This window comes from Rhinolophus ferrumequinum, chromosome 19 (assembly GCF_004115265.2).
Source record: "Rhinolophus ferrumequinum isolate MPI-CBG mRhiFer1 chromosome 19, mRhiFer1_v1.p, whole genome shotgun sequence".
In the NCBI taxonomy this organism is placed as follows: Eukaryota; Metazoa; Chordata; class Mammalia; order Chiroptera; family Rhinolophidae; genus Rhinolophus; species Rhinolophus ferrumequinum.
Window position 1 is genome coordinate 52,919,939 of NC_046302.1, and position 72,089 is coordinate 52,992,027.

Consider the following 72,089-nt stretch of genomic DNA (forward strand, 5'->3'; position numbering starts at 1 on the left):
ATATCAGCCCTCAGTCTAAATTTTGATATTTTTTGTATAAAGAGGGACAATGGTTTTATTTAGCAAGCTTCAGGTAGAAAGATGATGTTTGCTCAGTTCCTAATACCTTATCTTTATCTTTCAAAAAACTAAGTAAGTTCCTTAAAACAGAAAGTTTATAATCTGCATCACAATATAGCACGTGGGAAATTTCCAAGGATAGCAAGAGGAAAGGGCCTTTGGGGACAGAAAGGGATTTTTCAGAGGACGCGGAATAGAGGAATGGGTTGATGTCCTTCTCAGGGAACCCACTGCCAAGCCCACCTGTTCTCCAGCCTCAGGGGTGAGAAGGGGCCAGAGTAGCAGATGGGGCAGGGAAGACCAGTGGAAACCAGCATAGCTTGAGAAATAACATGAGAACACACTAAGAACTGAGATATCTGTAAGGAGTTCTAACTGTTAATGGCTACATATGATTCTGTATGTAATTGCTTCTTCAAAACTAGAGAGAAATATAGATATATTCTAATGGATAAAAACTCAGACAATGCATTACCTGAAATATACTCATAGATCAAGAAGAGGTACAAACGGGAATCCCATGGGCAGAGAAACAATGACTCCAGATGGAGGCATAAAAATTCAGGGAGGAGTAAATAGGATTAGAAAGGTAACTGTGGTGAGAAGAAAACAATTAAAAGATGGTTTATGAATTGCACATTTAAAGTGTGTTATATAAATGCAAATTATATTTAATATTAACTGCATGACAAAATAGAATGAGATCAAACGAGTTAAAATCAGCAGGTTTTCTATTATTATCAGGGGACTCGTGAGGTAATAACTCAAGATTGAATCTTATCATTTACAGGGTGACCACAGAATAATAAAAATTGTATTTGTATGTAAGAAGTAAATAGAGGGAAATAGAATAATTTTTAAAATATTTGGTTAATCAGAAATTAAGCAAGAAACAACAAATCAATATAAAATAATTATGGAAGCAAAATAAAATAAAGAGTAAAATAGTTAATAAAAATCCAACTAATCAGTAATTGCATTAAGTTTTATTGGACTAAATTAAAGGAATAAGATTTTGAGATTAAATAAAAATATACCCTACTAATGCTACTAAAAATGCACACTTTAATATAAGCACAAAAAGTGGATGAAAATAACAGGATGAAACAAAATATATCATGCAATATTAACCAAAAACAGGCTGATGGAGATAAATTAATAGCAGAAAATGCAGACTTTAGGACAAGAAATGTTACTTGAAATAAAAATATGTTTGCCATAATGATAAAGGGATAATTTACTAGAAGTTTTCTCAAGACTAGAATTATGTCTTTGAAATATATAAAGCAAAAAATAAAAAGACAATTAAAAGGAGAAAAATGACATCTTAATATCTGTGGAAAAACAAAACAGTGAAAAATTATTAATCTAAAAACACATTTCAAAAATGTAACCTAATTCATATCAATAATTGCAAAATATGCAATTTTTAAAATGTACATGAATATATATATATATATATATATATATATATATATATATATATATATATAATCTTTAACACATCTTGGTGCATAAATCAAGTATTGATACATTTGGACATGCTGAAACTATTCAGAATATATTATCTAGCCACTGAGTAATTTAGCTGGATATCATAAAGAAATTATAAAAAGAAAATACCCAACTGTCTAAACATTGAGTAATGTAGTTCTAAATAATACTTAAAGAAAAAAAAAAAAGATGAGAAAGGAATTATAAAATATTTTCAACTGAATGGAAACAAAGATACAATATGTTCACGCTTGTGAAATGCTGATAAAACAGTGTTTAAAGGTTATTTTACAGTGTTGTATACAGTATGTGGGAAAAGAGTTCTCAACTGTCATGAAGAATAGACTCTTTAATATTCTTTCCTTAAAGATGCTCTACATAGTAAACACATTGTTTCGCAGTTGAAAAAAGTGTTGGTCCAGTTTTGTCACCACTCCAAGCAACTGCGTCCTTCGCCATCTAACTTTGAAAATCTTCCCACTAGAGCCAACCACCCACTCCTTGCTGATATGCATGTTCATATGACTTGCTTTCACCAATGGGATTTTAACAGATAAGATGAGAGCAGAGCCCTACGTGGGGTTATATGATTGAGATTGCCGTGTTGAGCCTTTGCCATGCCAGAAGAGCTTTCCCCGGCTCTCACTGACTCTTCAGTCCGATTAAACAGACATGAGCAGACCTGAGCCCAAACTACAGCAAGAACGCAAGCTCTGGGCCAGCAGCGTGAAGCAGAGCAGCTGAGTGGAGCCCCAGCTGACCTACGAATACGTGAACAAGAATAAATGGCTACTCCTCTTCCTTCCAGCCACTGATTTTGAGGATAATTTGTTATAAAGCAAATTTGACTGATACACTTTCTAAAAACTAACTTGGAACAATAAACGTCTCTGAAAAATATTGATTATAAATGCTACATGGAAGGATCACCTGGCCAGTGACATGTTTTATTTTTGGTTCATCAATGTATATACCAATTTATAATTTCCCTCAATTCTAGAGCAAGTATGAATGTTTAGTTTGAGATGACGCTTTCTTGTTAGCTGAGTTGCGAGAGTAGTTGATTTCTTGCAATGTACATCTTTTCCTGTTGGGGCCGATAGTTGATTGTTTCCCCCCCATGTTAATAATTCTTCTGTTGTGGTCTGTAGCTGACCTTCCTTCCTGCAATTGAACTCAAGTGGTACTGCATGTGAACTCTTCCTTCTGGACTCCCAACTCCATATTCAATGAGGTTTTCCTTTATTAATTTTCAGAGGTTAATAAAACAGTGAACTTTAAATCGTCTTTAAAAAACAAGATCCATGTCCCTACATTTTCTGTGGCAAAGAACTTACACTTAAGTTGAAATAATTAATTCAATGTTTATTAAGCCCAGTAATTCATTTTAGTTCCAAGGGTACCAGTTTTATCATGTTACGTGGGGCCACTATTTGCCCGGTTATGGTCCTCAAGTGGACAGTAATTTATTCCTTTATGTTTCTTGTAGTAAGTTCTATCACTTGTACTACAACGACCAAAGCCAGTAAGGTTTTCAGTTTGTTGTACTTATAATGAGACATATTGCTGGCATGTTCCTGGATTTTGTCTGACAAATGAGTTTAGTGAGAACAGGAGCAGAACAAAGAGTCAATACTATTTTTCTTGCTAATTAGCTTCCAAACATCTCAGGGTAGAAACACAGAGTGAACTGCAAACTGTTCAACGTATCTCTAATTGCTTTTGTGATGCTAGTCCATAGAAACTGCAGCAGCTGGCTTTCTTTGGCCGTGGAATTGCGATTACATAATACTGGGAAACAATCAATAACTGCTAGACTTGGTTTTTTTTTAGATGGAGCACAAGAGGGAGATAGAGTACCTCCCTTTCAAAAGGATCTTTATTTTTCCTATCATTTCTATTTTTCATTAGAAATCAGCCTCTTGGACCAGGGAAGGTCAAGATTTGACCAACATGGTTAAAATTAGAACTTTTTATTCAGCCTTCTAAAAGAAAAGCAAAAGGGGAGAGGGGTCTCATTTCTGTGTAAGGCTTAAACATGAAAACTCAGAAGAGTGTGCATAATCTAGGAAACCGTGTCCCCACAGAGAACAGGTTGAAAATACGTGGTCTGAATTATTTTTGTTGTTGTTTTTACTCTTTGGAATTACCTCAAATAGTAATTGAGTGCAGGTGTCTAAAGTGAGTTTATATAAATTATAAAAAAAAACAGTTTTAACAATAAAATAATCTAAATTTGGTCTAACAACTTTTTAAAAAAGAGTCTTTTTTATAATTTTTATTTAATTTATTGAGATGACATTAGTTAGTAAAATTATATAGGTTTCAAGAGCACAATTCTATAAAACATCATCTATATATTACATTGTACATTCACCAGCCAGTCAGTTATCCTTCCATCACCATATATTTGACTCCCTTTACCCTTTTATACTTTTCCTTCTCTCCCCTTACCCTCTGGTAACCATGAAACTGTTGTCCGTGTTTATGAGTTTTCGTTTGTCTTGTTAATTTGTTCCTTTCAGTTTTATATCCCACATATGAGTGAAATTATATGGTTCTTGACTTTTTCTGTCTGTCTTATTTCACTTAGCATGATAATCTCAAGACCATCCATGTTGTCATGAATGGCAGTGTTTCATCTTTTCTTATGACTGAGTAATATTCCATTGTGTATCTATACCACATCTTCTTTATGCAATCATCTATTGAAGGACACTTTGATTGTTTCCATGTCTTGGCCACCATGAATAATGAACGCTGCAGTGAACATTGGGGTACATATATCTTTATGGATAAATGTTTTCAGATTTTTTGAGTAGGCACTCAGAAGAGGGATTGCTGGCTCATATGGTAATTCTATTCTTAATTTTTTGAGGAACTTCCATACTGTTTTCTATAGTGGCTGTATCAATTTACGTTCCCGCCAGCAGTGTATGAAGGTTCCTTTTTGTCCACATTGTCTCCAACCCTTGTTATTACTTGTCTTGTTGATAATAGCCATTCTAACAGGTTTGAGATGGTTTTTATTTGCATTTTCCTAATAGCTAGTGAAGTTGACCATCTTTTCATGTATTTGTTGGCCGTTTGTATGTCTGCCTGGGAGAAATGTCTGTTCAGGGCCTTAGCCCATTTTTTAATTGTTTACTTTTGTTTATTTTTGTTGTCTTGTTTGTTTTGAGTTCTTTATATACTTTGGATATTAGCACCTTAATGGAGGTGTTGTTTGTAAATATTCTTCACTAATTCAGTAGGTTGCCTCTTTGTTTTGTTGATGATTTCTTTTGCTGTACATAAGCTTTTTGTTTGATATAGTCCCATTTATTTTTGCTTTTACTTCCCTTGCCTTAGGTCAAATTCATAAAATGTTCTCTGAACCCCAGCTCCATAAGTTTAGTACCTATGCTTTCTTCTGTGCAATCTATTGTTTTAGGTCTTATAGTTAGGTCTTTCATCCATTTTGAGTTAAGTTTGGTATATGGTGACAGAAAGCAGTCTAGTTTCATTCTTTTGCATGTGGCTTTCCGATTTTCCCAGCACCATTTATTGAAGAGGCTTTCTTTTCTCCACTGTATGTTTTTGGCTCCAAAAAGGAGTCTTTTAATTTCATTGAAAAGTAGATGGCACTATTGGTGGAATATATATGTATGTATACATTAAGCTGTTAGTTGTGTTGCATGGAACAAAGTGCTTGAATTCATTTTATATTTGAAAAAATTTGGTTTGACCTTTAAATAACTGGTATTTTTACTTGAAAGAAAATCATATGGCATATTAACTTAATTAAATGGCATCATTTAAAGTAGCACTCATAAGAATACTAAATTGCTATACGAGGTGTGATCAAAACATACAGTGAATGTTTAAATTTTTAAAAAGTATTACAGTAAAAGACACATTTCCATTATACCCCTCAAAACACTTCCCCTCACTTTGAACCCACTTTCCCATCGTTCTTACCACTTTCTGAAGCAGTTCTGTAAGTGCTCTTTCCTGAGTATCTTTAGTTGTCATGTCATTGCTGCCTCAATGTCCTGAATCGATCCAAAATGTTTCCCTTTAATGGTCATTTTGACTTTGGGGAAGAGCCAGAAGTCGCATGGTGTTAGATCTGGTGAATAAGGACACACCATAATGTTTTTATTTGACAGAAATTGTACCAGTAGTGATGTGTGACACAGCATTGTCGGGACGGAGGATGAAGTAAAGACGCTCACAAAACAGGACTTCCAGAACTGCTTCACAAAGTGGCAAGAACAATGGGATAAGTGTGTTTGAAACGAGGGGCAGTATTTTGAGGGGGATTAATGGCAATGCGTCTTTTACTGTAACATTTTTTTTTTAATTTAAACATAACGTTCACTGTATCTTTGGAGCACACCTCATATATTAGTCTCGTGTCTTTCCAACGAACTATCTGTAGTATTTTGCAATTTTATTTAATACTCAAATTCTTCACAAATTCATCACATTTTTTTTATTTAACTTTGAGAATACTGTTTTGTGTGTTTAAAATCATGTAAGTAAAGGATCATATTATTGCTTTAAAATAAGATTCAGATTTAGTATGGGAGAAGATATTTGCAAATGGAACTTTCAATAAGGGGCTAATACCCAAAATATATAAAGAACTCATACAACTCAATAACAACAAAAAATCCAGTTAAAAATGGGCAGAAGATCTGAATAGACACTTTTTCCAAAGAAGACACACAGATTGCTAGCAGATATATGAAAAGATGTTCAACATCACTAGTTATTAGGAAAATGCAAATCAAAACCAGGAGATATCACCTCACATCAGACATTATCGAAAAGACAAGAAATAAGCATTGGAGAGGCTGTGGAAAGGAAGGAACCATCCAACACTGCTGGCAGGAATGTAAACTGGCACCGCCACTATGGAAAACCATATGGAGAAAATTGAGACTGGAGCTATCATATGCAATCCCTCTTCTGAGTATTTATCCCCAAAATATGAGAACACTTGTCCTAGTGCTTTAATCTATGCTTTCCTAATGAGGGAGCTGCAGCAGGGGGAGAGTTTCAATTACTGATCCTGGTGGCATCTGGTGATTCAAAGCTAGAAGACTTCCAAATCCCCTACGCTGACCGTATCTGTTCTCACTTTTATTCTGCATAACATGGTGACCTCTGAAAATATTTTTTCTGTTGACAATTTTTGTCTTTTGATTTATTTATAGGTACTTAATTCTACCATGGACTATTAACAGACATTTTCATCTGCCGAAGAATGAGCTCTAGTACTTAGTGCTAATTGGCTAATCAATCAAGGACTTTTTTACTTATGTCCCATAGTTCGAAGATATAGGAAGGTCATTTTTGTGTTGAAAGTGCTTTAAAGTAAAGCCTGGAGCCAAGTAAATACAGACAAGATGTATACCAATAATGATCGGTAGTATTATATAGCTTGTTTATTTTCCTATTAACAGCGCTGATTTTTGTGGTCTTATTATAAGGCAGTGGAGAAATACTACACACACTGACATGTCATTACTACACTTGAGCGTACAACAATTAGTGTTTGAAAATGCGATCAATTAGACTCTTAGTTGCATTATCAGTATATGGCCCGTGAATTAACTTGGTATTAAACTACTGATATGGTATGTAACTATTCCTGTCTTGATCCCTGTGTGTATGAAAGTTTTGGCTTTTACATTCCAATCACCATTTACAAAACTGATTTGCAATTGAGGAATGGATTCAAAATCCTGTCTATATTATGGTGCTGATTTCATAAACCTGGTCATGTGTCCTTTACTTGACCTTGAGGTTCCCACGGGGGTCACCAGACACTGCTTTGTGAAGTGACAGGAAAAGGAGAATTCAGTGTAAGAACACATTGCAACTATATTTCATGCAACTATAATTTATTTTAAAGTCAGGATTCATCAACCAAGGTCCTAAATGACAGAAAGAGCCCAAGACTGGTGGCAGATGTCATGCTTTACCCTACAGGAACAGGCTGCTCTTAGTGCTTAAGCATCTCCCTAATACCAAGCTTCCCAGAGCTTTCAGGTTAGCCCACACTCCCTGTACTGACAAAGCTATGGTCAAAAGCGTTGTGTCACCATCTGTGTCACCTCCTTGCACTAACCTAGTGTGCTGGTCGGAATCTGAAAAGGAAAACACCTCTCCGAGACTCACTTACTTTCTTTTGTAATGAGGCGGTTGTCTTAGGCAATTGTCTCTATTCATTTAGTGCTGATAGTAAACAGTTAGGTGTTTTTAGAATCAACTCATCTCTGACATCACCACTCTGATTGCTGTTATCCACAATCAGGCAGTTATTTGAAAGCAACAGAGGTCAGCAGGATGGAATATCTTATTGCGGTTCCACCAGGGAGTGGAAGTGAGGAGAGACAAATCTGGGTGACGCTCTAATAGTTTCTCCTATTACGGGAGACAAGAAAGAAATTAAGGAACATCACGTTATCTTTCCAGTGCTGTGTCTTATCTGGGAACAAATAAGTTTCTATTTGTAGAGAAACATTTTAAATATTTCATAAATATTTGGAAGTGAAAAATGAACTATTTGAGTTTCTGGTGGTGCCAGGCAATGAGGGAAGAGCAGGGGTATATGTTTATGACCTATTTGGAGACAAACGTACTTAGAAGAGCTGTGCGATGGGTCTGGCTACCTCTGCAGCATTGGCAGGTACAGGTTTAAAAAAAATGCAACCACCTCATCCCAGCTCAGTCAGCTCAGCACTTGAAGCTTCCATGTAGTCAGTAGCCCACCACACAGGCTGAAGGAAATGATGGAAAACCCAGGGCGAGTCGTCCTGGAAAGCCAGATAAACATCACATTGCATAGTGTTCCATGTGGGGAACTGTAGGTCAGTGTGCCCTGTCATGTTAGAAGGCTCAGGGTGTCAGTCCTAGAAAGGACGGCAGGGACTAAACCCACCTGCCAGCCCTGACCTACTACACTGGGGTCCAATGACTCAGGATGGGGACACGAGGTGCCAGTAGTCGCTGGTAAATCATCAGCTCCTCTTCATTTCATGTTCAGGGAGTACTTATTAATCTAACCAAAATTAAGTCCTTACTAATGCCTAGTCTGGCTGGTAGCAAAGGGGGCTCTGGTAACCAATTATTGCCTCGAATGGACCCATCCATTTAAACTATGAATGCTTGAGACAGTTGTAGAAGAGATAACTCATTAAAGCGACACTATTTCTGAGTGCTGTTCGATACCAGAAGCCATTTGGCAAGTCCCCAGAGTCAATTTCTTTGATGTCTAAGTGGTCAGTGATAATGCCCGCGTTCAGTTATCAGACTTCATTTCAATCGGCCTGTCAGCAGCATTTGAGATTATGGATGTCTCCCCTCTCAGGGACACACTGGCTTCCCCGGGTATCCAGGATACTCAACTCCCCCTACCTCCCTCCTCACTCCTTGGTAGCTCCTCCTTTCAGTCCCGTTTGCTGATTTACCTCTTTCTACATGGCCTTTTAATGCTGTTCTGTGCCAGAACTCAGTCCTTTGCCCTTTTCTTATGGGTGTCTACACTCATTTTTGGTGTTCTCCTGCCATCTCAGGGCTGCACACCTATATGCACGATTCCTAAGGTAAACCTTCAACTCACCGTATTTTAATCTCCAGACTTGTATACCCAACTGCACACTTACCTTTTCTATTTGAAAAGGTTATGGAGATTCAAAATCTAGCATGTTCGAAACTCAATTGAACCTTCACCAGCTCATTTGAAAATAATTTTATCTTTACATTTATTTGCTCAGACTGAAATCCTTACAGGAGTTATTGATTCACTTTTTTTTTTTTCATCTCCTGACCTACATACATATTTCCAACATAAAATCCTGAAGTCTATAACTGAATAGAATTTGATCTTTACCTTCCACATTAAATGCTATAATTTTGGTCCAAAATAATATCAGTTCTCACCACCTACAATGTTTATCATGTCAGAAAATTGTGAACAGTATGTGAATGCTATAATTGTTTTTTCCATGTACAAGTATGTACTGACAACATCTTTTTTTTTTCTGACACAATAGTTGGCACTTCTAAGAACTCACTGATTAAATAGGTAGGTAGATAGAGATAATAGATAGATGATAGATAGATAGATAGATAGATAGATAGATAGATAGATAGATAGATAGATAGATAGATAGATAGAAGAAATAACAGGCATGATTATTTCCATCATATTAAGTTATAAAACTTATGGTTTAAAAAGTTTGATCGTAGAATTGGGGAGAGAACACAGAGTTCTCCCTATAAAACATAACCATAAAACTTGAGATTGACCAAGGATGGGCATCACATTTTAATTGTCAGTCCCAGAACCCCCTGCGGTAGGATCATAGCTCTCCAGAGATGCTCAAACTTGTTACACGGCAGGGAATTTATGATTGCCTGTGGAATTAGGCAGCTCATCAGCTGACTTTAAAATAAGGAGCTTATTCTGGACTATCTGTGTAGGCCCAATGCAAGTGTCCTTTGCAGTGGAATAGGGAGTTCACTGACAGAGGGAGATTCAAGATGCTGACTCCTGATTTTGAAGATGGAATTGGGGCATGAGACAGGGAATGAAGGTCATGTCTAAAAACTAGAAAAGGCAAGAAAACAGATTCTCCCCCAGAGTCTCAAAAAAGAAACTTAGTTCTGCTGTCACCTCAGTTTTAACAGAATTGTGACAACCAGAATCATAAGAGAATAAATCTGAGATCTTTGAAGCGACTAAGATTGCCATAAACTATTACAGCATTCATAGTAAACTAATTTACCCACTCAGGTACTAAAATTACTAAAATCATATTTGTTTTTTACAGCTCATCGTTTTTTTATTTGTGTTTTGTTTTTTTATAAATTTTATTGGGGAATATTGGGGGACAGTGTGTTTCTCCAGGGCCCATCAGCTCCAAGTCGTTGTCCTTCATTGGTTGTTGATGGCTCAGATCAGCTCCAAGTCCAGTCACAATTTTCAATCCTTAGTTGCAGGGGGCGCAGCCCACCATCCCCTGCGGGAATTGAACCGGCAACCTTGTTGTTGAGAGCTCGCACTCTAACCAACTGAGCCATCCGGCCGCCCCTCTGGAAGCTCAGCTGCAGCTCGTTGTCCTCAATCTAGTTGTATAGGGAGGAGCTCACTGGCCCATGTGGGAATCAAACTAGCCACCCTGTTGTTCAGAGCCCATGCTCCACAAACTGAGCCATTCGGCCGCCCCCAGCTCATCATTTTTCTACCTGCATAGAATATATAGATCAACTTTAAATATTTATCTTTACAGAGGCTCACAGTGTCATTTTTCACATTAACTGGGATGATTGTTTCCTGACACTTAGGCATTTTTTCTTATTACTCTGCAGTTTTGTTCACTTTACTGCCCAACCTGCTGCTTCCTGCCCACTTCTCTGGGGTTTTGCCTTCACAGCTCTTTTATTCCACAGCTTCTGCATTAATCTCTTGGGTTTGCTGCTAGTACGTTGTCACAGATATCTTCCACTTAATGTACCTCCTCCTGGCAAGTTTCTCAAACAACATTTGTCAATGTTGCCTGATAGGAAGTGAAAAATAGTTTCCAGTGTCCTGTGAAAATTTAACAACTATTTTTTACACAGGAAAATTATTTTAATACAAATAAGAAATATGTCCACTTATGATTACAATTTGTACTAGAATATATTTTAAAATGTGTAAGCATAATTTAAAGAAATATATCAATGTTTATACTGAACATATGAAAGAGAAATATATGCCTGTTCTGGATTAATGTAAGGAGGCTTTTAGACATTACTTTTGATGCATAATTTTATTCACTTTAACTCATGTCCCTCAGTTTTTTGCAGTTGTGCAATTTCTGAGACTTATTTCCCTTTTCTCAAATCCCAATTCCTGCTTTCTGGTAATACAGTAAAGCCACGTCAATTAATATTCTTAAGTAAATTATGGTAAATTATAATAAATAATCCAAAATCCAGATTTAGATATAGACATAGCATCACAATTTCAGGAAAAAAAGGAAGTTATTGTGTTTTGAGAAAAAATGCATATATAAAATTAAAGTGATAAAGAACAAAAAGCTGAAGGCAAGTACATCTAAATATATCAAAAGCAATTTTAAATAATCATAAATAATATAAGTGAATATAATTTAAAATATATCTTAATTTTATATAATAGAAAGGTTAAATTGATCAAATTATTTTGTCAAAACATCATTATACATATATTATAATTAAAGTTAAAAGCATGGTATTTATATTTCATTTGGAGGAAAATGAAAGGAAATATTAATTTAAAGCTAAAATGATAGCTAAAATGATATGGCTAGTATGTTTTATTGGAACAAGAAATTTTTATTTTACAGTTTCCCTCTGAATAAAGAGCATACTCAGATATTAGGAGTCTGGAATAACATGGATTGTAAATGTATGCTTCAATTTTAGGAGGACTGCAAATAAATCTGTTGCTGTGCATGAGGAAATCCACAGCCTACACAACGTTCCACGTTCACTGCCAGCTGAGTGAATGCATCATTGTTACTAGTCTGTCAAGTTTTATAGTTATAATCTGTCACAATAATCCCCTTAGTTGTTTATTCTTATTTCTGTAATTAATAGGTTCAGTGCTCATTCCATGTTATGTATATCTTCCCTATTGAGGAATTATTTATTTCTTGATGAGCTGAATTTATTGTCAATAATTTATTTTTAAAAGAAGAGGTTACAATTGTCATATTTCTAAGTGCTCAGGCAATTGACAATAGCAGCTGATTGGTTTTACATGCAATGGGGAAACTGGCTGCTGTGACATTATTGGGTCGCAGATTCTTTCATTTGGAACTTTAATAAGTATTGCTCTGCCCTCTTCTTGCACCAGGATTACTGTGGCTCATTACTACACTTAGTTTGAAGTGAGCGTAACTTCTTCCTCTTGGGGATGACTTACTATGTTTGAATCTCTAAAGAAATGTGTCTTTTTCCTAGAGGGTAAGTAGCTATAGTTGATATAAGTGTTCTATATCAAATTTTCCCGAAGTATGAAGTGCACATGTTTTCTCAAAATTCAGTCATTCATACACCCCAGGGAATTTTTCACAAATTATATCTTTGAATTTTGTTTCTCTTCTACTTGTTGAATCCTGCAAATAGGGGCCATATCTATATACTTAATTCTTTATATATATATATATATATATATATATATATATATATATGTTCATTAATAGGTATAAAATTAGTCATTTTTCTCTGTATTCAGTTAATTATTGCAATATATTCAATTTTCAGTAATTTGATTTTTATTCATGCCTATTTATTCTCTTGCTGGTTATGCTAAATGTATTAAGGCTGCAAAGGTGTGTTTTTAATTCTCAAATTCTGTCCTCAACTCTGAAAGTCCTTTTTCATTATTTGTAAGAAATTTGTCTGAACCTATACTGCCACAATTTCATACTTGCATTTAAAATTTTAAAACACCTACAGATTAATAAGTACATAGACAGAAAAAATGACTAATGTCTTAAATAGCCACTTCCCAGAAAGGAATTCCAAATGGTCAATAGACTTCTGAGAACACACTCAATGTTTTTTGGCCTCAGGATTACACCTGCATTTGGATCTCCGTTTCCTCTCACCAGATGGCCATACTATGGGATGGAAAATTCCAGGGGTTGTCATGATGTGGGCTAACTGGAAGCTAATGCAGAGTTTGTGCAACTGTAAATGTATATAATCACTTTGGAAAACTATGGCAGTGTCTTTACCATGTGAACATTGACCCACCCTGTGATTCAGCAACAACACCTCACAGTATATACATATAATTGCCACAAGGCGAATTTTTACCTTCTTACTGTTTTTTTCAATGTTTCTTTCCTTCAACTATTCATGGTCCATGTAACCAAGCAACAAAACATAACCTCTTGGCACATATGCAATTGAACAGTCATAGGTTAAGCATCATGAATTTTGTGTGGGCTCAGCAGATGCTGCCCGCATCCACCCACAACATCTCAGGCTCACTGTTCCCAAATATTGGATTGCAACAAGCTGTGTCCCCCAAGAGTGTTCTCTCTGCATGCCGGTAGCGCAGTCTAGGAAGGCCAAGTTGTTTATGCTCTAAGGAGCTACCTTCAGACCAAGATGGAAGTGACTGTGGGGTAACTATGACCTGTCTTGTCTCTTGGGTGAGATACTTCTGAGACAGGTTCTGCATTCCTCCAGAGGACACCCGTTGGCGTGGGCAGTAACCTTCTCACTGACACCCCCGACATGGAGCTCCTTCCCTCCCCTGTCTCAAATCCCTCCCCTGTTCCCCAGCCCAGCTTCCTAGCGTCATCTCCAAAAGAAGCCACTTGCACTCAAAACTTTGCTTTGGGGTCAGCTTTGAGGAGAACCTAGCCTAAATTGGGAAGCGTTAGAGAGCAATGAGAAAGGATTATGCTAAGTGGTAATAAATAATGATGGATGGATAAATAGATAAATTATGAGAGATACCTTGGTACCTTACAAGGATCAAAGGTGACCAAGCGCTATGAACTGTGAAGTGTAATTAAGTCAACACGCTACAGCCAAGAACAAGTAATATAATACAATTTTAAATCAATGTATTAAATGTAGTGAAATGCTGACGTTTAAATTTTATACACACACACACAGACACACACACACACACACACACGTGTGTATAGAATTTACATTTCATTATTTAAATTATATAAATACAGAGGACTGGAGCCCAAGAAAGACACATTTATTGGATGTATCACTATTATCACCGAGACTGTGCCTTTGGGAGGAGAAATGGAGACTATGCTGGTAGGATACATCTAAATTATGTGAAGATTTAAAGTGATATAATTTAGGATCTTGTGGATTCACTCATTTTCCTCTACCTATCTCAATTTATTCTTGGGGGCTACAAAAATATCATTAAGTATTCACTATTAAAATATATGTACACATATGTGTGTGTGTAGTTTAAATTTCAATATTTTGATGTATTTAATATTTTCATTTATTAAATTATAATGTGTGTGTGTGTGTGTGTGTGATGTAAAAAGGCAATAAGTTCTCTGAAGAACCATAAAGTAAGAGTAAGGAACCAAGAGTCTTTATGAAAGAGGGATGAATATATTATCATTGTGAATACAATATACAGGGAATGTTTCTTTAAAAGGTGGGTAGAGTGGTGAAAATGTGGGATGACCCGAGAGTCTGGGCTTTGGAGATGCATTAATTACAGTAATTATGGTCTAACTAAGCAGAGATAAATGGTATTAGTACATGAGTTATAATGACCTTGAATTAGAGAGTAACCACAACACTATGTTTGTGGATGGAGAGGGGAGGTGGAGAGTTGGCCTGGAACCATCGAATTCTATCTAGGACTCCTTCTTTCCAATGTTGGAAGAGGAGAGGCCCCCAGGAGGGACAGTCTTGTCACATTCGCTGGTATCACTGTTAAAATGCATTTGTAATAGAATCTCCTACTATCCCATTGGGACCACTTATAGCACAGATAATAATTTGTTCCACGAAAAAGCTCATATTAGGACATTTCTTAGAGGAGTATCAGATGATTGATGGCTGATACTCAAAAAATGCATATTTAGTAAATAAGTTCCTGCATATCAGAGGGAGGGGGGGAGAAAGAGAAGAAGAGAGGGAGGAGGATGGGAGAAGCTAAAAGAAAGGAGAAAGGAGAGAGACTGTAATTTGAGAAGGATGGAAAATTACTGGGAGGTATAGAAAGGATTTGTAGACAAGAAAACAGCCTCAGGAAATAAGTTTCTGATGGACAATCTTGACACGAGTGCAAAGGTTACTTTTGATTTTGGCAAGAGGATGAATGAGGGAATGGAGGAGTCACATAAAAAAGAGAGGCAGCAAAAAGAGCCTCAGGCTTTGAATACACAGGAAATGGGTTTACCTGAAAAAGCAGGATAAGAAGTATGATTCTTACTTTTCTTTTTCCTTTTTACTGTTCTCTCAAAAACAAACAAACAAACAAAAAACAACAAAAAAACCCGCAATATTCAGTGATAACTAGACCATGTGTTGAACATTCACATTTCTTTCAAAAATTGTGTGGTCAGATAATAAATCTAACAACAAGAATTCCTGGCTATGGAGCTTCCAGTCCTTTTTTTGCCTTATCTTGTTTCATTATCTGCTTTAGCTCTCACTCCTGTGCCCTTGACTTCCTCTGGCTGATCCTTAGTAAAGATGTTAACTATGATGAGTGTTAACATCAAATCCCCTTGCTCTGGCACTGCCATTCATGGTAATGTCTTAGGTCCATTGAGTGACCGTAGTTAATAACCCCTGGGATTATTCATAGGTGCAACCAGAAAAGATAGGTGCTGGACGGACAGTGAAATAATAGAAGACCTATTTACGATGGCTTATTCTTTCATACAAGTTAAACTCCTTTAGCCAGTTTCCTTTTAAAATATCAGTATTATTTTCTAAGTAAATGTACCTTTGTTTTTCATGAAAAAGCTTTAAACTCAATTATATTTTCACCATAAATTTTTGCTAAATTTCCTACCACACATTAAGGTATCTTGTTATATGTGTTTTTCCTTTCTGTCCTTGTATTATCTTCTAAAATGTACTGTGTCATCGGCCAAGTGATTTCAGTTTATATGTTCCTTATCCATGGAATAGAAATCATCAGCATTATGTTTTAGAACATATGCATTTTAAATATTAAATAAAGTATTTACTTCATCTTTTATATACCCCATGTTATTCTATAGATACAGCAAATTGCAGTGATTGTCACCGTGGGCTGTGGAGACTAGATGCCAGGGCTTGCCCCCAGCTCCTCCTGTCTGGTGACTCCAGGCAAATTACCTACCCTCTCTATCTCTGCCCTCTCATTGGTAATGTGAGGAATGATAATAGAATCCAAAAGAAATGATTTTTACAAAAACTTGGGAAAGACCCTGGTAAATAGTGTTTTAATTAAATAAAGTTGTGTTTGATCATTTGAAGAACATATACAACTTTGACAAGTCTTTTAATGTTGCTCTAATTCTGAAAAATTATTTAGTCAAATAGTTCCTTATCTGAAAGGTCAGTCTTTTAAAAATGCCAGGCTATATGGTTAACACAGGAATCCAAAAAATATTTCAATTATTTTTAACAAATGATGAAATACCTGTATGTATCAGTAACTAGTTTGCAATGCCTCCCTGAATACTAGTCATCTCTTTGTAGCGTCACTGAGGTTGTGGTAACTGGTGAAGATGGATTTGTTTTGAGGTTCAGCCAAAATCAGATTGCAATGTGATGAGTACAGGTGGAAGGTGAATAGGTGATGGGGAGATGGACATTTAATGCGTTTGAATATAAAGAGGATAAAAAGGGTTTGGCGGGAGGGAATCACTGTTATGGAACAGATTTTCGTTGAGATGGGAGCGATATGGCCATAGTTAAGGAGAGAGTAGAAAGTGAAGAGATTAACAGAGGAGAGAAGAGAATATCCATGGCTATAGAGTTAAGAGGAAGTAGGAAGAAATGATGCACAGGACCAAAGTAGGAATTTGGTGATTCAAGGAAAGTAAAATTAATGTTGGATTTGTTAATTGTGTTTCCAGGAGGGTACCTAATTAATTCTCTTTTGTGTGTAAAGCTGAGATAAGACCAGCAGTTTTCATGGTAATAGCTAGCGTGATGCTAGCGTCACTTTCTTATTATTTTTTAATATTTACCAATTTTTTCTCATTATAAAAGGTCGTATATGCTTATTGTAAACATGAAAACAATACCGAGGAGCACACCATGATGAAATAATCATTAAATAGTGTTTAAAAATATGATGTTACCAATAGATGCTATAAACTAAGTATACATGTTATTAAAAATTCTTAAGAATATGGTTTTTAAGTTGCATTATATTTCTTCATGTCCTATAATCTTTAGTCACTATCCTCTTGTTGACAATTTAGATTGTTTCCAATTTCTCTGTTTTACTTATTCATTTGATATTTATATCCATAAATTGTTTGAAGAGTCTGTTAATCTACTGTATTTGAAAACCTTATGAGAATTCACCTTTGTATGCATTTACATATAGCATTAACATGATTTCTAGCACATAAATGCACACTCAAACAATATGTGTTTAATTAAATTGAACTTGTGAACTGCCTCCATTGGAGGAAGTGGCGAAAGAATTTAGAAAACAAATGTATCTAAATGCTAAGAGGTAAAATGTAGAGTAAAAACATGGGCCCTCCCTGAGGAATTAATACTTTAACAACAACAAAACAAGCATATATATATATACATATATATATATATATATATATGTATATATATATATGTATGTATATATGTATATGTATATATCACTGAAACACTTCACTATGGAAATACCTCATACTTAATCATAGGAGGCTTTCATGTGATAAATATACTATAATAATAAGAACTGTTGTGGATTCATTCTCCATATATGATGAAGTCTTCGATCTCCATTTAGTGGGATGCAGTATCTTGCAAGTACTAGGAAGGTATTGTCTCTGAGTGTTTCAAAATGCAATGACTGAATGTGAACTCCATTTATTAAACCTAAATACTAAGGGACCAGAAAGGGAGAAAGAAATGCCCTCCAAATATGAAGGTAGCATTTAGAGTTGAGTTTTAGTCAGTGGCCACGTACATATGTTGGTACTTTGTGTAGTGTAGGCAGGTGAAACATGAACATTGAATTTATCCATGTTAATATTTGCCCACTTGGGGAGATGAAAGAAAAATAGGATATAAAATGGATGATTCTGGCACTAAAGTGGTTGAAATAATTGACCCCATAATTCAAGGCTCAGATCATCAAAAGGACTCGCAGGACTCCACAGTCACATAGGCTGAAATAAAGGTAGAAGGGCAGTATAGCAGAAGAAACAGAGAGCTGATGCCAAAGCTTGCAATTAATAAAGGGGAGTTATAGCAACATGAAAACAAAAATGACACAGCAAGGATAGGTAAGGATGACATGCCTGAATATTCCTGGAATGATCTCGAAGCAACAATATAGTATGAAGATACCCACCCCAATTCTGGATCTGTATATGAACAATTAGCTTTCTCTTTCTGCCACCATACTTTATCACTAATAACCACCACTTATTATCTCACTGTTCTGCAAAGCAGAGGTCTGGGTCCAGCATGGATCAATTGAGTCCTCTGCTGTGGTTCCCACAAGGCTGAAATCCAGGTGTCGGCTGTGCTTCCTCCTGGAGGCTCTGGGCATGAATCTCCCTAGCCCGTTCTATGTTGGCCAAACTCATCTTCTTGTGTTTGTAGAACTGAGGTCCTCCTAAGACTGAGATCCCTGTTTCTTTGATGGTTGTGGACAGGGGCCAAACTTTGCTTCTAGAAGCACCCACATGTCTTCTAGAAATACTGGGTGGAATAAATGAGTGCACCACGTCTCCCCTTTCTGCGGCAGCTCTGATTACAGCTGGAGAAATTTCTGCTTTTAAGGGCTCATGTCATTAGCCTAGGCCCCCACAGATAAATCTAGGAAAATCTATTTTAAAACTCCTAACATTAACTATATTTGCAACGTCCCACTTTGTGCCACGTAACATAATGTATTCACAGGTCCTGGGGATTAAGATGTGACTTTCTTTGAAGGCCAGTAGTCTGTCTAGCACGAAGGCATAATGAGCACCTTTTGCATGAGATGACTGCAGGGAAAGTATTATTTTAAGTGGATGAGGGTGTATGCATAGATTTTGATCCATCACCGGGATTTTTCATAATGTGTAAAACGAGGATTTGAACGGGAGGAGGGAAGAAGGATTCTGGTGTTGGACAAGGGAAACTCAGAACATAGGGGTATATGAAACCAGGAAGGGCATAGGTGTTACGTAATGTTTGCACTCTATTAAATGAAATATTTCACAGTATTCCTTAAATGTGAAAAATATACCAATATTACAAAGTCTTAATATAGAAGCCTTGAGAAGAAAACAAAACAATAATAATATGCTGAAGAGTGAGCTGGGCAAGAATTGAGACAAAGAGTGAGGTTATTCGGTAATTCTGACTCAAGCTTCTGTGAGCTGAGCCTGGTTTCAGCAGGTTGGATATAAGTGCGAGAAACTGTTCTTGGATTTACCAAGCTGATTTGCTCCTGGGGTCCGACTGCCCTTCACAAGTTGCGTGTGTTTCACTCTCACAAGAGGATTGCTCTGTACTTCCATTCTCTTTGCCTCCGTTTTTCGGTATCCGGCCTGGATGGGAACACTTTCTTTGTGTGTAGGCGCATCCCGTTGAATTATTTGAGTCGGGTTAGGGTGCTATTCTTATTTATGAGATATCCCTCAACATAATGCCCTATCCACAAGCTGTGAATATGTCCTCTTAGGGTGATGGAGGTCTCCAAATAGTCACTTTCCAAACTTATAACTGGCACTTGCTTTAAATTTGGCGTGATCATGTCGAAGCCGTGTGATGTGAAAGGACAGTGCTGACATGCGTGGGGCCTTCCTGTTGCTTTAATGCCTTTCTTCCCATCATAGATCCAAACAACATTTTTATCTCTTGACTGCACATGACAGCTACGGGATTCCTTTTTCTCTGTGAATCCAGTTAATCTGTCTATGCTTCTAGACTTTTTAATTTTTTGGCATATGCCTTTTCTTTCTTACTTTTTTTTTCCCCCCAAACAAGCTGTTTACATTCTCAGAATGCTCATCTTTCAATCTTCATGCTTGTCTGCTTTTCAAATTACTTACCCTTTATCCCATCTTCCTCTTATGGGTTTACTAATGATCACCCTGCTCTCTATACTCAGGCTTTGATTTCGTTTCTTCTCCTCACACACGCACTGCAATTATTTGAGGTGCATTCGACAACTCACTTAAAAGAAGCAGACAAAATAATCCAGCCAAAGTCTCAGCATTGATTCTGTGCTCTGCAAAGGTTTGCAAGAGCTTAACGTGAATGTTATGAAAACTAAGGACATCAGACGACTAATTGTTTCAACCAATACTTTTTAAGGAAGAGATAAAAACAGACACAAAGGAGAGAACCAAAAGTCATTTGTGAGGCTATGTAAAACCTGATGTTTCAGTTCAAGAAATGAACTTGGCTAAAACACATTTTACTTCATCCCTGTTGTGAAACTCACAAAAACTGTTCAGTGACATATGTAAGCTGACATGCAGTAAACCCCCGATAAATGCAAATTGCACACTTACCTTTGCTTTACTAATAGAGAAATCAATCAAATATAAAAAAAAAAGTTCATTTAGAAAAAAAAAGTGTATGTGTGTTTAATTGCCACAAGTTACATTTAAATCCATTTTCAAAGTTGCACATAATCTGATACTTGAACCACCATGGATCTCCAGAGAATGATGCTGAGTTAACAATTCAAATTGTTACATATTCTCTGATTCCACTTATGTGACTTTCCTGATATGACAAAGTTATAGAAGTGTGGAATAGATCAGTGGTTACAACAATATGCGATAGTGTGTGGGAGAAGAGACTGCGGCTGTAATAGGACTACAGAAGGGATCTTTGGGGCGAAGGGAATGCTGTGTCCTGACTAGATTTATGTCAGTATGATCTTTGTGACATTGCACTCTATTTTAGCAAGGTGTGACCATTGGGGGGCAACGGGGTAAAGGTTATAAAGTATCTCTGTGTATTATGTATTACAATTGCAGGTTAATTTTGAAGTATCTTTAATAAAATTTCTATTACTTTTTTAATTTGAAAAAGACAGGGACATATTTTTTTACCTAAATTTTAAGACACAAAATGACATTATGTCCACAAATCCTAGATCTAGAAAATATTTAAGAATTGAAGCCTAGGACATACACGACAAAAAGTAAAATAAATCAGTTTTGAAGCTATATGATAAAAGGAGTGAGTGTGTAATAAAAACGATAAGAACAGTAACTTAAACCTTATTGATAATCGTTCTAAACACTCCCTATCTAATTTTATCCCATCCTCACTATAACTCGACAAGAACTAAAACAGAGAGAGGTTAAGTGAGTTGGCTAATGCTGCAATGTGATACATTATAGAGCAAAGATTTATGTGTAGGCTAAATAATTGAAAATAGCCATAATTTAAAAGTGAATTATTGTCAGTTTGATTAATTTGTTCTTAACCAAATTTCATAAACTGTGTTGGCTAGTTGAAAATATTTTAATTCATGAAATAGGTGGCTTCTGTTGAGAAAAGTTCCCTTATGATATACAATTTAAAATGAAATGATGTAATTTCAAATGGATTTCCTTTGTATACTTCGCAGTATTGCCATGCAGAACCTTCTGTGATGAACAAAATGTTTTCTAAATCTTCGCTGTCCAGTATGACAGACACTTAGGTACTACCTATGGTTAATGAACACTTGAAACATGGTGTGACTGAGGAACTGCATTTTTAACTTTTCTTATTTAAATTAATTTAAATTTAAATAGTCACCTGTGGTTAGTGGCTACCATAGAGGACAGCGTGGCTCTAGCACTTAAAACCCATGATATCAGAGCTCTCCTCTGCCCTAATTACGGCTCCACTTCCTCCCCCACCCCCACCCCCCAGAATAGGGCCTGTCAGTTGGCAGGATATCAATTAATGCTTCTTACATGAATCCAGAAAATTAGGCATTTTGTGTCAAACTGAAAACATGGACACAATAATTTAACCCAGCAGATTTCACAATTAAAAGCAATTGGTCTCAAAAATTCATAATGAGCACATCCACAATTTTAGGGATTTCATACTTTCATGATTAGTTATTGTATAGAACTGTTACAGAATCTTAATATTAAACACAATCAACGACTCGCACACCCATGGGCATGGTACAAAATTAAACTGTGCACTATCCCAGACAGGGAGAATTTCATTTAAAAACAAAAAATCCATTCAACTTTTAAAAACCTTAAAAGCTGACACACGTTTTGATAAATGTCTAGGCTTTATGTTTTTATATCTGAGGTTGATAACAAGAGTACTTGTGGAATAAATTAAAATGTTGACATGATCTCTGATCAGGAAACTCATGTTCATTCAGACCTCTTTCCACTTGCCCTGTCAACCTGAAGTAAGTACTGCGATAGGTACTTGCGCAGTCTTTCTACCAAATTACTAAGTTTTTTTCCCCCTAGTTTTTCAGAGTCAGCTATCCCCCATGCTATTTAATCATCTTTTAAACTGATGTCAAGTGTGGATTAGGAAAGTCTGCCATATAGTACTGTACCTAAGTACTTCTCTACACTTGATCTTAGCCAAAAGGTGGAGAAGCGATCCTAAGTACTTCTCTAATTTAAAATTGTTGTTTTGATCTAAATTCAGGTGCATTTTTCTTTTTTTACGTCTAAGTTCTTTTTTCATTTTTTTCACCAAAGGTCCAGAGCATGGGTTCGTTGAGAGACAGACATGGATATAATGCCCCTATATTTTGCAGTTTTTATTTTAGGTAACAATTCTTTTTCAGAATAATAATTTAATTTTTCCTCCCTTAGGGTAGAAAGCATTCATTGACTCACTAATTCATCCACGTAGCATTCACAAGACTTGGATAAATACAAACTGTCTTTCAGAATCTATGCTGAATTTTGGGGACAATGAAAATTGAGTGAGCCAAATTCAGCTCTGTAGAAAAATTTACAAGCTTGCAAGGATAAAGACAAGTATTGGACTATCTGGAGAAAAGCTAAATTTGACCTCGTTACACTTCCGCTAGTCCAGCTCAGAGATTTGACTTACACATTTTTTTTTCTCTCCTTCATGTCCCACAAACAGTGAACTATTAAGTGCCCTTGATTCCACTTTCTTTTCACTGTCACTATTCCTGCCCTCACAGTCTGACCAGGACAGTATGTGTAGCCTGCTTGTTGTCTAGTTCATACCAGGTTTCTGCCCACTTACAATAGTATATCCTGCCACATGCTAGCGATAATTATATCTTTAGCAACTAATCATATCTTCTCTCCCTTTGACTCCAAATTCTCCCAGGCTACCCTTGGCAAACTGCGTTACCCCAGGGCAAATGTATTCCATGGCCTATTGTACATCCTATGACCCACAGATGATTTTTACAGTCTTCAAAGTGAAGAAGAAAGAGGAGGAGGAGGAGAAATTTGCAAATTGAATTTGCTAATGAAGGCATCATATGTTACTGACAAAACCAAAACTGTTTACTTACAATTTGCCCCTATTTAGAGAAAGTTTGCTGACCTGTGACAGCGTAAAATGAAATCTGCTCACCTAGTTGTCATACAGAAGCTTTCATGCTTCAAGTTGCTGTTTAAGGAATCCTCCATCTGGGAGTTTGAATTCACAGTACAGTTTTGCCCGTGGGGGATGTTGAGTATCCCAGCCTGTTTCTCTTTCTACAAAATTGAGGTAAAGACGGTACCTAGTTCATAGAATTGTTGTCAAAATTAAAGGGAATAATACGTTGAAAATATTTAGCAAGGTACCTGGATGAGTACATCTGGGTTGCTGCCCCATCTCCTACCAGTCACCCATGACACGGTATGCTCTTAAAGGCAGCCTGCTGTCCCCTGGGTCTCCATTTGCACACGTCTCCTATGTAGAAATCATTACTATTAATATAATGCATGCTGCCAGGAATGTTTACACAGCTTTCCCATTTCTGCTCAAATACCACTTTCCATCCCTAGCCTCAGAGCTTTCTCTCATCTTGCCTGGTATACGGCTCCTTTTCTTGTGGGTCATACCGCAGTTTGACCATTCCCTGTAGAAATGATCCTATTATCGTGTGGTTGCTTCAGTGAGACTACTCACTGGACTCAGCTTTTTTGGATAGGAAATAACTCTTTGTATCTTGTGTCCTGAGAACCTGTGTGACCCACTATAAACCTAGTCAGCCCCCACTAAGTATTTCTCTTTTTAATGCATTGAGGGGAACCAATACCCCATTTAAAATCTCTATTTCTGTGAATTATCCATTCTTCTTATCAATTGTTGTATTCATTCCTTCTCCAATGCTGGCTAAATGCCATGGATACCGGACAGGAGATGGAGCCTAGTAACTGATGTACTCTCTTCTCGCTTTCAGAATGTTTTCTCCTCATTTAGTCACTTCATTGGTATTTGTCCCTTTGTGAACATTTTTTTTTTTTTGAAAATTAAATAGGAATTTCCTGAGCTTAATAATGTTCATCTTCAGAGCAATTCACTACATAAAACCAATGAGGCCGCCCACCTGTGTTATGCATTGATTTTTTTACTTCACTACTTAGGTGATAAAACACAGCCGTGTGAGCTTTGGGGTCTAATAAGGACACACCTTGGTGGTTGTTAAAATATGAGGAAGCATTTGCTGCCCTTAACAACTCTGATTGGTCATTATCAGACCATAAAAATTTCCCAGGGTGAATTATGATGGTTATAGAAAATAAATATAAATGACAAAAAACGTAAAAGTAATATATTGAAATGAAAATGCTTCTAAAGGAGGAATATTATCATTCATGGATAATAAAATCCTTTAAAAGTTTTAAGGAGAATATTTTCTTATAAAAGTTGAAAACTTTCAAGTATAACAATAAAAACTGCACAGGGGTTAAGTACTGTACTATATGTTGGGGACTTATTTAGATTGTATAGAAAATCAAGGTTTTACTCTCCATGAGTGTCCAAAGAACCTTGAAGTAATAACTCTCAGGTCCTTTGGGGGAAATCCTAGAGGGTTATCGGTTAGTATTCTTTCCCTATTCTGTATCTTTTGCTCCTCACCATTTACCAGAACTTTCCGGCAAGGTCATACTGCAAGATTCCCAAGTATAGACCCTCCAAGAAATCCCTAGAATATGAAATCCTTCGAATATGTTGACAGTAGAGCAAGAAAGACACAAATAAAGGACATAAGGTGCTCTGTTTGTTGACAGTTGGTATGTATTTTGATAAGATTTTTATTTGATGTAAACAAGGTCATTTTCCCCTAATGTCCCACAGAGAAAAACACAGGAACTGGATCTTGTTAAGGTCTTTTTTCAGAGGTAATTTGCATAACAAGTATCAGCATATATTTTAAAGTAGATTACAAAGTGACAATTTTATTTACTTACCAAGTAGCTGATCCCTGCTTTCTTGAAGTCTTCCTCTGGAATTAATAATTCAAAGTTATTAATACATTCTACCTTTTAGACTCACAATAAAGACAATTTTATGTGGTTCAACCTATATTGTTATTGAAGGTAGTAATGGATATTACCGTGTAATAAAGTCAAATTATTAAATTATAAATTCAACATTGTGTAAGTATAAAATTCTTCCCATTCGGTCTCACTTAAAAACTTATTGACTTTAACATAGAAGTTAATGTTTTTATTATAAACATTGAGGGGGAATAAAAAAGAGAGGTCATATAACTAAAGGCACAATATATGGAAGAGCTTGTCCAAAACCCTGACTTATAATGAATACTGTAATTCTTCACCGGTTAACATGAAATGTACCAATCTTTGCTTACTATTTACAATCTGGTTCTTATTAGTTACTTATTTTACAAATGAAATCCTAGTTTTCTACCCAGAGAAAAGCAACAGATCATGTTTTCTTCTGGATGCTTCAATCTTTATAAAAACAGTAAGTACTATTATTATAAAGTATTATTTTTACAAAACACTAGGTACAACACCAATGACTTAAGCCTATTAAAGGAAACGTAGTTTCATTAAATATTTCAAGAGGAAGATCTGTTTCCCATGATGTGTTTCGTTTCTGAACATATATTTCCAAACAAACAGAACATACTTTTTTCTTTCATATTTGATACATAGATTTCCAAGCCATAAAATAAGTTTTTGTTCTGTGTATAAAGCTAATAATGTCTTGGTAATATTTCAAAGACTTTTTGGGTTAGAAGTGAGGTAATTAGCAGGATTAAACTCTCTTGAGAGGATGACCTTGGGCTTCCTTCTCCTAACACCATTTCTTGGAAAGACTGCCCTTGGAAAAGGTGTAATGTTGAAGGTATCTCCTGGCACTGCTGATTATAGATAGCCCAGATTAGTGCATGGAAAGCATGAAAAGTGGGCCTGTGAACGCTCAGAGCTATCCTAGCCTGCAGAACTGACTGTCACAACAAATCATTTGTTTTGTTTTGTTTCTGGGGATCTGGAAGATCCATTCCTTTCCCCACCTAACTCCTAGTTTCCAGAGCATACCTTGTAAAGTCAAATTTGAATTCGTTGGTTTTTTTTTGTTTTTATTTCCCTAAACTCGTTTTATTTCAACTAGTAATGATTGTGTATATGTGTGAAAGCAGATTTTTGTTGTATGTTTTATGCTTGTGACTTTTTATTATTCGTTGAGATCTCTCTGTTCTACTGGAAAAATAAAGAAATTCAGGTGAAGTCAGTTCTTAATCCCAGACTGCCTATCACAAACATCCTTTAACCTGAAAAAGCGCAATAACGTCTTGGCTACTACCAAGACCAACTAAATTTGAAACCTCGGGAATGGCTGGGAAGCTGGCATGAGTACTTTAAAAAATTGTCCCAAGGTTATTCCATTGTAGAGTCAGATTGAGAACCTCAGGACTAGATCTAGTCTAGCCTTTCAAGTTTGTTTATTTGTTTTTTTATTTGATATTTGCTATGGAAATACTCCTATGTAGAAGGAGCCACCTCTACCTGTGATTAAAAACAGACTGAAGTATTTATCTTCTTGGCCATTCTCTCACTCTCGGCCCCAGGGGTATAAGGTCTAATTTCCAGAGATCCACAAAGGTTGTTCAGAAATCATGTTAGAGTACTATGGATGCTTTCTAAGTTTTAAACTTCTATGAATTTAAACTTCATTTAACAACAACAACAACACCATAAAAAAGGCTTAGAGAACGTGTAAAAGACGAATAGGATGTTTTAATTTTTAAAGGAACTGAGGTGAACTGTATTCCTTATATTTATTTTATTTTATTTAACTCAAAGGTTAATTTAAATGACTTAAACGTCACAAGAGGTGGCTATCAGTTTTGTGTGTATGTATGTAAATTAGGTAATTTCAGTTGCAGTTATTTATGGCACTAAGAAATATATGCTAATACTCTAACGATGACAAATATTTGACAACACCATCAATCTTCTGTTTTCAAATTCTAGACATGGCAGCAGACAGAAGGTGCATCTTTAATAAAGACAGACTATTTATCACACACATTCCAAAGTACTAAGGCACACATTTTTCAGCAAGGCATATTTCTCTGAAGGCAGTATTTCTAAATGAACATCTTTTCAATTTATCCTCTTTACAAGAAAGAGAATATTTTAAAAATCTTCACAAGTCGGTCTGCCAATCTGAATCATTTTTAGAGTTTTCTAACTCGGGATTTATTAAAGATGTGAAAGGGTTCTCCAACTAATAAGCTATGTGCGTTATGCACCTGAAAGACAAAAAATAAAGTGCAAGTCCAACAGAGTGTGAAGACTAATTTGCCAGGAAATATTAAGCATGGTTAATCTCTCAAACTAGAGAGAAAAAATATTAATTCAAACTTTTTGAGGAAGATATGAGAGCTGATTCAAATGTTATTTGAGTCATACTTTTACTTGGATAATTAATTCAAATCTCTATCTTCAAAGACATTTTGACAGGAACACAAGTCAAAATTTTATGATTGTTACATAAATTACAATACCCCAAAGGTTTCAAATGCTTGTTTCTAAAGGATGGTGTGTTGAGATGAAGTGAGTTTATCTAAGTTTATCTCTAATTCAAATTAATTTCCTTTTCAGAAATTATGATCCCCAGCTTAATAATTCTCTAAATTTTAATAAACCAAAGTACAGTATTTAAATAGTTTATCACTTATTTTAGTAAAGGACCCTAAGGTCCTATGTCTTCGTGCCCTCTAGAAGGTCTTAAGATACATTTTAAGGTGAGAAGAAGCAGTATATGTAAAAAAATATAATTATGGTAACCAAACCTTCTTAGTAAATATGATATTGAAAATCAGTTAGTCCTTTCCAATCCTTTAAAATCCTTTAAAAATGAGGGGCTGTTTCCCCAAATGTTAAACATGGAATCACCATATGATCCAGCAATTACATTCCTAAGTACATATGAAAAACTAGAAAGCAGAAACTGAAACAAATAACTATACACGGATGTTTCTAGCAGACCAATAGATTGTCCATGCCTTGCCCACAATGTCTTATTTCCTTAGAAAAATAAATATGAGTAATGCACATGTGATCTGAATATCTGATTTGACTGACTTTCCGGCCGTATGTCACCATCTACTATGCAATACGCAACTCTGTTTTATTTGTATGACAAATGTGCATATGGGAGCACAGAACATAATTTTTCCTCCCACCTTACTAAATTCTTCTGGCTGGGTTAATAATCAAGTTAACATGAGACAAATTAACAGGAGAAAATAACCTAATTTGATATGTATGTACAGGCAAAGGGCGCCATAAAAATATGAGACCCAAGGACAGTGAACAATTGAGGCTTATATGCCTTCTTGAGCCAAGGAGAATGGGGGACGGGGGTTATGGTGTGGGACTTCAAAGGACAGGAAGATAATTCATGTAAAAATGGAAAGAAAAGCAAATGTTCGCTAAATAAATGTTTGTTGGGTCATCTTTAACAATGGGACACTGAGGACTTTGAACCAATGGGCCTTTCTAGGTCTCTCTGTCACGAATTAGTTCATATTAAACTATACTCGCCTGTGATAACAGCTCCCTACCTGGAGCAGACCCTCCATCTAACGTCCTTTTAGACAGTTAGGGGAAGGTCAAAGGTTTTTCCTGAGTCTTATTTCTTAAAAATAACCAGGTTATAATACTCAGTATCCCAAAGAGCTATATTTTGGGGGTGGCAAACTCCACTCCCCCTCCAGCCCATAGATTTTAGCTTCCTAGTAAGGGAGTAAGATAATTTTAGGACTTATTATTTGGTTTGTGCTTATTTTAAAACAAAATAAGCTAAAAATATTTTCTTCAGTAATTTATCAGGAACATAAATGTAAATAACTTCTTTCTCAGTTCAGTTGCCTATTAAAACTTGGCCTCAGTAGGATATCAAATAATATCATAGCTCTATATCAAATACTCAAGATGAATCATGTTCAGGTCTGCTCTGCACTTAATTAGCAGTTATAGATTTGAGAGTTTGTTTACATAGACTCATTTGAACATATTTACAAACTAAAGAATGCATACACTCAGTTCATTTACATATCATGTGTCTATGTTTTCCCCTCTAGATTTGTCTTTTTCTTTATGTTATAAGAATCCAAAGTGTTAGATAACTTTTCAGTGATATTAATTCAGGGGATGTATTTATATACAGACAAGGGTATGGTAAGGTACTCTGTCATGTTAAGACTCTGAATAAGAAAGCTTTTGTTTTAAAACAGGTATTTATTCTAATAATACCTTTTAAAGATCTTTCTGTCACAAAATACCTGTGAAATAGATCATTGAAGTTACTGAAAAATTACAAATTTCCTTTTAACTCACGTATGCTTTCATTTTTTTCTTTCCATTGTTGTATATACCTTTTAATTGCCCACTTATAAAATCCCCAACTTAAAACAAAAAAAAACAAACAAAAAAACCAGCTTGTGACTTTTGCAACAAAGTAATTTTGGGCTACTTTTTTGTGTCGCTTAGTATTCCAATTGTAAAACTCATTTTTAATAATTTTGTTATAATTTGAATGCAACTTTATTTCATGCAATTTTTTATTTTTATAAAAATAATTGAGCATTCCAATAATAAAAATTATTTTACATCCACCTGCAGAAACCTAATGTTAATTGTATTTCTGGTAAACTATCCTCTTAGGGTGTCTTTCTGAATCTTCATAGTCTCCCATCCTCCTCTCAGTTGCACTAAGTGCCTTCTTTAGGTATCCTCACTGCAACCCATCTGTCTATCCCCCACCTGATAATTGAATGCTGATGTTGGTTCAATGCTCTGTTTTCCCTACCACTCCAAGGTCTCTTTGAAATTAAGGGCCAGGACTTTTTCATTATTATTCACAGCCCAGAGGACTCTGTGTGTTGCATAAAAATGATGGTGCGTATTTGTTGCATGAATGAATGACTTGAAAATATACATTCAAGTATACGATCTAATCTTATATGTAGCATACTATTATTAAACTGATATAAACTACAGTGTATGTTTTATGGAAAGATACTAGATAAAAGTTTACATGACAAACCACAGACTCGAATAATAATTAATATACATGACAGTATCAGTATGGAAAAGTAAAAAAAAAAATGTACTATTAAATGAGCAAAGAAATGAGTAAGCAAGTAGCATAAAGTCAATAAAAAACAGAAATGCTCAAAAATCAATAATAATCATGAAAATGGAAATGGAAGTAGAATCTAGAGATGTCAATAGCCCTGTGAAATTAACAAAAATAATAATACTTACAATATTCAGTCAGCCAGGGGTATGTAGAAAGTGTATGGAAAGTCTTTTATTGGCTAAGATTTAATGTAATCATTGTAGAGACCAATATGTTGTTATCTAGCCAATTTTAAAACATGTTTTGATTAATGATTACAATTCTGAGCAGCTCTGCCCTAACGTAAGCATCTGTAAAAATAAATACTAGTATAAAGATGTATAATAAATTAAATTGGTTTCAACATGATGTCCACTTCTAGAGAATACTTAACATAAATCACAGGATATTCATATATATGGAAATTACCCGTTTATATAAAGCATTGGTAATAAAATGGAAAGCTCTCCATGATACATTTTTAATTCATGGTTTCAAGTCCCAGAATGTTACACATGCTGTGATTCAATCCGTGTAAAAAAAAAAAAAATTACTCTCAAAATACCTTTGTGTGTGTATATGTGCAAATGTTTAAGTGGATGTACAGAAAATGCTGGGAGAATACATCGCAAGCTGTTAAGGATATTTATTTCTACCAGTGAGGTTGAATTGGGGTGGGTGTTGTGGGGGCTTAAAAAAAATGACTACTTGTTCTCCTACCTTCTGAGTTTTTCTAGCTGAGTTAGTAATCAAATGAACAGAGACAGATAGATAGGAGAAAATCAAATTTTTGATACATGTGCATGTGGAATTCACATAAACATGAAAATCCCAAAGGCAGTGAGGCAACACTGAGTATATGACATTTTGGGCAAAGGTGAAAATGCGGGGAAGGGGTTATTGGATTTCAGAAGTGAGAATGGGCGATTTAGAGGTGCTTGAGGAAAAGGAGAACACACACAGTAGGGACATTCTTGCTGGGAAACTCAGAAACAATGGGCACAGAGGGTACCTAGCTAACAGGTGCCTGCAGGAAGCCCTCCTATTTACCATATTTAATTCAAAGTAGGATAAAGCAAGCATCCTAAGATCTTCCTGAAGCAGGTTTTTCTGTCTGAATCTCTTGGGGCAGGAAAGGGGGAAGGGCCACAGGTTCTGAGTCTTTTGTTTCTTAATAAACAGCTTAAAATTGTTATCCCAAAAAGGCAGTTTCAGGGTGGCAAAATTTTGGTGTCCTTCCCTGTGAAATATTGTTCTAATTATATAAGCTGAGTACATTAAAATGAGAAAAGTAAATGAAAATCAATAAAACTGTCCAAATTACTACTGAGAAAGAAATCATGACTTGTAACTTCCAACAAACAGCATTAAAAATGTTGACCCTGTAACTAGACTGAATATTTCAATATTTTGAAAAGCCATTGTGGTTTAACAATTCTACACATGAGAGCACTGAAATGAAACAGGGAATTACAACAAAAGCATCATAAATATCTCTGCTATACTTTAACCCTGGTCCTTAACTTTGCATCTTGACACATGTCTAGGCATGCATCGGTGGCCATGGTCATTTCTAAGTAAGATGTTTCTTGCTGACACACGGTTTGAATCAGTATGCATTAGACTCCCCATGACAATATAGTCTGGCATTGTGAAGTCAAATGCATTTTATTCCATTCTAACAATGGGTGAGAGATATCCCATATAACCTTTGCATGCGTAATTTCCTCAGTGATATAGTGTTTTCCTTTGTTTATGTAATTCAATGAAATATCTTACAATGCAAAACTTCAGAGTAATAGAAAAATAGAATACGACTAAGGAATATATATTAAACATTCTATAGCAATATTACTTAAATATGAGAGCTAGGATAAATAAGAGTAAAATTGTGTCAGTGTGACTTTCCTGTATATGAAATGTTGAGGTGATACATCTCACCCTCTGTAAAAAATATGTGGAAATGCCTAGACAGTTCCTGAGTCATGAGACTGTAGTTTAAGCTGTGACAGTTCTATTTAAATGTTTGCATAACTCAAGAAATTCTCAGCTAGTGATTAGGTATGAAGATTTTATTAATCTCTGTATGTATATCAGATAATAATACATCTCATAGTGTCCTAACATTATATTTAAAATATGATACAGCAGTTTGATAGGTTCTAACAATGAAATATACTCCTACCATATAATCCCGAAATTATGCTCTTTGGTACTTAAATGAGTAAAAATGTCCACACAAAAAACATGCACATTGATGTTTATAGCAGATTTACTCATAATTGCCAAAACTTGGAAGCAAACAAGATACCCTGCATTAGGCAAATAGATAAATAAACTCTGGTATATCCAGACAATGGAATATCATTCAGTGTTAAAAAGAAATGATCCAACAAGCCATGAAAAGACATGGAGGAACTTTAAGTGCATATTGCTAAGTGAAAGAAGCCACTACATGGCATTCTAAAAAAGTCTATGGAGATGGTAAAAATATCCAGGGTTTACAGAGATTTGGCAGGAGGGAGGGATAAATAAGAGGAGTACAGGGGATTTCTAAGGCAATGAAACTCATGTGTATGATATTATAATAGTGGAAATATGACATTGTTTATTTGTGAAAACCCATGGGATATGCAATACCAAGAGTGACCCTCATGTAAACAATGGCCTTGGTTGATAGCAGGGTTGATCCATCAGCTGTAAGGACTGTAGCAATGGAGCACACTGGTGCAGCATGTGGGGTGCTGGCGGTGGGAGAGCAGCTGTGTGCGTGGGGCACTGCTGGTTTGGGAGCTCCACTTTCTGCTCAGTTTCGCTATAAACCTAAATTGCTCTTTAAAAAATCTATAAAGCCATGATACACTTCTAAGCTGATGCACTTCCTTTGGTTAATTCTAATCAGCTTTAGGATCCTCTTTGACTTTTCCATATTGGTGTTAATTCATCTGACTCTAAATTTAATTACAAAGGAAAAAGACTTAATTAGTGTCTGTGGCCTATGCTAAAATAGCCCTATGCATTATTCATTCACCTTTTCTTCCTATACTAACAAACCTTTCTATTCATTATAGTAATTTATCGATTGAAAAATGACACTCTTCAGCCTTCTTTGCAGTTGGAGCTGTTCATTTTCATAATTATGAGAAAACAAGTGTTAGTCAGCTGTGAGTTTCTGGCATTTTTTTTTTCCTTTTGTGACATACGTATCATGCTTTTCCTTGTTTTTCTGCATATTCTGTGCTAAAACCTGGACATGGTGACCAGTCATGGCGGCTGCAGCAGCCATGTTGCAACCTCGAAGAAGAGGCTGAGAATGCCTTAGTGTCTTCAGCCTTTCCCTCTGCCAGGCTTGTAGTTTCATGGAGTAGAACAAATGAACGAGACTTCTAATCAGTTGTTGAAATTGACAGGATTTCTGTTACTCAGAGGCAAATGTAATCATAACTGTTTAGAGAACCAGTATAAAGGACTAAAAATAATTATTGACAATTGGTTCTAATGTTGATAAGGAATGCGTGGGAGATAGGAATATGGTAAATATTTAGCATGCTGGAGAATACCATCTTTCTCTTTTGACATGGAATTCCTTTATTCAACTTTAATGCTGAATGAGTAATATAAATAATGGAAAGCCTTTCAAAATTTCTGTCCCCCTTAAAGCAGCTAATTCTTTCTTCCTTTCTAGAGCCTTTGTTTGATTTATACAAATGTTGTGACCCCAAATTATAATTGAATGAGAGTAAAACATCCCCTGAGAGATAAAAGGTGAAGACATGGTATTTGTCCAAACACTTTCAAACTAGATGGAAGAGGAAAACACATGCAAAGAAAAAAATATCATGTAAGTGGCAGAGATGAAGCAAGAAGATTGTTCAATCTAGAATAACAAAGCTAAGATGCAGAGTTGGGGAAGAGGAAGTAAACAGAATAGTGTAGTGTGAGTAAAAGATGCCTTTACACCAGAAATACATGTTGATGCAAATTCAAAAAGATGTTTAAATACTTTATTTGAAGGTCAATAAAGATATTAGTGCGTTTGGGTTAGTGCAATCCTGTAAGTTAGAGTGTGGGCAATGGAATGCAAAGAGACACATGAAAGTGGTACTTAGAGGGAGAATTCACAGGAATTGGGAATCATATTCACCTTCACTGAATTGTCCCAGTAGCATCAGTTTGCTCTTTATTATGAAAAAGTTTAATTCTGAGGAAAAATGGAGGGGAAAAGAGTTCAGAAAACAAGAAAAAAAACGTATTACAAACCTAGTCCAGTTTCTTGATATTTATTTCTTTTTGTAACAATTTTTACTCTTTCCCAATTACGGAATTCTCAAATAAAGAAATCTATCATAATAAAGATTTTCTTCTCTCACCCTGCCATTCAGATAAAGAATTTTCTCATAGAATGTGATATAGAACACCTGGATATTTTTACTTTGATCCAAGTTATAAAAGGACAAATAAGTACGTACTATGTTTCTCCCAAAATAAGAGCTAGCCAGACCATCAACTCTAATGCATCTTTAGGAGGAAAAATTAATATAAGACCCTTATATTATATTATATTATATTATATTATATTACATTACATTACATTACATTACATTACATTACATTACATTATATTATATTATACCAGGTCTTATATTAAAATGAGACCTGGTCTTATATTGATTTTTGCTCCAAAAGGCACATTAGAGCTGATGGTCCAGCTAGGTCTTATTTTTGGTGAAACACAGTAACTAGAATCTATGGAAAGGAGAGGTGGGTTTGTTTGGGAAGAAATAACAGAAAGGTTCTTTCTAGCTGGGGCAGCAGCGGCTCGGTGTCATTTCTGAAGCAGCTGTTGAGAATTTGTGAGTAGAGATGCTATGGAAAGATTGATTGATTATTTTGCTCAAAAAAAATTGAAAGAATTATGGGTGTTTGTCATAATGTTGTAAGGTATATTTGACAAAGTGTGAAAAATTAATTCTGATTGAGAATTATTTACTCTGAATTGATCCAGTGTTAAAACATGAAAAAGAAATGGAACAGTAAAAATTGTAGATTTAACTTCAAGCAGAGTATGGTGGATTAATATCTTCATCTTGTTATTATTTCAATTTTAATTAAATTGATTGATAATACTTCTTATCCAATAGCACAGTGGAAATGAGGCCATATTTGCATGTGTCTGGAGATTCTATTATATATGCAGAGGATGCCAAAAAAAAATGTATACACATTTTAAGAAAGGAAAAGACTGTATCAAATTTGTAATACTCAATATATACTGATAACAAAAGATGAGTACAAGTCACGTTTGACTTCTGCAATTACAAGAGGTGCTCAAAGTAGTTACCATCAGCATAATTTTAATACATTTTTTTTTCCTTTCTTAAAATGTGTATACTTTTTTGGTACCCTCTGTATATATAATTGGCTCACATGATACAAAGTCAGAGAAGTCCGAGATCTCCCACCTGAAAGCTGGAGAATCAGGAGGCCAGTGGTGTAATTCAGTCTAAATCTAAAGATCTAATAGCCAGGGGTGTAAGTCCTGATGATCTAAGAACCAGACATGCCGGTGTCTCAGGGAAGGATAAACGTCCTTGCTCAAGCAGAGAGCAAATTTGCTCTTCCTCTGCCTTTCTGTTTTATTCATGTCCTCAGAGGCTTGCATGATGCCAGCCCCATTCGTAAGAGTGGTCTTCTTTACTCGGTCTACCAATTTGAATTCTTTTCTGGAAACAGCTTCACAGACACATTCAGAAATAACAGCTCTCCGGGCATCCATTAAGCCAGTCAAGTTGTTGTAAAATTAACCATCACACTAACATTGCCCACCCACTGGACATATATGAATACTTAGGCCCTTTTGTCATTTGGGTCACAAATTTTATTTCTGCCTCTTCAGAATCAGAGCTTTATAAGGACTAATATTCACACATCCAACAATGGTTTCTACCTTTGTGTAATGGAAATATGCTCTAGGATAATATAGAAAACTGTTATCTACTGAAGTATTGGCTACATAATAAAGGAAAGTGGAGTAAAAAATGTGACCAAAATGAAATGCATAACCTGAGTCTTAAAACCACGCAGTAAATACCACCTATAGTAAAAGGTTTAAGGTATTGTTTTTATTCTTATTGTAAGCTTTGTTGAAATTAATAAGCTACTTAAAATCTCTGGAACCTCCAGGTTCTCATGGAACAAATGAGAATTACAATACCAAAAGCACAGGATGAGCGATTATTAAAAGAAGTACTGAACACGTGGCATACATTCATTCCTTTCTTCTAGTGAAGTTACCATTGCAAGAAATCCATTGTTGTTGTTTTTTGAAATAATATATCTATCCAATATTTGCTTTGTCCCTCTTAGTGGTCTATTATAGTATCTATGGATGTGGGTAGACTTTTAAAATCCTTGCTTTCAGTCAAATATTTGTGTGGGGTTTTGTCATTGTTATGTGTTTGTTTTTATTCATTTCTATACCTCGACTGTCTTCAGGGTTTCAGAATACAACTGAAGAACAAAAGGAGATTTGGTAAGGAAAGAGCCAACTCACAAATATAAACTAGCCCAACAATAGGGAAGTAAAAATGGGAAAAGACTAGAACAGCCTACAAAGAAAACAAGCATGAAATTGGAGTTGCATTGTGTCACAAAACAAAACAGAATCTCCACTGGGTAGAGATGAAATCAGAGGACCTGTTTTGCCATGGCTCAGTCTTGGAAATTCTTTTGGACTCAGTTTCTTCATCTGTGAAATGTGATTATTATTAATTGCTTCAAAGAGCTGGTATTTGTTGATATAATATAAAGACCTGATAAACAGAGCTGCAGTAATGTGTGGTTTACCACTGCCTGTACTCTCCATGACATCAGAGGACACCATTCTCTTCAACCAGCTGCTGCTCCTGTGTCGCACATAAAAGCTAGCCTATAGTAGGAATTCTGTAAGAATTTATTACATGAATGAAAGAATGAAGTGGGGTGATTGGCAGTCTGTTCTCCCCAGGAAGACATAAAAACACCCAAGCAGTAGAGGAGATTTAAAGAAAAATAGAACTTCCAGTACATTCTCAGTGGTTATCTCCAGAATCCATAATCTCAAAGAGGACTACCGCTTTTTAAATGTATCCTTTGCCTGGTTCTCTGACTCAGGTTATCACTGAGGAGAGAAGCAAAGATGCCTTCTGTTTATTAATAAAGACTGGACCATTAATGGGCTGGTTCTCTTCTCAATTGTAGACAAAGGCATGACAAATGGAATGCACAGTGAGAAATGAAATGTTTCGACTCATGCTTAAAATTTAAATTAATCGTTCATTTAATAAGCACTTAACACCAAATTTATATAGGTGGTGTGCCAGTGTGTGGCATGAAGATGTGAAGAAAGAAAAAGAGAGGAGAGAGAGAGAAAGGGAGAAAGTCATCCCACAGCCCCATGTCCTCAAGAAATGCACTGTCCATCAGGGAAAACAAAACATAAATAGGGAAACACAATGAAATGATGAAGAGCAAAGTTTGCATAGGGCCTGAGGGAGGGGGAAATTAATATGGCCTTGGGCATTTCATTTATGAACCTACTTCTGAAGTTTATTTCCTGGTGAGTGATATTAAAAACACTATGCTTCCAGGGTACAATTAAATTCAATTTAAAATGTATTAAGTGCCACTGTGAAAAGCACTTTACAAAATGCTCAGCTCTAGGGGACATTGTGATCTTTGAAACGCAGCTCTTACTGTGGAGGCCGTGCCATATCATTAACACAGACAGCTTACACACCTTATAAGATGTGGAAAATGAATGTCACCAATAGTAAGCGCTGTAGGACTTGAGTGGGGAGAGTAATGTGATCTAGAGTTTCAGGCGTTGAGGGCTGATGTGGGATGTGAAATGTGGGATACAGTGGTTGTGTGGTTACCATGATAATGGGTAGGAAATAATTAACCAGATAGTCTTGCAAGGCACAGGGAGAAAAATCTAATATTGTTACACAGAGGGTAGCATTGAGACCTGGTTTCTGTGTAATGGTGAATATTTTGCAAGCTATTCCCTATCGGAAAACTGCTTCCTGGCCAAAAGAGAAAGTGCGATGTAATTACTTCCACCATCACTTAACAGTGATGATCAGAGGAAAACAACAAGAGTGGAAAGAGCTGAGCCTTGCACAAATAGAAACCAGCTATGTTTTTCCCCCTGAAAAGAAAAGGGAAAAATGAGAAAGCACGTACTGAAGAACGACAAACTTACTTCACAGTTGCCTGGATCTGTACAGTAGTTGCTAGACATACAGGAGCCTAGTCTGTATGTATTTTTTTTTTTAATTACGTGGGATAAATATTTTGAACTCTGAGACAGAAAACAGAACAAGGAACTGATAATTCTCTGAAATTCATACTCACAGCCCTGAACTGTGGCCATGACGTACAAGTAAAGCAATACGACATTTGTGCTATGATGGTTTCCCTTTACTCTTTTCCAAAAGGAATGAAGACTCGACTTGGAATGAATTTCTGAAGAGTGAAAATGTTGAGTAGCACTGCACGGAAATGAGGTAGCAATTACAGTGTCATCCCTCTCTGTATTTCGAGGGTATTGAAAGAAGCCCAGAAGCCGGTCAGACATTCCATCCGAACAAAATTGAGTGAGACTGAAAATCCCCAGGCAGAACACAGCCAGTTGGGTACCATTCCTTACAGATACCACTGGTGGACTCGGGGACTCGAGCTCTGGTCCTTACTTTTGTAAAACTCTGTGTCTTCCTTGAACACATCAACCTTCAGCAGCGTGAAGTTTTTTTGTTTGTTTCCAGTCTTTTGTTTGAATTTCTAATCTACTCTAAAAATGGAATGCTTTAGATTTTTAATTTAAATTCATTTGACTTTTAAATACTTTTAATATAGAGATATGCTAATATCACTGACAATAAAAGGGTAAGGGCATGAATACAAACTTGATTGGAGCAGTGTAATAAATATTTTATACTTATTTCGTACATGTCATCCCAAAGATATTACAAAAGCCTCTCAGCAGAATATTTTTTTCAGTGTTGGTGTTTAAAAAGAGAAGGGCTTTTTCATAAGGACACATAGGTATTTTATATATATATATATGTATATGTATTGCAGTTTTAAAACACGAGCCATATTGTATCAATTGTAAACAGGAAATAACTTGACTATTTCCCAACACTCCCTGTGAAAATAATTTTCTTAGTGTCTTCCTGCCCCTGAAATAAAACACAGGAGAAGTCCCATCAGTTTCCCAGGTGTTCAAAGATGATAAAAGTCAGACTCTCAAAGTCATCAGAACATTCTGATGGATTTAGTCCTGACTTCGTTTGAGTTTCTTCCCCAATGGCTGCCTTCGTCCTCAGAGAGGGATTTCCTGGTCAGGCTGAGTGATGGCACGCTCACCCCATCTTTATTCCCTTGGTCAGCATTAGATTTCTTCACAGTTTGCCATCTCTCTTATTCAACTAGAATGTCAGCACCAGGAGAATAAGGATTTTGGCGTTTTATTCACTTTCATATCCCCAGTACCTTATTATGTGCTCATGACATAATAGTAGATGCTAAATGAATCAAGAGACTCCTTTTCGGTTTATATAATCATCTCCCATATTGTGTTGTAGGGCTTGGAATAGGGCAGCTTTTACAATAGTGTTGCTGTAATTAAAAAGATATAGAATATCAACCAAATCTCTTTATTTCAAATATCATTCTATTCATGAGTTTCATATTTTGAGTCATAAACCAAGGGAGCAAGTTTTTTACGTTATCTGGTTACTGTCTGGGAAATACTGAAGAGAGTCTGGGTTTAAAAAATCCTTGTCAGTTTCAGAATTGGGGCCTAAATTTAGGAGAGTCAGTGTCAAAAATGAGTTTTCAAAGGAGGTTGTTTATGACACAACTATGTGGCTTTAAATCATAGGTAACTATAGAAAAAAATCATTAATGTTTTAGCTTTAATTAATCAGTGGCAATGTTTAAAATACACAGGATCAAGTAACAATAATTATTAGGACTCTAACTTTTTCGAGAAAATGTAATTTTTGATATATTAATAGCATGTCCAAAATCAGCAGGAAAGCCTAAAAAAGGTGAAAGATTCAGGAAGTAAAGCTTTTTGGTGACAAAAGAAACCTACTGCTTTTTGTTAAGTACTTACTCTGTCTCAGAGATAAAATTTCTTTTGACTTATTAGTTTTCTTGCTACAGTAATTTTCAACTTTTCTTTCAAAATTTAAACATACCTTCATATCTGTTTACTTAAACACATACTGTTGCCTGCATGGTAAAATGACAATATTGTTCAAATTCTCTATTTTAGTTTCATGTCTCATATATTAATTTTATCACTTTGTTGTAAGACAGAGCATCCACTAATTTAATTTATCATGTAATTGGAGATTTACAGAGAGGAGATAATTTCTATATGGACAAGGATAGCAAGTTAATTGGTACTTTCACACTTATATTTGCCTTAAGCTCTTTAGAAATTACCCAAGTAATCAATGTGACTTCATTAATTCACTTGACTTTGTTATAGTCCAAGGACTTACAGTTAAATAAAGCTCTTAGAAACTGTAATTAGTATTACATTACAAAGCAACATAATCACTGCTGTCAAAAAAGATAATATTTAAAATTTATACCCGTAAAGCATAGGTAGCGTCTTTAAGTCCAAATGATACGCAGTGAAGCATTTCCTGAGGTTTACAAGAACTCGTTTTTTTAAAAGACTTTAGTTATTAAAATTCAATTTACTGGAGCATTTTCATGGTGTTAAATAATTCACAGAAATACTGACAATATGTTTGACCCATGAAATTAAGGGAGAAAAAAATAGAAACTTCAAAATAATCACGTTCCGTGACAGATTTAAAGGTAAAAACTCAAGACCTTCAAAATTAAATATTAGATTCTTACATTATTTTAAACTGGATGTAACCAGAAAGGGGACTATTGATACCTTTAAATTTTCAAACCTAATTATTTAACACATGTAATTATTCCAATGGTTTGTCTGCACTAGAAGTATTCCTCAACTTGATCCTGATACAATTATTCGTCATGTACCATGTAAATAATGCTAAAAAGTTTTGGAAGTTTCTATGAGTGCAATTTATGTGACTATTAGAATAGTTTTTATCCTAAGGTTTAAACGCATTCCTTTATTTCATATCTAGTAATTAGCTATTGTCTGCCCAGGTTGAATACTTTTGAGCTGACAGTATTTTTGAGAAAAGCTTTCCTAATTGGAAAAGCATGCACAGGCATTTTAAATTCGACTTATATTTCCTCTGGCTCTGTCTTTCCCTGTGCCACAATCTGGAAACTCTCCCGGCAGGGCAGTAAGTTAGCTAATTATACGGCTCATTTCATTCTGTTTCTCAGTGCTCTGGGCTCTCTGTCCATTTCTTCTTATTCAAACATTCCTCCAAATGTCCCTCCTCGATTTTTTTCATTGTCTATTTTTCTAAGGACATTATCTGTTATTTTTTAGCTCAGATTTTCCTTCTAGTTTCATCTTCATTTCTGAAGATTGGTTTATTTCTTTTTATTTTTTTCTTGACTTTTGTCACCTCACTTAGGAATTTTACCAAATATCTTTGTTGCTATTTCACATTTGATCATCTTCCTAATAAATTGTATCTAGTTCTGAAAAAGTAAGTTACAGTTCGGAATTCTTTTTTGACCATGTTTGTCTGTTGAGATGCTATTCTACTTACTATTTTATTATTGATGACACTTGAAAATGTTTTTGGGCCTTGCTCATTTTCTGTTGCTGGTTTTTATGTGAAATTCATTTTTCTGAACTTTTAGGACTAGGTCTCACCTTGGATTCTACATTTCTTTTCAATTCACTTAAATTTGGAGATCTTCCTGATTATTCTCCCTCACTCATGTTGATCTGAATTTTTAGTTCCAAATCTGTAGTCACCTTGATCTTGGACTTCTCAGCCTTCAGAGCTATGAGAAATAAATGTCTGTTGTTTCTTCCAGTCAGAATATGAGTCTCTAGAAGCCTAAACTAGGACACGTTATAGCACTATACATCTAAGAATAATTAATTTAGTGGTTACAGAGCAAATTGTGCACCATTGAACTAATAAAGCCAGAAATTTAAATCAGCTAAAACAATGGTAAAAATGTAATTCTCTACAACAGTTTGAGCAGGAAAGGAACTGAATATTTGCATAATACAATGAGCATGATCTCACACTGTCATCCCAAGAAAACAGGTTTTCTTTTTCTTTCATAGAATTTGCCTCTTCCACTTTTATTATGAGTGAAAAAGAAGACAAATAAATATGCAAAATATGTTTTTATTTTAAATTTGACACTCGTTTTATACAGACTGAAATTCCTATCTCAAAATAATTACTTAAACAATAATGTCATTTACTCTATATCTTTCAATAATATTGCTGATTTTAAAACGCATATTTGCATGACTTAATTAACAAGAGATTTATAAGAGTTATACCATAAAAAAATAAATAAAGACAAGTAAAAATCATATAGTACCCCCTAAAGAAAGTGAGTTCAGTCTTATTGGAATTAAAAAAATGAAGAGTGATAGTTCTTCACCATATTGATATTTTAAACTACTTCGAGATGTCATGGAAAGGGAATTATTATTAAACTATGATTTTTGATATTTACTTATATGATAGTAAATCTGTTGAAATTTTAAACACCTCCATCCTCAGTGATGTTTTTTTCACTGCTTAAGTGTGAAAAAGGAACATTGGTTGCTTATATAGTTTATAAGAGTGGGCTAAAAAGATTAAGATTGGTGTTTGAAGTTTATTTTAACACACTGTGCTGTAAATATTGGGTTTTATTACTTTTTTAATAGTAGTCTCAAAGAAGCATTTATCCAAGTATATATTTGGTCTCGTATATATTTAATAAGAACATATTCAAATTTTTTAAATAACAAACCTAGCTCATGAATCATGACATTAAATACTAGAAAAAATGGGAGAAACAAGTGTCATAGCAGAACTGCTACAGGGCATCACAAAGAACAGAATTTTTAAAGAGTTTATTGAAATTTCTTTTCTAATAATCATTTGCTTTTTAATAATGGAAGAGTCCTTGATGTGTTACCTCAGTTCTTTCATGTGCAAAAACTAGCTGGCCTGAGAAAATACTTTTCATCTTAAATGATAAACCACTATTTTAATAAACAAACTTGTTATTCAATGGTGAAGGTTTAATTGAACTTGGAAAGTTATTCATTACCCTTTAATTTTATTTTGGCAATTAAAATGATATAATTGAAAATCAGAGTTTTATTTAAAACCTATTAACAAACCCAATATGGCAAATTTCACCAGATGTTTGAGTTTATGACATATTTCATAAGACAAAGTAAGCTTTCATAAAATATTATTTATCATGAAAATATGTATAAAAAGAGCACTCCCTCTTCTTTGCTCTCTAATGTTAATTATCAACGTAAATACATTTGGAATCATTTCTATTAAACATTTAATCAACAGAATTTATTGTTGAATAGACTATTCTGATTATCAAGACAATAACTATGTATTAAAACTTTTGAGTTGTTTTACTTTATGTGTCAATGGTAAAGAAAATTATTTCCTCAAATCTACAACTACTGTATTAAGACATTGAAAGCATGTTTCGTATTAATATTCTCTCTAATGTTATAGTTCATTAATTGATTGAAACATACTTTCAAATAATAATATTAATTTGGAAATATTAGAGAATTTTCCTTTGTTTCACGGATTTAGAAAATTTGCATCCTACGTAAAAATAAACCCACTTGATAGTTTCAAAATTACAACTGACTATTCCAGAGTACGATAGACACAATAATAATTTTTAAATCAAAATTATTGTTGGTAAAGGTGTTTTGCATTTAGGAACACTAATTTTTTATGCACTTACTCTCTTTCAGGCCACATTGTAATATTTGTAATTTTTTACTCTCTTTTGGAAACTGGATGTTGATTCCTGACTTATTTCTTGACTGGAAGTTTAGATTTTGATGTTTTTGGGTCTGTCCATGCCTGAATCCAGAGTCTAATGAATCCATTTCTATTTTGCCACTTAAAATATTTGTGAAATATTGTGGAATAAATAAACTATATAAACAAACCTCCATTTGAAAACATTTATTTTTGATAACTTTAAATAGTTAAGTATTTGATGTTAATATTAAATGTTAAATATTAAAATATTTATCTCATATGTGTCTGTCTTTGATAAGTACCCCTCAGAATTTTAATGTTTTATATTATGTATGAAGGAATAATTGTTAATAAAAGTCTTACATCCTTGGATATTCTAAGGGCAAATGCAGAACATTAATAATAATATTCGCTGTATACTTTCTTAAAAATGCTGATTATTTAGTACAACTTCTAAAACATTATTTATTTTCTAACTTTTTGAAAAGTAATTGATAAATGGGTTATTAAGATGTAGTTTTGTCATACTTAGCCATCAAATCAGTTTTTCTAACACATTGTACATATCAAATGAAACCAATTTTATACTGGTCAATTATTTCATATTTTTATTCATTTTTATTAAATTTATTGGAGTGACTGTGTCATTGGCCAATTATTTAATGTGTCATTTTTTAAAACAATTTTTCATAAGTTTTAAATGGGAGTCAGAGTTAGAATGATTTACGCAGAGTAGTTTTATTCTGGCAAAGCCTGATTTCCGCTCTGTTCTTAGTCACCCTTCTATTTGAAGAATAACCAAACTGATGGCATTTGCTCTTTATTCAAGTTATCTTGCTAAGTGTTTTCATCTTCAGATGCATTATCTTACTTTCTTTTGGAATAAGACCGTAAATTTCCCTTCATCTTCATCAACATCATCTTCTAAGAAAAAATAATGTACAGTATTCCAACAATACATCAGAAATAATATCAAGAAGCACATTTCCATTGAAGGAAGGGAAAACACAACTCCAGCTTATATTTTACTGTGAAGTTAGCCTCATTCATTGTATTTCATCAAGGGTGTATTTGGAGTAGTCAGTTCTGGGCTTTGTCATTGGTGCTTAGCACACAACGTGGTGCAAAATATTAGCCGTTATTAGAAACTGTTTTTTTTTTTTAAAAAAAGACAGCCATTAATATCACTATCAGAGCAAACAAGACTGCAAGGAAAAATATTGCATTGTCTCTCTCTATATATACTTTGTTAGAGTCTTTCTTTGGTAATTATGAATTGTTCTGTTAAACAAGCTTGATTTGTAGGCATCATGCTGTGAGAAGATAATGCTCTTTTACTTTACCTCTGGTTAACTTTATTTTACAAAAATAAAGATCTACAAAAGCATTGCTAAGTTAAGATCCTCTTAAACAAATTCCAATTTTTTTGACAATTTACTTTTATTTAGCCCAATCTTGAAATCGCCCTTAAAGTGTTAAGATATGGGAAAAGGAAGAAAAATGCAGGCAACTGGAAGAGGCTAACCTGTCAATTTTCCTGTAGTTTTGTGATTTGAGTAGCCAAATCCCAACCTTTCTCAAATTGTTCACCATAGCATCCAACAGGGAGAATAATGCTGGACGATACAGGTCACTTGACTTCAGCCATTTTCTTCAGGTCCAGCCCACTGACCCAACCCTCTATAAATGGTGCAGACAACTGGGTTGGAGAATAGTAGATACAACTTAATAAAATTTAAAGAAAAGTGCCAAAATTCTTGTCTTTGTATATTTCTAAATATTAACCTTCCAGAACCAATTAAAGGTCTCTTAATCTTTACTTGAAAAAAAAAAAAAAAAAACATAAAAAAGCCATCTAGTTCTAAATGTCCCCAACAGTTTTAAAACATTTTATAAAAGATGGCTTAATATCATGCAGTTAAAAGGAAGATTATGCAACAATGTGTATTTTGTTAGCTCACATCTGAACAAAAGCTAAAGTGTGCAGAACATTTTACAGGGTTGGCAGAATAAACCAACACCGGTGATTGGTAAGGCAGAAAGATGACTCGTTTTACTCCAAGTGTTTTTGGTTTTGTTTTTTGTTTATTTTTTAAATGTGCATTAATAAAATTAAGGTCCATCTGCTCATCTAATTTGTAGATTTGAGTTGCTTTGTGTGGCCGAAATACTATATTATTTGTAACTTTCAAAAATTTTTTTCAAATATTTGTGTGTGTGTGTGTGTGTGTGTGTGTGTATATATATTATTTATCTATTTATTTTTTTTCTCAACTTCATTAAACAGCAGGACTGAGCCACTGGGCTATTTCATTGTAGAACTTTCATTTCAGAGTGGATCAGAGTAAACCAAACAGATGTAAAATTAAACACTTAAGTCAATTCTACAGAAGGAAAGGAAAGTGTTCTAAGAGAACATAAGTGGGAGACCCATTTTCTTCAGAGAACTTCAAGTGGGCTTTTCTGAAAAAGTGCATTTTTAGTGGAAATTTGAAGAATCGTTAAGACCTAGATAGACTAAAAGCAGAAGGAAGAGCATTCCAGGAAATGGAAGTTTGTGCCCCTGATGTGGAAAGAAGTGGGACTATAGGAGAACTGGAAGAAAGCTGTGGCTGGAATTTGAGTGTGGTCAGTAGACAGGCTGACATGTTAGATGGACTCCCGTTATTCAGGGTTTCTACAGAATCAGGGCTGCTTTTTTTTCTTTTTTAATCTTAGTAAAATGGGTAAGTTTTGCAATGTTCAAGAAAGACAATGACATGGTGATTTTTAGTTCTAAAATGATTTCTTGAGTTACTGGATGAAAATTAGATTATAGGCAGGCAAAGGAAGAATGAGGACTCTGGTTGGAATGCCACTATACTAGTTTAAAAAAGAGGTGGTGTTAACTGGGCTTAAGGAAGAGACAATGGAAGAGTAAAGCGTGTGAGATGTACCACCCCCCACCCCGCAGGATTTATTAAAGTGTTACTAAGTTTACATTTAATCAAATTCATACACTTCAAAGGTAAAGTTTGAGCAGTTTTGGCAGTTATGTGAAGTTCTATAATCACAGCACAGTCAAGATATACAGTGCTTCAGTCAAGCCTTTCTGCAGTAGAATCCCTCGTCCTCAGCAACCTCTATGCTCAATTGTCACCATGGAAATTTGATGCTTTAGCTTTTCTAGTTACAAAAGAGCAGAATGATATTAGTATATAACCTGCGTGTGACTTCTTTCTCTGACCACTTTGTTTTTCACATTCATCCATGGTATTAAGTGAATCAATAGCCATTCTTTGTTGTTGCCAAGTAGTATTACATAACATGGGAATACAAGAATCTGTCTAGCAAATCACCCGTTGTTTCCAAGTTTGAATGATTGTAAATAATCATTTATACTCTGGATATGTGTGGAAAAGTATTTTGTGGATATATGTTTTCATTTGTCTTGGTAAATTCTAGACACCAACTCGTTTTTGGCTAAATATTTTCCAAATATTTTTTCCTAATCTGTGTCTTGACCTTTTCTTTTCTCAGATGTCTTTTTGAAGAGCAAAATTGTTTTCTTTTATGATTGGTGTTTTTTGTGGCTTTGTGTGTGTGTGTGTGTGTGTGTGTGTGTGTGTGTGAGTGAGTTAAGAAACCATTTTCTAACCCAATGCCACAAAGGACTTCCATATTTTCCTCAAGAAGGTTTATGGTTTCAGCTCTCATTGTTGGATTCTAATCCATTTTGAGTAAGTTTTTGTGGATGGTGTGAAGGGTGAAGGTTTATTTTTCCCCCTTTCCATACATATACCCATTTGTTCTAGCATAATTTGTTGAAAAAACTATCATTTCTGCATTGAATGACCTTGCTATATTGGTATACAGTCATTTTTACTATGAAAATGTGAGTATTTCTGGAATATCTTTTCTGATTCATTGGTTTATATACCTCTCCTCTCATAAATAACCTACAATTTTGATTAATGTAAATCTTTAATTCAGATCATTGTAAATTACATTCTCTAAACTTGGTTTTTTTTTATGTTTTTGTTTTTGTTTTGCAAAGATTTTTGGCTGTTCTAGGTCCTTTGCTTTTCAATATAAATTTTATAACCAATTTGATAATTTACTTTTTAAAAACCTTACTGATGTTTTGATTGGTATCATATTAAATCTAATAATCAAGTTGAAGAAAATTGCCATCTTAACGATAATGAGGGTTATAATTCAAGTGTTACCGGGAATGGTATTGTACTTTGGCTCTTCGTCTTCTTAAAGGAAAGAATTCAGTCAAGAGACAGTTTGTGCAGTATAGAACAGCCAGAAGTTTATTAGTAAAAGCAAGTACACTCCGAAACTTGAAGTACGCTGACCCAAGAGAAGGAAGCAGCCTCTCCTTACAGTTTTTATCTCTATAGGTGGAATTGCCTTCCCTTCTCCCTTCTCTTATCTGTCTTTCTCCCCATTCGGTGCCTAGTCCTCTGGCATTGAGCAATTCATGTCTTTGATTTAGGGGCATGAGTAAACACATCGCTTCCGGGTATGTGTAAACCTGAAATCCTGTTGGGCTAGTGAGGTATTGATGGTCCTGAGAAGCAGGATGTCTTCTTCCTCCCTTCTCTGGCTTTTAACAATACATTTCTTTAATTTAGAGGTACATAAGCCTGGAATTTTGCTGCGCAGCTGCCAGGGGTCTTGACCCAAGTAGGAGCTGCAGCAAGGGGCTTTCTAACTGGGACTAAGTCTCTCCTTCTCCTGCTCATTTCTGTCTGTTTACCTACCCTATCACAAAAATTCACTAAGACCTTCAATTTGTTTGCAATATTTGAAGTGTCAGTCTTGGATATGATTCTTTAAGTATACTTCTATGTATTTTCTGTTTTTGATGGTATTGCAGATGGTAATGTTCTAAAGTTTCACTAACAGGTTGTCCATTTCTAGTATATTTACATCCTGTGATCTTGCTAAATTTACTTATTAATTATAGTAACTTTTTGTTAATTCATTAGGAATTTGTATGCATACAACCACATCACCAGAAGATAAAGAATTTTACTTTTCCCATCCCAAAATATATGTCTTTTATTTCTTTTACTCACCTTACTGGTGAGAACCTCTAATATACATCTGCATAGTCTTGCTTTGTTCTTGATCTTAGGATGAGAGAATCAAATCTTTCACCACTAAGTTTGCAAAGTGAACCTAAACAGATGTCTTTGCAGGGGAGAAGGAGAATCCCCTCTCCCACCCTCCTTTAATTCTTATGACTGGACCAATAATATAATAATAACATTGACACAAGACTAGATAAAAGGAGTAAAAACAAACAAAACAATTTAATACTTGCACACGGGAGAATCACAATATGATGCTCAAATCATAAAATGAGACTCGAAGAAATGATTGCACTAGACATCTATTTGTACTTTTAAGACAAAGAAAAAATGTATTTGTGAGAAATAAGTGATGTAGATTTTTCCTGTGAGTGAGTGAGTCCTAAGATCATGTCTCGTGAAACCGAAGAATGGAAGCAGAGACCAAGGAGAGACAAGGAGTTGCAAAAGAGGATAGTTTATTAAAAAGCAAAGAAATGCACCTCCCGAGTGGAAGAGGGTTCCCGAATGGGATGCCCCCTGACTTAGGTAAAAGCTCTTGTTTTTTTACCTTCCCTTGCCTGTTTGCGGAAGGGGACCTGGTGCCTTTTAATGGAATTTGTCTATCAAGTCTGTTCTTTTAGCCCATCCTGAAGGGATTAGAAAAATAACCCGTTCCTATCTATAAGATCTGTTCCGTTTGTCTGTTTATTAATCTCAAGGCGCTGTTACATTTTGTCCTGGAGTGAATGAGTTACTTTAGAACCTGGAGTTTGAGGATATGGCTGTGTTTTGTTTATTTTACCAGGGACTTCCTGTCTGCTTAACAACCTGCTAACTAACCTGTCTTTTAAGCTGGATTTGGGCTTAAGTAATAAATGAGTAAAGGCCATAGAAGGTTTGTTTACACACGCTCTTTTGACTCTGGATATTATAACTTTTGGGATAAGGTTCTCTCTTGGTCAGTCAAGGGTAGGGAGCACGCACCAGGCAGGTGGAGATTTATTTCCTGTGTTTAGAGACAGGAGAGCCAGAGCTCCTTCTGCCCTCCCCTCTGCTGCTTCTCAAGTGATTTTAATTCAAGATAATCAATATGCCATGTGGGCTATCTTGAGGGGAAGAGCTGCCCTGGGTTTCAACACCTGTACTCAGAATGAGGTATTTACTTACTTCCTGTACCTAGGTTTTACCAAGAATGAGTGTTGAATTTTTTAAAATGGCTTTGCATCGATTGAAATGTTCGGATGGCTTTTCTTCTTCTTTCTGTGTATTTGATGGGTTATATTGATTGGTTTGCAAATGTTATTTTAACCTTGCCTTTCTGGATACACGTGTTCACCATGGGTAATTCTTCTATATATTGCTAGGTTTGGTTTGCTAAAACTCTGCTAAAGAGTCTTGTATCTATATTCATGAGGGATATTGATTTGTAGAGTTTTTTACCCCCCTTTGTGATAATAGTTTTATTGTCAGGGCAATACTGGCATTATGAGGTTTCTTGAAGCTTGTGTATTATTTGTTTAATTATTTTTCTGAAATATTATTTATTTAGTATTTATTCTGGAAGATTATAATTGATTTATTAAATATCTGATAGAATTTCCCAGTGAAGCCATATGGGTGTTGATGTTTTCTGAGGATATTTTTATTTATGAACTAATTTAGTGTAATTGATATAGGGCTATTAAACTTTTTATTACTTCTTAAATCAGTTTTAGTAGTTCGTGTTTTTCAAGAAATTTTGTCCATTTCGTCTAACTCTTCCACTTTGAATAAGAGGTAAAACTGAATGATAAACTTTAAAAAAAATGTTTTGATATTCATAATATTTTCATTAAGCAAAATATAGCAACAAAATAATACTCATTTCAAAGTGACAGCATAAAATCATATCATTTTTCTATTTACTTTTTTATGCAAGTAGTGTTTACTTGAGAAAATTACATTGATCATCACGCACCTATAAATCCTAGACTAATATCTTTAGAGTTATTTTGACTGCTTTTGTTTTTCAAAATAATCAGTGGCTATTTTTATATCATTTAAATTATCAGAAAAAATTGTGCTTTGTTCAAAAGATAATTAGGATTAGGAATAGTTTATGAAAATCAATTTAACATATCTTGTTTCCATGTAGTTTTCCTTCCTCTAATAACTAATACATAATTTGGTTCTCTTTGAATTTAAGGCAAAGGAGGTAGGAAACAGCTTTCAGAAGCCTATATGGCTATCTGAAAGTTACTTAAAATCTCATGATTCGTTTTGCTTTTTAAAAAATAATGATTGGATCATTGTAGCTAAAAGAAATGCGATTGATACACACACATGTGGATTGTATCTGTAGAATTATTTTGTTGGCATTACTATATTTCTAAAGAGAAAAGAAATTGGTTCTAATTTGCACTGTAACTTTATAATAGTCCCTCGTGATTGTCTACATTTGTTTTGAGGACTAGAAAAGCAGCCCCTGGCGTCCTAGAGCTATTCTGGTCCTCATAGCGAGGTCTTGGCATCCTGTTGGACACAATCAAACTGACAAGACCTCCATATCAGACAAGTTCCATCTCTGGCCTAGGTGGCTCAAGACAAAACAGTTTTACCCCATAATCATGTTTTAACAAAGACACAAATATGAATATTGTACAAAGCATAAAATAATTAAATGCCCCCTTTTCCAAGCTAACACAAATGACTTCCATATTTTATCAATTACAGCTTTAGCCTTCCTTCATTTCTCCCACCTTACAGATTTTTTTAAGATAGGGAAATATAGAATTGTTCTCATTTCCTGATAGCATCCGGTATCCAGCAAAACCCTGGATTCTTAAACTCTCCCCCAAATTACCTACTACCAACCTAACTGTGATCAGCACAAAGGCACCTATAATTGTACTTTCTAACACACTCTCGCTGTGAGGTCCATGGTTCCCCATGCTGTGATCTCCTTCATTGCAGAGAGTTGTACACTCGGCTTCTTCAACTCCAGGTGTGTTTCTGGTACTCTTTGAGTGGAAATCGTGGACGAATCCAGTTAAACTTTAAACAGAAGTATTTCTATTAGCTAGACAAAGTATATGCCAAGGTGATTCACTATACTCGTACCCCCATACCCAAGTGCCAGTTGCCATGGTAGCAGTATATCATGTTGGACAATGAAAAGGAAATCAGACTGACAGTAGCTTTGAAGAGTTATCTAAGTACTATATTGAGAAAAGTCTACTTTTAACTTCTCTCTTAATGTATTTTAGTATCTGTAATTAGTACCATAGAACATATTAAATAAATGTGTATCTGTGTTCACTTTATTTACTCCTAAAAGATTAACAGTAACCACAAAATACATTAACATTGATTTCATAGTACCCATTATAAATTAATAGGAGCCCTTGGTATATAAATATATGTCTAGCAGGCTATTAATAGCCAGCTGGAATATTTCAAAGGCTTATTGCATTTGCATTAAGTTAGAGTTAAAAAAAAATGATTTGACTGACGAAAGTACAAGCTACACTACAATCAGACTTAGAAAGTTATATTAAATTCCAGTGCTTTTATATATACTAAAATTTCCATTCGAATATGGCAGTCAAAGAGAAGCAGATACTGGTGAAAGAGCCTATTCTTTGATTGCTTTACACTCAAATAGATAATGTAAGAAATAAAACTTATCAACATATTATCTTCAGGAAATTATGAAAGTTCATTGTATTATTAAATGTTTGTTTAAGCACACATTTGTGTACCTTTGTATCATCATCAATTTTGGATACTTTGTCATGATTTTCAGTAACTGTTTCAAGTTCATTTGGCTCATACTTCACATGGGATGGAACTTCTTAACATTTTAATCAAATAATCACTGCATTTTTTAAAACATTGCAACATTTGTTTTTATTGGGCATAAGATCTCATCAATTGAGACTAGGTCTATTTTAACCCACACTTATTAACATAATATAACTATTGTCTTTTCACATCTTAATTAGTTAGCTTAGATCTTCCAAAATACAAATTAGTTGGTATTTTTATATATTTTTTCTTTCTCTTATCTTTACATCTAATTATTATAATAATTTCAGTAATTAAGACAATCATCAAGTCTCCAGCTCTTTATAGCAGTGCCATTATTATCTCATTGGGATTGAGTACAGGCTACCATTGCTGTAACAAAGAGATCCAAAAATGAAGATATGCAATTAAAGTAGAAATGCATTCCACTCTCATGTCATTGTACTAAAGTAGAACGATAGTCTGAAATAAATAGGCAGATATTCTCTGCAGGGTCATCCTAGGAAGCACACAGTAGCTATTTGCTCTCCTTTAAATATATCTCCCAACACTATGGTCTCTCATATATAAAGCTGTGTGAAAAGAAATGCATATTAAAGAGCAATGTAAAATAAAGTTGTGTGAATAAGACAGTCACATTTTCCCTTTTTTTCTCTGAATTCGAGTCCCACTAGTATATCAGATAAAGTGCTCTTTAGCATTTTTTTAAAAATCCCTTCCATAAAAAAAAAAAAATGCCATTTTTTTAATTTGCATAGTCATACTTGAGGGAAGATAAACAAATGTCTTTCTACTCAACTTCAGGAAACCTAGGTAAGTGGTCCTCCCTGAAAATTGAAAATAGCCTTCTTAAATTTCAAACACAGAATTCAGAATGGGAAACATAACCATGTGTTAACTGAATGATGACAGTGGAAAACTGAGGAGTTAGAAAGGACACCTATTCTAATGGCAATCTCAGCACTTATTTGTCTGATGTCTGTCTGATTTTCATTGACATTCTAAAGGCAGAGATCGCATGGTTATACCAACATAAGCAACTGATTCAACTGAATGTGACAAGTGTCGTTATAAATTACTATTTGGTCATTGTAGTTTATGTAACATTCTCTTGTCACATTACATTTTTTAAAGTTTTTCCCCAAGAATCTTCTCTTAATGTACAGATACAAAATATACTTTTCCTGATTCTGTATAATTCAGGAACACATTCAAAATTACGACGATTTTATCTTTGAAAAATCATCGTATACATAATTATTGAATGCTATCTATGTGCCAAAGTCCTGCCCTCATGGAAATTACATTTCCAAGTGTGAAGACACAAATTTCAGTAAATATACATGGTTGTCTTATTTCTGTCTAAGTCCTACATGTAACATGACATGTAAGAAAATACTTTGAAGAGGAAAAGGACTGAGATATACTAATATCCTGGGAAGGGGTTCTACAGAGAGAAAGAACAGGTCCTGCTAATGTGCTAAGGTGGGAACAGGTAAGAGTGCTCCTGGAATAGCAGAGAGACTGCTATGGATGCAGAGAGTAAATGAGGAAAAGAGAATAGAAAGTCAAAGAGGTGAGGGAAGTAAGACACATCGTATGCCGCTGTAGGGTCTTTGCTGTTTACTCTGAACAAAAAGGGATGCTATTGGAAAATGTTGAGAAGAGGACAGATATGTCTTAAAAATGTCATGCTACTTCTTTGTAATATACATTGCAACAGTACAAGTGGGTGAGCAGAACAATCCATTAGAAATATAAAAATAAAGGAAAAGAATGATGATGATTGAAAGATAGATACATCCATAAATCCTACTGCCAGTAGACAGGCCTCCTAAGGAGTTTCATAATGGCAGCCAAAATAGTTACTTATTTTTTCAGTTTTCTGTGTCTGTGAGGTGGTTAGTTTCTAGAGTAGCGCTGACCGACAGAACTTCCTTTGACAATGGAAATATTCTCTTTGCTGTCCAATATTGTAGCCACGAGGTGCATTTGAGCACTTGGAATGTGGCTGGTATGACTGAAAAACTAGCTTTTCAATTTATTGTAATTCATATTAATTCCAGTTTAAATGCACACATATGTTTAGTGGAATCTACTGGACAGTGCAGTTCTAGATACAACAGCAAGGTCCATTGCGGGAGGAGATTGTAGGTGTTGCAGGAGTAATTCTGGAGTGCTATCAATTTTCTGTTTTTAATCTGAATGATGATTTACAACAACAGTCACGTTATAATTATATGTCAAATGTACCTTTATTTTTCTGTATTTTATTGTTTTATAAACACATAAACAAACAAACCATGTTGATGCCAAGAATGAATAGGTAAGAGCATATGAATTATATTCATTCATTAACAAAAGGAAAAGCAAAGCTCTATGATTATATTTTTCCCCCCTCGGGAAATACATAACATGGTTTTTAGATCAACGTATACTGAAAGGGCTCAGCAATGTGTGTGCCTGAAGAGATTTTGATTTCGGCTTTAGTTTGCCTTTATGTGGGAATCAAACTTGACTGCAACTGCCTCACTGACACTTAAATTACGAACTGTTATATTAGACCACAGACCCAGAAAACGGGAGAAAGACAAGGAATTAATGTTAACCACAAGTGGAAAAAGTATATTATTTTGGTGAACAGGCCATTAAGTAATAGAAGAGTACAGTAGTAACCTCTGGTATTGAAAGATTTTCTGCTTTCAATATGATAGAAAGTCTTAGAAAGTATTTTATTTTTGCCTCTATTTTCTTCCAACTTTCACTTTATTGCTCCAATGTTCCTCCTTTAGAGCGTCACTTACAGTCCTAGGTTTGGAGTCAACTGTGTACACAGCAAGGCTGCCCAACCAAATAAATGCACATGAGTCCACACTCAGTTTGAGAATTATATCAGCTCTCTCTCATCCCTGCACATAACGCCATAGTTTTGTACATCTTGGGACATGGAAAGAAGGTGTTTTAGAGACTTCTGGAGGTCATTTAATTCTATATGCAGATTATTGGTCTGTGGAGCACAAAGTGATTAATCAGACAAATTTATATTAAAAATTGTTAATGGTATAGACAAAAGTTTTTTTTTTAATTTGATCATAGATTAATAGAGTTAGATATTAGTTTACTCAAACACAAATGAAACTAAAATGAACAATAGCAACAACCACACAAAATTGCTTTAGCCTTATCATAGTACGTTTTTGCCTTAGAGTTTCTTTCAGTATTTATTTAATAAAGTGGTTCTGTAAAAATAGTCTTATTCACATTGTGTTTTCTTTATATTTGAACTATCGAGCTTATTAGGTACCCAGGCATCTGCAAAGTTTTCATTTTAGCAACTAAAATTTATATTCATACTCGATGCCCAATTAGCTTTCCAACAATAACATGTGTTTCTGTATATCACACATAGTGGTGCTGCCAACACAATGTTTAATGGCATTAGCCACTGCTCTGAGAATCAGTAATGGGATAACACTATCTTGCATTCCAATACAATGTTATCTGAAATAAAGCTATCAAGGTCTAAATTTGCTTGGTTTTCTTTTTTGTTACTAATGTTTGTCTTTCCTTGGCAAATAAGAAATCATTTTAATTAAAGAAGCAATCACATTACTATGTGCAATGAGAATATTCTATTAAAAAATTCATTTAGTTTCAGAAGAGCTATTACGGCTTACCCTGCAAGTCAGAGCTATGCAAGTAAATTACCTAAAGAAAAACAGGGAAATTCCTAGTTAACAGGCTTTATGAAAATGATTAGATGGGTGTGTTTAATCTCTAGATCGTATTGGGCATAAGTCTCACTAGGGATGTAAAAAGGTGAGAATAATAAAAAGAGAAGAAAGAAAGGAAGAATACCTCTGTACTGAAACAACTTATACCATCTCAGAATCTCGATGATTAATACCCTAATTACTGTTTATGATATGAGAACTCAATGATGTGTAAAGGCAATGTTAACTTTAATCGATGAGATGCAAAAGTCAATTTAATTGTCAATGGTGTTTGCTATTACTAGCATATTTATGTGCCACATTTGCATAATGACTCTTTTAAGCAAAACACCACTCTTTTTTAATTGACTGGAGTGGCTTCATTATTTCCTTGACCTCTACTGACTTTTTAAGGATGTACATTTAGTTTACATAGGAACAAGTTGTAAAGATTGTTGTCTGTGGTTGCTTTAAGCAGACCAGCAGAAACGAGAATAGTGTTTTTTTTTCCATTTATGTATTCAGATCAATTATCTTGCATTATTCCTTCACTGTCATGTCAATATCAAAATCCACAAGAAAATTCAGTCATTTTGACCTCTAAAACATCCCAAATCTACTAGTGTTTTCACTTCCTGCCTTAGTAACTAACACCTGTAAGGACAAATACATATTAAAAATAAGAAGCTTAATTCACCCTCTTAAAAATACTGGAAGAGACACCCTTCTTTCTTTTCTTAGAGCATTTCTTTTGTAAACTTGTAATTGTTAATTCCTTTTCTACTTCTTTGACATGTATGTAAATCATTTTTAAATAGCTTTTTGCCAGGATTACAATCCACCACTGTCTTTCTCAAGAGACTGAGGCTATCCCCTTGAAATGTAGACTTCAAGGAAGATAGTGCCCCTAATTTCGGTCACTGTAGGAGACGAGGAGCCTCTTCTAACTCTCCCAAAGCAGGTTCATCAATCAATAGAAAGCAGTACATCAACAAACTGAAATAAAAATCAATTGTTACAGAAAAATCATTTGACAAAATCCAGCATCTGTTCATAATTAGGAAAAAAAAATCTCAGCATACTGGGTAGGTATAGAGGGAAATTCCTTCAATTTAATAAAGAACATCTTCAGACACACACACAGCTACCATTAGAGTTCATGTTGAGAAATTGGGTGCATTTCTCGTATGATCAGAAATAGGAAAGGAATCTTTTCTCTCACTTCTCCATCCAACATTGTGCTGGAGTACATAGTGCATTAATATAAGACAATGAAATAAAAGTCATTTTATCTCCTCGATGTTACTTTTAAAATCCCATAAACCCATCTAACCATGAGAAAAACAGCAGGACAATCCTCATTGAGGCACATTCTGACATATACCCACGCAGTACTTACAACGGTCAAGGTCATCAAAAGCGAAGAATGCCAAATAAACAATCAGAGCTCAGAGGAGCCTAAGGAGACGTGGCCACTAAATGTAATGTGGTCTCCAAATGGGGTCCTGGAGCAGGAAAAGGGCACTAAATAAAATCTAAGCAAATCTGAATAAAGTCTGGACTTCCATTAATAGTAATGTGTTGGTGTGGGTTTATTAACTGCAAGTGTTCCACACTAACATAAAGTGTAATAATAGGGGACATTGGGGGTGGGGTATACAGGAACTCTCTGTATTAACAGAATTTCTGTAAATCTAAAATTGTTATAAAAATTTTAAAAATATTTTAAAAAATAAACAAGAATAATCATCTAAAACTGTACATTATATCTGATTCTCCCATAATGAGAACTTTCTAATGTGATGTATCATCTATACATCTCCGCATTCTCCTCCTAATTTCCCCTCCCTTATTCTGTTTCAATCTTTTGGCCTCCATTGTATCTCAAATTCAAAACTTCATACGATCTTTGACTGTTTCTCTTCCCTTCTCTCTGTCCAAAAAATGAAACCCTTCCCATATCTAATTTCATGACTTTCTTTCTCTTTACTCACAACGCTGTGTAGATACCACCTTCTCTTAGAGCCCTTGTATGAAATAAATTCAGTTGCATCTATCACTTTACATTCTCTTTTTCTTAGATAAATGGAGCAAGAAATTAGAAGTTCAGTAAAATATATCTATTTTTAGTTATTTCCAGTACAATATGATGACTCATTAGCTATGGGAATTCGAAAGAACAAGATGTCAATTCTTACCCAAGATTGCTGGCACAAGTAACTAACAGAATGAATAAGTCATGAAATATTGAGAAGGGAAGCCTGGAAATTAGTAGTTTAAACTATGGAGAGATCATGAATATAGTTTTAATATATTCACTTAGATGTTGAAGTGGAAATGTCAAATCAATATTTTAATATGCAGATGTAGAGATACAAATATGATATTTGAAGCCATAGTGATAGCATGAAATGGTGTGTGGTTGGAGCATAGTTTAAGATTTAAAAAAAAAAAAAAAAAAAAAAATGAAAGACCCAGGATCAAACTTCAGTAACACAAATGATGAAAGGAGCATACACCAAAAATAACAGATGTAGAAGATGAAAAGTCAGAAGCGGAACAAAAGAGTTCAATGTCCCATAAAAGGAATTTTGTCAGGAAGGTGTGGTCGACTCTGTTGATACCTCAGAAAGGTAAAATTAAAAAGAAAAGAGATCTGAAAAGTGCTATTGACAGTAGGGACTTTCATGTGATCGTAGCAAGACTAGGTTCCTGTGTGGAACAGTGAAAGCTACATGCCCACAGACTGAAAAGTGGAGTTACAGGTGGTCAGAAAATGGAGCCAGTGGAGAGCAAATTGCTTTGTAAAACTTGGCTATTAAAAGCTTTAGTTGAGAAGAATGAAACCTAGAGGGGATATATTTATTTCTGAAATGGAAGAGACAAGAGTATGTTCTCCATGGTGATTGGGGAGATCTGAAAAATAGGAAGACGTCTAGAAACAGGAAAGGAGTGATTTTGGAGTGTGAACTCAGTACTGAGCATAGCTCAGAACTTTATTATTTACATTTTCAAATCTGCATCCATGAGGGGGCGTGTATTTTCCTCCACTTCCCTTTTCTCAGTGTTCAGATTCAGTCCTTCAGCCTTGAGGAAATTTGAGATGCTCTCTTTCCCTATCACACCTTTGGGTCTCAGGATACTTAAGGGAGAGATTCTGGCTATGCAGTCTTATTTCTCCGGTCCAATCTCTCCCCTGGCCAGGTTTTCACATGTGCCAATCCTAGGAGAAGAAATAGGAAAGCAAATTGTGGCCACTTCTGATTTGTGCTTTTCAGTATGACTTTATCATGAATAGAAGCTCCTTTGTATTCTATCATTTTAATTCCTGCATCTCAATTGTTGTAGAGCTTACATTGCACTTCAAGGCAGCAGTGATTAATCAACTTAAAACCGCACAGCAGTTTGTCCCTTCTTAATATCTACTGATTGCCTACCAGATGAGAAAGTACTAGTCTGGAAAATAATGAGTAAGATAGTCTCTACAATACTTCTAGCTATAACATTACTTGATTATTTAATTTATCCATACAGGGTTTATGAATTTCAGCACTATTGAAAGTATAAAAAATACTTTGGCATATCCATATCGACAAATAAAATGGACAATTAATGTGGAGGGTTTCATGTTCAGATTAAACCCTGAACATGAAACCCTCCATATTCAGCTATCAGTGACTGTTTTGTTCTTTTCGGTGCAGTGACCACAAATGTAAGAGAAGCCATTCATTAGTGAGAGATGGCTGTACCTTCATTCTCCAACCTTCTGTGCTCTGCTGTTTGTCCAGGAGCCTAATGGATGCAGGCTCCATCCACGGGCTCCTTTGCCCTTTGTCTTCTACTTGGGTTCAGCCAACGGTCAGCACAAGCAGGAATTGGAGGAGGCGAGGAGCTGTGGTCGGGATACTGATTCTTTTGGTTCATTCGTGTAGGGTTGCCAGAGGATGGCTAAATCCCTTGGATGAAGGTCACCGCTCCTGCCACATGGTTTCTCGGCACAGCCTCTTTCTTAGTTCTTGGAACTACTGCTTCTTCCTTCCCTCACCTCTCCATGCCTGTTTAAGTACCTGTTATGTTTACTATTTACAGGGTACTGTGCTATTCGTTGTGGATTCTTCGTACTTGTGTCACCTTGCTCACACCTTACGTAAAAAGTTATTTTGAAAAGCTGTCTTCAAATTACCCATGTGGATTGTTGCCATATTGACAAATCATAAGTTGTAGTTAAAGGCTCAGTTTTAAGAAGAAAATTTCAGGAAATTAACAGATCAATTTAGTAAACTGTGGTTCTCGCTTGTTCATTTCATAAATATTTATGGAGAAGCCACTATTATGTGAAGAACACTTCAGGGTGCCTGGTATATATGATTGAACAAAAAGGTCATGAAAGATTGGCCCTTGTGAGGCCTCTGTTATATCATCTAGTAATACTTGGCCAGAGACCTAAGTAACATCATCAAGTTTTAAATGTTAGTCTCTTTATAGATGAAATGAAGACAATATTGAATTTATTTTTGCTTCATGTATAATAAGTTCTAAATCTTTACCCATCCTAGATGCCCAGAATATTGCTTTTCTAGTACCTGTTTTTCACAAACTTCTTTTGTAAAGTTTGAACAAGTTAGGATATACTAGCTGCTACAGCTAGTAGTTCCAAAACTACATACCATCTAATGTATAATAGTAATTTATCTCCATCATACAACAGTACCGTGAAGTAAACAAGACAACAGGGCAGCCCTGTGCCATGAAATCCATCTTCAACTCATTGCAATAGTGTCCAAGTGTTTTCTATCCAGCCAACCACAAAGGCAAAGGAGCCCAGAGGAAGTTTCTATGGGCCATTCATGAATGTGGCAGGTAACACACCTGCTCATATGTCATTGACAGGCAAGCACTCGCCCACATGAGCACTGCTAACCTCAAGAGAAACTGGAAATGTATTCTAGCTGTGTGTCTAAGAAAGAGAAAAAAATCTGGGTTTCCGTGATCTAGCAGTCTCTGTTGCATTGCATATGGCGTAGAGTAAACAGACACACATTTGTGTTATATATTTAGATATATATGCCAACACATATGTGATATATATATATATGTGATCATATATGTGTGTGTGTTTATATGGAGTAATTCTCATTATGTGTGCTATGACTTATATGACTTAGAAACAATTTAAAATACTTCCGTTTCGTTTATGGTTTATCTGTTGAAGAAGAGTGTGCTCTGGAATATTGTTGTTAATCAAGCTAGATGAAATTAGAAGCAATATACATGACACATCTAGATCTCAGGATTTTTGGAAACTTTACTGACCTTTCCTGTACCTACCGTGAGTTACATTCAGAGAATAAGCGCAATCACGCCAGACTCCTTGAGCTTCCTTGTTAAACAAATTTTATTGATTTTGATGTCAGCTTTATATTCTGGGTGACCTGTGTTATAGTCAGGCTTAGGTGACCTGATTGCACAGAACGGAAATCCCCTACTATATAGGAATGCAGTGTGATAATATATCAGAGAAATGAACTAATGCTTGAAACAGTGTTGTAATCAAGCCTGGAGACCTCCAAGGTCTTTTAGAATATGGCAGCCGGACTCTGCTATTTCCTCAGGGGCAGGCTTTCATAGCACCTCATTCTGCAACGGTGAAATTGAAATATCTAACCACCAATAAGGCACAAGCCTCAATCGATCAGAATAAAGGCTCCAGGCTTTAACACCTTGGTTCCTGGATATAGGACAGTAGCCCGGGCAGCTGGTGGCCAAAGATAGAGGCACAAAAGCAGCTATTTACCAACCAGTTTGAACTTATTGCTATGTTAAATGACAATGTGGGCATGCCAATGTGTGCCAGCTGAATAGCTGCCTGCGTTACTCACTAGACTACTCCTGTGACATGTCTGTTCTCTTTTTCTTCTCTGTCTACATCTGATAACCCTTCCAGTAACTTATGACTCTGCTTTCCCTAGATCAGGACATTTTGTGCTCACCACTTCCATAACCTCAAGGCTCCTATTGTTTTCCTTTATGCCCTTTATATGTGTTTCTGTGGGCTTTTAGTCCCAGCTCCCTGAAGAAGTTCAGATTGGTCTAATCAATCAAAACGAAGTAGAGTGTATCTTTTGGTAAGTTTCATATGACCTCATTTAAGCTAATGATGACTGCCTTTTTTTTTTTTTTTTATAGTCCACTGCAACCCAAGCATCCATGTTGCATGATTAAAAAAATAAAAAACAACAAAAAAATAAGCCTCCTATGTACAAGCAACTGCTGGAGCCATTCTTTTAGCAGGCACTGGCCACATCAGACACATGCATATCAGAGTTTCTCCACATCAAACAGGCTCCAGTGCTCTACACAGCTATAAACCTCCCATTCTTACAGTATGATTTATCATTTTCTTTGTGAGAAATCAGGTAGAAAAACAAAGTAATATTCAGGGACTTCAGCAAAACTGAATTTCATTGAGTGTCCTCTAATTCCTTTTCCTAAATCATTACCATAGACAGAAATGACTTTGGAGAGAAAGGAAAAATAAAACAACTAAAACTAGAATGTCACCTTCATAATGGTAAGCATGCAACTCTATTAACCTATTAATTATTCTCTTGGGAACCAACCAAATATATATATATATATATATATATATATATATATATATATATATATATATATATATATTTTACTGTGAATATGACCAGTCATCACTGCTTTTCATACAATAAAGACAGAGTCATCTTTGTTTATAATATCTAACATTTTTGGGAAGCTGACAGAAGAGAAGACATTAAAACAAACCCCAAAGGATCAGGGAAATGAATTTATAGTTTATGGCTTCATGCCTACGTTTTCAGACTGTCACTAATGGGACAATTACACTCTAATGACCTTCCACTAAGTGGAAGCCAAAAATATCATTTAGTTCCATATAAATTAAAACAAATGAAATGGTTTTCAATATAGCACTGTTGACATCTCTCTTCAGAGAACCATTTTTTATAGTAAAAATGTTAAGATTATTTAGGGGAAAAAGTATATTCAAATTTAATTTATCATCTGTCAGATTGCCAGAGACATAAGTTCCAAATAAAAAGATCCAGGTAAAACTCACTTTTAAAAAGTTAATTCTATTGCAAAGACGAGAATTATAAGATTATTTTTCTGTTACTAATTGGCACTTTATATCTGTGTGTGTGTGTGTGTGTGTGTGTGTGTGTCTGTGTGTCTGTGTGTGTCTGTGTGTTCGTTCTCCTTTAAAAATGAAATATATTTGTATCTTAACCTTAAATAAATGAATATTTGTATTAGGTTTTTATAACCTGGACACCTCGATTTTATCAGTGATCTTCATAAGAAATGATAGTTTGAAGTTTTCCAGAAAGAGATTATCATCTTGGTAGTACTTCCAGAAACTCAGAAGCCTCTGAGTGGTATGGAAGTTACATGAAGAAGAGCTTTCAATTTTTTACTGCATTTTTACTATTAAACATATGAGATGAGACTTTTATTCTTTACCATATGCTGACCCTATTTATTTAAGTATTCATAATGATTTTTTTTCAGGGGTTTACTACCAAAGAGATTTTTGATAGTAATTTTTTTTTTCTTTTTCCACTCTCCGCATAAAGTTCTCACTTGACTTTTGAGTTTCTCTCTTCTCACAGCTTCTCCAACCATCCAGCTTTCCTTTGAGTCTTGACTTTCTTTGAGTGATGCTCACAGCTCATTGCCCTATTGTGTCGAGTCTTTATTTCATATTCTTCTGTAAAGAGAATTGTACACATACAAGAGAAATTTGTGGACTATTTGCTTCAACAAATTTTTCCACTTTTTTGATTACTTGTTTGGTTGGTTTTTGTTTGTTTGTTTGTTTTTTTGTTTTTTGTTTGTTCTTAAACAGTAATGGCATATATTCTTTCTTCTAAGTTTCTGGGTATCTGCCTAAGACTACATTATACTATGCTATGCTATACTGTACTATACTATATTATGCTGTATTAAATTTAATACTGTCTCTCTCTGTTAAACTTAATTATGGAATGGACTCACTTGCATTAAAAATCTGAGTTTGCTTTACATTAAAATTTTTTTCTGCTCATAAATGTGCTCTCATGTGGTGGGGGAAAAAAAGGACAGAATGGAAGTTGTCTAGTAAAATTGTCACCAACATTTTAAATAACTCATATATTTTTTGTGTGTTTTTGTTCTCATACATGGGCTACAAAGACCAAGTCATCATCTTATCCTTTCAATTGATGATGATGATGATAGATAGATAGATAGATAGATAGATAGATAGATAGATAGATAGATAGATAGATAGATGTTCTGGAGTGCAATCCTGAATATTTTTACAAATTTCCACATCAATCATGTAATTTCATTGTGTTTTTCCTTTAGCCACAAGCATATGTACTATTTCAAATAGATATAAAAAAAGTTGAGCATGATATCACCTTATAGTATTATTCCAATGTGTGATAACTAAAGGCAGAAGTTATTACAATTCCTGGTTAACATAAAATATTTGAAATCTGTTTACAGCTAATCTTTCATATTATATAGTAGCTTGCTCAATTTATATTTCCAGACATAAGTAATTTGAGTCTCTGAAAGTTACAAAAGACCAACAATTTGTAAAGGTATTTGCTTCGTTTTAATTGACTTTTTAAAATCATATGAAAACCCAGACTCAAATCAAAAATAAAAAATAATCCATGTACATTAATAAGTTAAGGAATGTGTACAATGTTAAAACTTGAGGTCGATTTTTAAAAAATAATTTCTTAAAAGAGTTACTAATGACATCCAAATAAGAGTAGGACTAATGAAAAGTTACATAATTCATATGTGTTTAAAGGTCAAAATGAAATTATATTATTTTATGAATCAAACTGAATGATGCCATACTTATTACCATTCAGAAAATTCACATTGATATTCTGATGGATATTACATATATCCTTCTATATTTTTTAGAAAGAACATTCCTGTGTTACTTCATAGAATAATATACAACATACTCCTCCTGTTTTTACCTTGAGAAAAAAGGTATAATTACTATTTGTATAATTATTATTTTCCTGATTTCTAAATAATTTACAAAATTATTAGTAAGGCCTTAATTTCAAATTATTTTGTACTTAGCCTCCTATTCATATCAAAAAGATATTCACATATATGTGTGTGTGAACATGGACTGAGAAATTTTCTGAGGTGAAATATAGGGAATATAAAATTTGCTCTCTTTGGGGAATTATTGCAATATTTTAATAAGAAATTGCAATGTTTGAAAGTTTTATATATAAGAGACTACAATAAATTTTGTGACTTGTGGATTTAAACATATGTGACATTTAATTAACTGTATTCTGAGTTTGAGGTCAGCTTTAACAGCAATGAAAGTATAAGAAAAGACTCAGGAAATTATTAATTAAAAAATGGTTTCTTTTCCCTTTGAGTTAGACCTTTACTTTAAAAGTTAGATCTTTTACTAAGTAACATAAGCAAGAATTAACTTATACTCTATTTTATATACTCTTAAACTTTACCTATCAAAATAAAAGTCCTGGAAATATAAGATATAGTTACATTTAATATACTGTATTTTCCCCAAAATAAGTCCTAGCTGGACCATCAGTTCTAATGAGTCTTTTGGAGCAAAAGGTAACATCAGACCCGGTCTTATTTTAATATAATATAATACCTGGTATAATATAATGTATAATATAATATAATATAAAATACCGGGTCTTATTTTAATTTTTGCTCCAAAAGACGCATTAGAGCTGATGGTCCGGCTAGGTCTTATTTTCAGAGAAACACAGTAGACATGGTATAAATTTTGGTTAGGAGCATCTTGTATCGATCGATTCATCTAAGCCTTATATTGAAAGTGGAGATAGTTTAACCAAAAGCTAATATATGAAAGTTAGTTATTTTAATTGCAAAGTCAGCCAAGCTTTAATGAATACTAAGTAACTCATTAGATCACTGAAAATGCTAACAGAAATGAAGACTTTTAAAATCAACATTTAAGAAAAGTAATATTTATGTGCTATAATCGGTGTTTAAAATCTATGTAGATATATTTTTAATAATACTTAAAACTGAGATGAGTTTCTGGAGGGCTATTTGATTATCGAAAGCATACTTAATAACTGCTATTAGAAAATCCTGCCGCCTGTGAGGTATCATTCACCATGTCTCATTTACTGCTATCTATTTTAATTATAATTTGCAGAAACCTAATCAAGCGTTTTCCCTAACTAAACAAACTACTTAGATCAGACTGCATTTCTCCTTTGGAACAATTTATTCTCCTTCCAGAAGCTGAAAATAGATCTTTAAACTTCGCATAGGTTTTATGGAGGAAGGTCAGTCTTTATTAATCTAGCCTGATCTTCCAGCCAGCCCTCTTAACATTTTTCCCTGAAAATAAGACCCAGCCGGACAATCAGCTCTAATGTGTCTTTTGGAGCAAAAATTAATTTAAGACCCGGTATTTATTACATGTTATGTTATGTTATGTTATGTTATGTTATGTTATGTTATGTTATGTTATGTTATGTTATGTTATGTTATGTTATGTTATGTTATGTTATGTTATGTTATGTTATGTTATGTTATTGTATTATATAAGACCCGGTCTTATATTGTAGTAAAATAAGACCGGGTCTTAAATTAATGTTTGCTCCACAAGACTCATTAGAGCTGATTGTCCGGTCAGGTCTTACATTGGGAGAAACACGGTATTTACCAAACAGCCTTCCTAAATTAGTAAAGAGTGAGCTTAAACATTCTGTGAACTATCTGTAGTGTGTGTTTTTTAAGCAAAGAAGTCTGTGTGGTATTTTACAGGGAAAAATCAATTTCATCTAACTGTATTTAGTTTTCTTACATGAATTAGATCTAATCAGGAATTTTTGTTTTGCAAATATTTTTCAGACGGTAGTCAATAAGAATCCACTTACTCTCGACTAAAATAAAAAGTCTATATTATTTTTTATTTTTTTTCTCCAGAGTGAGATTGTGGTCAAAAACAATCTAAAGAGTCGAGTATTAACACATTTTCCCCCCCTTTGAGTACAGTTTTGTTCCCTTAAGGCCTCTTCTTCATGCCCAATTTCAATTTTCAGTAGTTAGTTTGGGGATTGCCTTTTCTTACCTATCTAGGTCGGTTTTGCTGTCATAAATACAGGAATGATGCTTTAGGAATAACATTTGACTTATGCTGTTAACATGAAAATGTGTTGAAGAGGACCCTTTGTGGATTTCAAGGTAAGTTATCATTCTACCACTGCTGCTGGAATTAACTGTTACCAATGGATTATGCATAAATACTCTGCTTATTCGGTTGTCATTGTTATTCAGTTTACTTAAGATACTACTTTTCACTTCACAAACTGTATCTCAGAATAGAAAGCACATAGCCAGTCCTGGATATTGAGACTTGAGTGGGCTCTAGAGTTACTGTCTGATGTAGAGCTTCACCTTTGTGTGTCTATTCAAAGAATGACTCATAGACACAGTCTGGAAACTGGATAGGTCACTTGGTTTGGGAAATGATGAAATATTCCACCCTGACTCATTTAGGTCATAATAGAATTCCCTCTTCCCATGTAATTGGAGCGCTTCAGAACCACTGCAGAAGAACAGACAGCCAATGGCCCAAATGGTACATAGCATCTACAGAGTGCAAAAATATTTCATACCTGAAAACCTTGCCCTGAAAATTGCATTAGTATTTGGGATTCCCATGACACAGAAATCACTAAAAACAGGCTGTTCTAGAGTAAACCTTTGACCGTGTTTATGACAGTGTGGCCAGGATTTTCTCCTCCTGAGAGATGAAATGTTTCCTCCATCTTGCAATACTAGCAATTTCAGATAATTTATATGACACCACTTAGAGGAAGCAGACAATAAATTCTGAGACTGAGAATTCAGGAGATGGAGATATTTGGAAGTACTTGGAGCAGAAAATGAAAATTGGAAAAGGAATGATGAGTCTTCTGGAGATGATTTGCAATGTATCTTTTCATTTTCCTTTTCAAAATTATGAATAAGAATCGGTTACAAAAAGTCTAATAATAATTGTGGAACTGAAAAAAGAGAACATTTTTCTGAAAACTCACGCGGCATGGGTTTAAGAGGAGCTGATGGTGAAATACTCTGTTGAACCTGAAATAAAACAGAGAACAAAGATCAATCAACAGATCAGAAAAGAGAGCAAAAGAGGACACTTTCTTGTTTCCACATTCAACAGAACTGACACAAACTTTTGGTGTTAAGAATTCTATTTCCAAATATAACTTCCTAACTAATATGTTTTGTGTATGTGAATCAAATCTTTCCATATACTATATAACAAAAGTTCACGCTAATTCAAAAGAAGAACATTACATTTCAAAGTTCAAAGTGTATGATGTGACAAATCCTGTGTTTAAATTGTGGTTAATATGAGGGCTGCTTGAGAGCAGGGATGTTTGAAAAGAAATGTTACAGGATGGGTCTTCAATAAATCTTTTATAAGTTTTGAAAATTCTGTTTTAATATTTACTGGACAGAGGCTGATTTTTATGTCCTTTTTTTTATGGAACTGTCATTTACCATGAGAGAAGTAAGTAATTACTGATTTAGCCCATTATAGAAAGTTAAACGGTATTATAAGAGGAACAAATAAGAGACCCAGGAAGCTGGTATGTGTCACCAACTCTAAGAATGATCCAGAATTGGTGACATGTATCTTTAAGGTGGGATACGATGGGGCTAAAATTGAAGGATTGTTTGAAAGTCTGTATAAGAAATAAATTAAAATATAACACATATATGTACACACACACACACACACACACACACACACACACACACAATATCACTAGAACTCCCCAGACAATAAACTCTATTAATCCATGCAACTAGAGCTATTTTGACCCTGATAAAGACTGCAGGATTATTTTGTAGAGAAATGAGAATCATGCAGTTCAAAATCAAGGGACAAAAATCGCAGCAAAGGATCAAGTAGAAATAAAGATACTGAAAACAGATTCTAGTATATAAAATCAAAGTCAACACGTTGAATGATGAGCCTCTCAATTCCCAATGCCTCCCTTAGCTCCAAGAACCCTGCCAAAAGATGGGAGTATCCTCCCTATGGAAAATTACTAGTCGGAGAGCAACGCCTACCAGCAATTCCTGTATGGGATCCTCCAGTGAGCCAGTCAAGGCCAGCCCCATACAAGGACTGAAGAAAACAAACAAACAAAAAGCCCTTGAGAAAATGTATTATTTTAAAATTGCAAGACATCTGAGATAAAGAGTAAATCTTGAAAGTTCCTAGATTACAACACAGGACATCGTAAATATTAATAATTATGGATTAGATAACTTGGTACTAGTCAGTAACACTATTGGAAGCAATGGGACATTGTGGCAATTCACTTGTACTCTAAGGGACAATTATTTCACTTTCACATTTTATATTCAAATCACTATTGATACATCGGGATAGAATAAAGCTAATTTTTAAGCTCAGACGTTCTCAAAAAAATTACTTCTTATACTCGCATATCCTCTGAAAGCCCATGGAAGTTAGGTGTGGCAAAATTGAATGAACGAATGCATCAGGAAGGAGTAAGACATAATGTGCTAGATGGCTTCCCCCTGGGAAAAATTCTATTTCTCTCTGCATATGAAGGGATTGTCCTGTGACCTTCTCAGGCTAATTGCGCAGAAGCCACGTGTGTGACTTTTTGAGGAAGCTCTTTAAGCCACTGTAGTACAGTTTATTCATGCTAAAGTTTATTTGGAATGAAAAAGGCCACTCTGCTTTCAGGCAATTTACACTCTTGTAAAAATGATCAAGGATTATTTTTTGTAGATCAAAACATTTTCTAAACTTTATAATTCTAGAGCAAAAGTGTTCTTAGGGGTCATTGAAGATACGGCAGGTAATTAGCCTCAGTAGGGACTTTCATATTTTTTTGCCTCAGCCCTGGCCCTGCCTCCACTGAGCACTCTTTGGAACTGTGAATTAACACAGAGGTGTTCTATTTTGCTTCAGCGCCACAAAGGAACCGCATATAGAGTCTTATTATATAGTTGGGGTCCTTCTGAAACATAATTCTTGATGCACACTAGGACCAATTTTATTGTAGGTTATTTTGGACCTGCAAATGGACTTGTAGGTTATTATGTACATGAACTCCAGAAACATACACCTTCCCATTTTTTATTCTGTGCCTAAGTATTTTCTGATTTAGAAAATATTTCTTTTATACTGAGCCAAGCTTTGATACTGGTTTTTGACAGCTGGAAATTAAATTGTATTTGTGATCCTTACTATGAACACATTATATTGCACATCAAAAAGAGGTTTCTTTTATTTATATTAGATGTCAGGCAATTGCAATTTCTTTTTATGTTTCTTAAGTGGAAAAAGGGAGACACCTATTCAACATTAAAAACATGATATCTGAACTATGAGAGGATAATTATAAAATGGGGGAGGGGAAATCAGAGTATAATTAATAATTTTTTTACTGTGAAGAATGTTAGAATTCCGATGAGCAATTTCTTAATTTCATAATGCTTGTCTATGGAATCAGATATGTCCTTTCCCGTTCAATTTTTCCAAATCCTTTTTGTTAAAGCATTGTAGTCTTCTCTTTACCATATCTTCCCCACTTTAAACCACCAGATTGATATTCTCAAATGCAAATCATTTGAATGCCAATCATTTA